A 72,089-nucleotide genomic window follows, 5' to 3' on the forward strand; every position below is an offset into this window, starting at 1 on the left:
ACTTAGGCCATCAATCATACCAAATTATAGGCGGCACTACTTTGGATACTTTGAATATTGCATCATCGATTTCTTTCTTCATAGAATTACTATAATTCTTTGAAAATAAAGAAGAAATATACTTCTTGAAAATATTCAAAGAGAATATATGCATGGCCTCATATACTAGATCGAGTGATAAATTGAAACCATTGAGATCATATAGCCTCCATAGGATAGATTGACCTGAAACCCTACTTTTCTTAAACTAGCTTCTCTATCATTAGTTGTGTATTCTCTCTTTGCTTCCTCAATAGCTTCTACCATCTCTGAAATGTCTCTTTTTTCAGGTGGATATCTTGCTTGAAATCTATTTTGGTCATAATATACATAACGACCTATAAATCTTGGATTACTATTATCTAAGGTAGCTATAGCTTTATCCCTTCGCGACAAAATGATTTCCCTCCATCTCTGAAAAGACCAACTTTACATTTTGCTAGGTAGACCTTAGTAACCATCTTAACCATAGCTCTTATCTTACATTCCCTTTTTTCCTCATGTGGATACTCAAAAATTCTTTCAAGGGGATAATTATACACCACATCAATACCATTAATGAATAAGCTTTCAAGTTCTTCTACTAATGGCTTCAAAAATGTACCAAAAACATCACCTGAATTTTGAATAATTTTTTTACAACAAAAAAGTATAAATAAAATTAGTAAAACTCCTAAGCTTGAACCATATGTAGCATTTAAAATCTTCATTTCAACAACTCCACAATCTTTTTGAGTTATCCTAGATTCTTGAAAACCATCCCAATGTAACAATAATGTATAATTTCTAGGATCCCCCTTGCATGTTCTCTTTGAAGTTTGAATTGGCAGACGACATTACTTACACACAAAATTATACTCTTGGTGATCCTCCATCGATGATGTTGGTAATATATTGAAATATTATTTTGAGGAAAGGTGGTGTATTTCTTTTTGCAACATGGATTTGCACAAACAACAGGCAACTCATAAAAATCATTTGGATTTCAAAAGTCTTGAATGTCTCGACATTTAGATCCATCCCAAAAATCATGAATGCTTACACACTAAAAACATTACTTTTCGAGGTTGAGTAGCTTTAAGAGAAGATGGTGTATCATCCATAGAAGAATCACCCTGAGAGAAGTAGTACAATAAGTGATAATCGTAAGTGTTATATAAGAAACATAACTTTTAAAAAATATAGATAAGCAAAAAAAAGAATGTTATTTAATATAAGTAAATTTTTAATCATTTAAGAAGAAATTCTATTAACATTATATATCTAACATTTTAATCATTTAATATAAGTATATTTTTTAATCATTAAGAAAAAAATGCTATTAACATTATATATCTAACTACCTTGAGCTTTTTTAATGTGAAGGTAGCAGAAACCAAGGTTTGTTTATCCTCCAAGTGTTTCTGTAACTTGGTACTTATATAGACCCATACCAAAAAATAAATTAAAAAATATCTCCATGCTTTTAATCATCATAAAGAAAGTAGACATGGTAGAAATATTACCTTCTGTGCTCGTGAGCTTTTTCTTATATTTGCTTCATGCATTGGTGAGGCACTTTTATCTCCAACAATATTTATATAAAAATTGATGTTTGTTAGTATATCTAAATATACTCAAAAAAATTATTTAAAAAATAATAAAAAGATGATAATTGGACCTCCTGAATATGGCATGCGATATTAAGCAACTTTGTATAGGTTCTAGTATTTGAATCACCACCAACATCTTCCTCTATGTTCCAAGTATCATTATCCAAATAGTCATCCTGATGAAGTACCTACCATCAATCAAGATACTTTTATAATCTATAATTATAACAAAATAATCCTTTAAAAGAAGTAGAGATGAACATAAAAATGAATATTGATGTATCTAATATATTACTAACCTTCTCTACATTGGTATTGTTAAGAAGTGTCATGTCGAGAATATAAGGGCTTCATTTTCATTCTATAGTTAAAAAATGATCAATGAAACCAAAGTTAAAGTATCAAATACATGTATGGCTACATAAACTTCTCTATAGTTAAAAATGATCAATGATACCAAGGTTAAAGTATCAAATACACATATGGCTTTATAAACTGATCCAAGGATGAAATAATATTTGTACAACTTGAAACATAGCTACCTCATCAATGTTTATAACCTTGTTCAAGAGCATATTTGGAGTAGAAATTGAGATTGCATTGTCACTCTAAGATCATAAATATAAGTGAACGAGTCAATAATATTAATATTATTATTTTTTCATAAATAATATTAAATCTTTTTTCAAATAAAACATGAAAAGAAGTATTTATAAATTATATTATCTGTATTGTACCAATACCATTGGTATTCTCCTCGTTCATATAATCATCCTTGTTAGTTTTATATTATCCTAACATGTAATTTTATGATTATTAGAATGACTTTAAATTTACTAAAGTGTAGACACAAAACATTGAATTAAATAAAACTTTAGGGAGCATACCTCATCCTTGGTTGAGAAGGATTTCAATTGAGCTATTGCTTTCTTCATATTCTTCCGGCTGGACTATAATGACTTTAGATACCATGCATACACATGTTCTATCTTCCATGAGTAAGATGCACCTCAAAAATCCAACAGCTTTATCTCATGATAATTATCCTTAATAATTGAAAGTATTAAGTTTTTTCCCTCTTTGTTGTGTCGTGAATCAGAAATACCTTTATATCTTTAAACCAACTACGCACCAGGAAATAATTGGCTTGTAATAATTGATGTTGATTGGGATAGAACTTTTTAATGTAAGATCTCCCATATAACTTCTCATTCTCTCTGGAAAAGCTTAGGAGCATAAAATATTTTCTCATATGTTGGGGTATCCAAAGTGCTACAAGGCATGCTAAGAGGACTCATGTAAAGAGGTTCACTCTCTTTAGAAGTCATTCTATCACCAGAGATTCTTGATACTCTACTCGTATCTCTTAATTGTTGATGTAGTATTTTTATTGCTTCTTCAAGAGTTTGTGTCATCATTTGTTGAAAGTATGAGGCAATCTCAACACCTCTCAAAGATTCCATCACTAAATATCCCTAATGAAACAAGATGTCATAAAACATGTAAGTTCAAATACCAAGAATGCATTACAAACTAAAAACCTAGAGTCAAGGTCTAATGAGGAGAAGCCATGTAAATGTCCAAGAATGCCCTTTATATCCTCAAACAAAGATACTTTGACTTGAGGATACAAATCCACCAACCAATTCCATCAATTAGAGATTTGATGAAGACTCTCATAAGTGAGCATGGATCCACCAATACCTAAGGATTTCTCAAATGTATAAACAACATGTGGCCATCCTGGAGGAATGAAAACAAGTGAACCTACCTCAATTGTAAAGCTGAATTGTGCGAGAGGTAATGTATCCTTGCCTTCTTGCATACATTTTTTCCAAGTGGCCATTGTGTTAACATCATTTGGGTCCCAAAAATACCAAGTTTTTTCCCCTTCCACTAATCCCATCCATCTTAGAGTGCACATGGGATCTATATGTTATGCACTAAAGAATCCTATCACTGTAAATGATGTAAAATTTTGAATCACGATTTCCTCTTTTAATAGATTCTAGGAATTAAAGATATATATCATCCCTAAACTCTAGATATCCATCTAGATTTTGAAGCATTGAATTTCCTTTTGGAATGGAATGGTCAAGAGTAGCAAAGCATGATTCCCCCACCCCACCATCTAACACTTGACTATAAGTTATAGAATGCCTCTTTCCATTTTTATCTAGTGCAATAACTTGATTGCCTCCCATATGCTCTTGAAAGGTCTTTGGACATGCTAGTACACTAGGAAGGAAAGATTTGATACAATTAGAAACAAGAGTAATTGGTTAAACTATTATCAAATAATGAGTGTAGAGATTGACTTGACTTGGAGAGATGCTAGCTTCATATGTTAAGAAAAAGACCTTATAAATGAAAAATACTTGTGATAAAGATTCATACCTAGAAAAAAAGCAAACTTTAAGACTGCCATGTTATAGGAGTTCATTTCACTTAGCCTTGGTGAAGAACTCTTTGTCATTTTGTAACTATCCAACCCGAAATTCTTGTTACACAACAACTCCAATGCCTCCAAGATCTTTCTTCCACTTGAACCTTCCATGTTTTTTCATTATTTTCATCACATTTCAAGAATGCTAACTTCACTTCTTCTCCACTATGGTTTACTTCTCTCACCACAGCACATTCTAGACTACAATTTTTCTTAATACTTTTTTGCACTTTGACAATGTCATGGGATTTCAACCAATGTGGAACATTTCCTACTAATCCATATCTAAGTAATCTACTTCATTGTTGCAAATCCTTTACCTCATATGCAATCACTTTTTTCTCTGAGCACAAAGATAGAGAATAGAACTTATGTAACAATGAAGAAATTTGTCTAATGCTATCCCAATTAAATGCAAGATGATTCTTTTCCAAAATACTCATTCCTATGATGGTATCTATAAGCAAGTGTTCATCACCACATTTCCAACCACACATTTCTTATAATACTCTCCACCAAAGAAGAGTATTCTCTCTCCATTATCATGCATAGAGAATAAAGAATTAATGTACGCCTTCCAATGGCCTACATTATCTTGTGGTGTTTGTTCTCCATCTACCTTAACTACCACGTCATTGCCAATATTGTATAGGTATCCATTGTAAAATACACTTTTATAGCATGTTACTTGGAGTGCATCTAAGCTTTCATTGATAATATGCCAAAAGTGCCTTCTTGCATATCTTATCTCATCTATGCTTGCATCATGAATTTCACGTCGTTGTCTTATAATTGCAATGCCCTTGTGCTTTATCACACTTTCACAATAACAATATTGTCTATACTTTCTCATATCACTCCATAAATTTTTAGCCTTAATAGCTGATGAAACCTCAAATATTCCATCTTTTTGCCATGGCAAACACACGAGTTTTTCATGGTCAGCCACCACAAAACCACTTGGGGTAACTAGAGCCTCGTGCAATTCTAGTAGCAATATTTGATTAGGTAATAGATGATCTCTATAAAATTTCATGGCTTTACAGGCTTTGGTGAAAAGAACATGGCTATAGTGATGTACATGAGTTACATCATTGTTGAGATTATTAGTTTTAATTGCAACATAAGAAGACACATTACACTCAAAGGTATAACACCAAAAACGATAATGTAGACCATACCTTACCACATCCATTGTCTCGACCGAAGGTGTAAAAGCTATGTGCAATATCAATCAATAAGACACCCAAGTCTTTATGATGTTCTAAAATGCCTTCCACTACACGCAGTAAATATGGCAAGCACCATTGGATAAACTTTTTATTCTCCTAGCAAGTACTTTGAAACCCTCAAAGTACTTGCTAGGAGACTTAGGCCATCGATCATACCAGATTATAGGCGGCACTACTTTGGATACTTTGAATACTACATCATCGATTTCTTTCTTCATAGAATTACTCTAATTCTTTGAAAATAAAGAAGAAATATACTTCTTGAAAATATTCAAAGAGAATATATGCATGACATCATACACTAGATCAAGTGATAAATTTAAACCATAGAGATCATATAGCCTCCATAGGATAGATTGACCTGACAACCCTACTTTTCTTAAACTCTATCATTAGCTGTGTATTCTCTCTTTGCTTCCTCAATAGCTTCTACCATCTCTAAAATGTCTCTTTTTTCAGGTGGATATCTTGCTTGAAATCTATTTTGGTCATAATATACACATAAAGACCTATAAATCTTGGATTACTATTATCTAAGGTAGCTATAGCTTTATCCCTTCGCGACAAAATGATTTCCCTCCATCTTTGAAAAGACCAACTTTACATTGTGCTTGGGTAAACCTTAGTAACCATCATGACCATAGCTCTTATCTTACATTCCCTTTTTTCCTCATGTGGATACTCAAAAATTATTTCAAGGGGATAATTATACACCATATAAATACCATTAATGAATAAACTTTCAAGTTCTTCTACTAATGGCTTCAAAAATGTACCAAAAACATCACCTGAATTTTGAATAATTTTTTTACAACAAAAAAGTATAAATAAAATTAGTAAAACTCCTAAGGTTGAGCCATATGTAGCATTTAAAATCTTCATTTCAACAACTCCACAATCTTTTTGAGTTATCCTAGATTCTTGAAAACCATCCCAATGTAACAATAATGTATAATTTCTAGGATCCCCCTTGCATGTTCTCTTTGAAGTTTGAATTGGTAGACGACATTACTTACATACAAAATTATACTCTTGGTGATCCTCCATCCATGATGTTGGTAATATATTGAAATATTATTTTGAGGAAAGGTGGTGTATTTCTTTTTGCAACATGGATTTGCACAAATAATAGGCAACTCATAAAAATCATTTGGATTCCAAAAGTCGTGAATGTCTCGACATTTAGATCCATCCCAAAAATCATGAATGCTTTCTAATTGTTCTCATTTGTCTTTGCCTAACCATCTTTGTTTCATGCATCACATACTCATAAAGTCATGAAAAAAGCTTCTACTCTTGAGACTAGCGATTTGAGTTGTTCACTAATAGAAACGTAATCAAATGCCATCATTTCTTTTCTTGAAGCACCACAAATATTACACTTCTCACAACAAGTTTCACAGTCGTGCTTGAGTTTCTTTTTATTACATTCTTAACTACAATTATAGTAGACATGATTTCCAATATAATTATCCTCATTACTAGGATAAAGTAGCTTAGGCTTATGAATATTTCCATCTACTCCCATGCATATCTTGTATCATTGTACGCACACCATTCCAAGGCCTTTTAACAATGAATTTAGTTGGTCCCAAAACAAGAAGGAACTTGAATACCATCAAGATCTCCATCCCAACATGATGTTAGGTGCACTAACAGTTTACTAAGAGACTCTTTTTTAGCAATTCAACTTTTAGAGTTGAATCTTGATCCTCCCATATCTTTGAATAGCAAATGAAGCATCTTATTTTGTAAATAAATCGAGACTTGATGATCGTCCCAAAGGGATTGAAGGTAAAAAATTCTTTCTATTATCTTATCCTCCAAGCTAATACCTTGTGGCTCCTCCATACTAGGTTCATGTTCTAGGTATATATTTGGAGGGATCTCTTCTTCATCAATGCTCTCAAAGCATGTAGTCTCATGCATTGAAGCCACATTCATTTCAATATCTCTTTGGTTAGGTTTATCTCTAGGAGGAGACAATTCTAGGTTACCTCTAAGTCCAATAAATCTATTCTTTAACTTTTTCTACCTTGAAAATGTAGATGGAGGAACATTGCGTCCTCCATGACAATACAAATTGCAATCACACCAAATCTTTCTTTTCCTCCTTTGAGGCCTCGAAGGAGAATTTCTTTGCCTCATTTGAGGCCTTATAGGAGAGTTTAAATTTCTTTGACTTTTTTGTTCTCTTTCAACATTTACAACTAGTAAAACACTTGGTTGTGCTACTTGAGACTGCCTTGGAACATCTTGATAGACATTTCCAATTAAATCATGATGGCAATGCTCATAAAAAACACTTTTACTAACAAGATGCCATCCTTGATTTGTTCGTCTACATTTGTAATTAAAAGTCCATCTAATCCTTGAGGTTGTCCGAAACATAGGCTCCATCTGTATTAATGAGTTTATAAAATTTTACAAGAACACAAAATACATATCGGGGTTGGTCCCACAAGGTCCCAACTCCCTAATCAATGAGTCTTTATGGTGATGGAGCTTTAGTAGGAAGAGGCCTAGGCACCACTAGACTGGATAATCCATCAGCATCATGTGGATAAGGGTCCGAACCCCTCTTTAAAGAGACAATGGAATCTCCCTCGGATCTCATAATATACATTTCAATGCTAATAATATTTAAGGATGTATTTGTGTTAAGTGAAACAGGTTTCTATACTTTCTCTTCACATAGGAGTTTGGAGCCATATGGAGAATCTAGATAACAAGCAAAAACTTGATCATTAAATTGTGTAAGGTCACAATCATGTGCTTAAAACTCAGATGTTTTATGTGGATCAACTCAAGATATATGTGCGTGTGTGTGTATATGTATGTATATATATATGCACACACACACACACACACACACACACACACACATATAGATTGGTCATTTAGTTTATCATGCAGTGTATGTGCATATATAGTATTGGAAAATATCAAGACTGATTCCTTTAGTAGTTTTCCAATGAATGTGACAGTGTCTATGCATGAAGAGTTATTTTTAATGGACAAAGGGTTAGCTTAAGAACCATAGAGTGTTTAATCCATAGAGTGTTTAATCCATAGAGGTGAAAAAGAAATCATTTACATTCACACATAAAGTTAATACCATAGAGGTACAAAAAGCAATCTAATTCACACTAATTCTTCTAGGATACTCAGATATATATATATATGTATATATATCATACACACTCGTGTATATATCATAGTAATTCTCTCCACACATACACACATAAGATAATTATATATACACATACATATCATACACACGCACGCATATATAATTAGTAGATACATACGTACATATCATACACATGCACACATATATATATAATTAGAGTCTAGGGTTTAGGGTCTAGGGTCTAGGGTCTAGGATGCAGGGTTTAGGGTCCAGTGTTTAGGGTTTTAAGTCTTGGGTCTAGGGTTTAGGGGTTGGGGTTTAGGGTTTAGGGTTTTACGGTTTAGAGGTCTAGGGTTTAGGGTTTAGTATTTAGGGTTTTGTGTTTAGGGTTTAGGTTTTGGAGTCTATGGTTTGGGATTTAGGGTTTAGGCTCTATGTTCTATGGTCTAGGGTTTGGGGTCTAGGCTATAGGGTTTAGGCTCTAAGATCTAGCATCTAGGGTTTAGGGTTAGGGTTAGGGATTTAGGGTTTAGATTCCCAAGTCTAGGGTTTGGGGTTTAGGGTTTTAGGATTTGGGGTATAGGGTTTTCGGATTTGGGGTTTCAGGTTTAGGTGTTAGGGCTTAGGGCTTAGGGTTTAGGGTTGAGGGTTTAGGGTTTAGGGGTTTTAGGTTGCAAGTGATCCAGATGAGCTAAGGATAATCAAGGATGCTTTGAGAATTCACTGGAAGAGCAAGAAAATGAAAGAAGGAAGGCAATGGACCATAGAGGAAAGTGTTTTGCATCTCTAGAAAAGCAACTTGGGCTAGTTATTGATGGAATGGACCAGAAAAAAACTTACTTACCTCACTTTCCTAGGCTGCCTCTAAGGACATTATAGAAGAGAGAATTGTGCAAATGCACTTGGTTGGTTGCCTTGTACACAATGCTCAAGTTCACTCGAGGGTTTTTTTCACATATCTAAATATCCATAATAACACAAATCTAACCATCACAATCATTCATCATGTGATAGCTAATTGGTAAGGTGCATTGCCAAGCATATTATATTTACAACTAGATAACACTGCAAGAGAGAATAGGAATCAAATAGTTCTTGAATACCTAAGCATGTTAGTTTCCTTAGGTGTGTTTAAGAAAGTGAAAGTGAATTTTCTACTTGTGGGTCATGCACTCATGACCATTGATCAGATTTTTAGCACGTTTTCAAAAAAATTCTCTCACCACAATGCCTTTACTTTGCCGACCATGATGACACTTATAGAGAAAGTTTACATACCAAAGCGAGTGGTAGAGCATCTGAAAAGAGTGTTAGCCTAGGAGTAGATGACAAGGGGATACAAATTTATGGAGAGAGAGAGAGAGAGAGAGAGAGAGAGAGACAGAGAGATAGAGACAGAGGATTTATGGTTTAGGGTTAAGAGCAATACTTATTACCACCCCCCTAACTCGTAACTTCTCCATTTAGTTATGTTAACTTTTCCTTTTGAATTGTTTTAGCTTAATTCAAAAGGCAGGCATGCACGACTCATCACTTCTTACCTTGTTTGTAAAGTGCTTCATTATGCTTACACTTGAAGTGCATATCACTGCGTCTCACCACTTGCCATTTAGGGCCACCTTACAAGGTGTGCATCTATCAACACTAAGTTCTTTTATTATGTGGTATTCCATAAACGCCAACATAATCTAGAGACTCGCCTTATAAGACAATGGCATCCATATATGAATGTAATTTTATTTGAGGAAGGTCGTTCAATGCTATTCATTAGGCACTTCTTTCTTCTAATTCTTGTTTGCTTTTTTCATGTTGTGGGCCTACTTTTAAGAACCTAATGTGGAAAATGAAACAAGCTATAGCAATAATCAGATCATGGGGGGACTTGATTGAAGATACTTGGCTCTTTTGAGTATGGTGATTTTCTTATCCACCCACTAAGATTTCTTATTTTCCATAGTCAATCTTATGCAAGCAGGCAGCTTACCTTCTTCTATAGCTTTCTTCTTGCACAGTTTTAAGTTGGAATCATACAAGGAAGGATGTCATATGGGGGGCTTGAAAGAGTTGTCTTATTAAGTTTGGTGCGACTATTCATAAGGAAGCATGGCTAGTCATTCATTGCTTGAAAATTTTGTAGTATGTAAATTGGAAAAAGTAGCTCTAAAGCTTGATAAGTTGTGAATTATAGTGTGAAAGTACTATGATCTATAAAGTGGCCATAGTTTTGGTATTTTGAGAGAGAGAGAGAGAGAGGACCTATTGGCTTTGTTGGCCCAAGGGCTGATTTTAGAAGGAATCGTAACCATAATAAATAGGTGGACCATTTATACATATAATTTTCATTATCTTAATAAATATCCCAAGTGTTCACACTTGTATTTTATAAAATTTCCCAAGCCTCTACACTTATAGCTCAACATTTGTGAAAAAATCACCCCAAGTCTCTACACTTCCATGTTAATATCCTAAGACAATAGCCCAACACTCTACACTTAAAGCTTAAGAAATGATCCTTATTTTTTACCATGGAGATGATCAAAAGAAAGGCAAACAAGAATTCAAGAGATGTGGAGTGGTGATCCACAAGACATAAAGGAGGGTACCCTTATTGCTACCCTAGTTGAGGATGATGTTTTAAAACATTTGTTTTGGATTGGCAAGGTAATAGCTACTAACAAAGATGAAATTAACAATCATACATTGTCACTAACAGTGCATTAGATGAGAACAACTCGTGCAAAGGCATTTGAGGGAAAGTATAGCTTGGAAATGGTAAATACAACAAAAGAAAAGGCCAAGCACAAGAGGGGAAAGAACACTACTAGCGCTAGTGTACTACCACTTGATGAGGTAGATATTTTGGTGTATAACTTTCCTCTCTCAAAAGTAGGTTACTTGAGAAACTCAACCATTTCTATTTTTTACGAGAGGATCCCTTGCTTCAATAACTTTGAACTTGGTAGCACGTCGTTGGGTGTGCTAACATGACAACGAACCCAAGGAGTCTTAGCTTCAGGTGTACACATAGAAGAAAAACATGTCTTTGTGGATAGGGATGAAGAGGATGTCTTGTGTACCTCCTCAAGAGAAGGCACACTAACTAGTGATGGTGATGGTATAGGTAGTAGTGAGATGATGAGGAGCCATAACTATGCCATGACTTGAATGTCTATAAACAAATAGTCTCTATTTTGGTATATTTTTAAAAACTTATTATTAGATTGTTAGTTGTAATCTCTAAAATCAAGAAAAACAAAATCTTTTTTTTTTCATTCCATTTTTTTGTAAAAAATGCGCAAAGTGTCTTAAATATTGTCATTTTTGGGTGGTATTCTACGGATGCAAGACCACTTTTAAAAAAAGGCAAAATTTTTCCTTTTTTTACGGAATCTTTGAAAGATGCTAAATGTTTCTCATTTTCATGAAATATTACCTAGTTTGCAACAACGAAGAGGTAGGCATAAACTCTCCTGAGATGTAGTGTGTTCACAGGGAACAATGTAGCGTGCGACATAAGCACCCAGTGTTGAATACTCCTAGTGTTATTCTTGAGAATGATGGTCATAGGTTAGAGTACGTGACCATAATAGCAAATTAGCATGAGTGGGCCCACATGTGCTTGAAAGACAATTCAATATTGATGTTGTGGAGACAGATGTCAACAAGACCTTGTGGGCTATTTGGATAATGGAACCGCATAGCATGGTCATGTGTTTTGGTTTATTACCAGAGAGCAAGAGGAGGTTTGGGAAATCGATTAACCCTGCAAGAAAGTTTGTAAATGATAAAGTTGGGAAATTGATTTGGTGGGCACTCTTTTGGATCATCAATGATGTCATGAGCTTTGTATCTTGAGCCTTTAAATTGAAGCCTCGTCTAATAGAAAATCGTGTGGTTTATGCTTCACCTATAATGCTGTGTGGTTTATGCTTCACCTATAATGCTTATGTTATCCTAATTATGTCTTAATTAAGTCTCTAATTATGCTTTTAATTATTCTCAAGCCATGGTGGTTATTTTCTTTAATCTACCCTAATTTCATCACGTGTCTTGCTTAGCCTCCTTAACATTATTTTCCACACTAGTCCACTAGTGTCAGCCAGTGTGCACTCCATACACCACATGGTTTTCTAACCTGCATATAAGGCTTCAATAGTGGGAAGGTAACTTGAAAGAATTGGTTTATTCTTCCAAATCATCATTGAGATTTTCAAAAGCTCTTAGCAAGCAGCATTGCAGAGTGTTGGCATCTTCATAGCATCACTAGCCAAGCTTGAAAGAAACGGTCTCCATTGTACACCATTTCAAGTATAGAAGATAAGCTTCATCGCCTTCCTTATCTGAGGCTCAACTCAACAAGCATCATTGCCTATCACCAATTACATGAGAGGCACATAATTAGACCATTTTCATTATAATCTGGATAGATCTCCATCGTATCCTATAGCTCCCACTACATGTAGTGTAGGCTTTAACCCTTACATCTCCATAAATGTCGTAGGCAGTGGGAAAACCTTCTAGCATCTTTGTGAGAATGCTCTTATGCAATTGTTCTACCTCCTTAGCTTCACCGATGTGTCTACCAAAAATAAACAATCTAGGCATATAATAAACCTCAGCGTTGTGCAACAATCTTCAAAGTGTCTTCTTGATAACTCATAAGCTAGTAAAGTATCTTATCCTCAGAGCCTGTTATGGCTCACTGTAACCCTCTTGAAACACATCCAAAAAGAGATTACCTGGTGAACCGCAACTGTCATGAGGATATTTCAGATGGTCGAGCTCGTAACCCTTGAGGTCTCCAAGCTCTACAACTCCTTGAGAAGAAATTCCACTGCGCCTCCCACAAGTGTTGTCACACCTGCACTACGGGTACTCGTCCCTCCTCACACCTCACTTCACTCACACACACTCACTAGCATACATTAGGAAGAGAGATTGGCAAGAGGATTAGCAAGAGCAAGACTCAATTGCACAATGGGAGAGTATGTTGTATTATGAGAATTCACTTATATACATGGCCATAAGTGTTCACACTCACTTAAATTGTTGTTGGCCGGGCACGTTAGGCTCATAAGAGGCCTAATGCTATTGTAATGATACTCTCATAATATATCCATGAAGTACATCACTTCGGACTTCATCCTAACTTGTTACCACATGCTCTTGAAGCAGGAATTGCCACATAAATACTCTGTTATACAACTACGGGCGCCCATCCAAGTGGTAGCTTTGGACACCATTGCTTCATATCTTGATTGTATGACCCTTTAGTGTATCTATCGTGACTCCTTGATGTAAGATAATGGTGGTAGATCTCGTTAATCCTAGAATTTGGTTAACATCCCTCCTTGCTGATGGCGATCGCGTCCTCGTGATCGCATTGTTAAAAAACTTTGTGTGACGAGAATGGACAAGCTTTGTCGATGGCTTTGATATGTTGATTGACGCTCAATGGTCTTTGTCCCTCCGGAAGGAATAAGAAAATCTAGTTAGTGAATGAAAAGGTTAGTTGTTTATTGGGAATTCCTAATGGGGTGGGGTTTTTTGCAAAATGATTACATTTTTATATTTGTGTGAGCCTCTTTTTTTGGTCACTTTTTTTTGGCAATCATAAGCAAGGTTACATGTGATTTCTGCTAGTGGGGATGCTAAGAGATGTTAATAATGGAGAGAAGTGGGGGAAAGATCGAAAGGAACATAGACTTAATCATCAGAACAAGATGGTGATTGTCAGTTCCTCATTTAATTCATTGAAGCAACATTCATCATTTGGCCTTCTATGATTTCTCTTTATGTGGCAGGATTCTTATCAAATGTTGTTGAGTAGGACCTATTCTTATGTTCTTATAACCATGTGCTTTTTATTTTTTAATGTATATTTAAGTGCTCTTATAAAGAAGATATACATGAAGTACAAGAATTAAGTCATATAGACTCTTATTGAACTGCTCTGTGTTGAAGTAGCCACTTGTTGGTGAGGATTGAAAGAATTACGTCGACTTGCGTGGCTAATATAAATATCTTCACTAAGGTTTTTTGCGTTTATAATAATCCAGTTGTGTTTATACACGTGATTTTTAGGATGTAGCCGCATGTATACACGCAATTTTGACAATATAGCCGTGTTTATACACGTGATTTTTAGGATTTAACTGCGTTTATACACGCCATTTTTAAGATGTACCCACGTTTATACACGCGATTTTCACGATATAGCCGCGTTTATACACACGATTTTTATACTTTCAATAAAAAATGATTATGATTTTGTGTTTTTCATAGGATGTCATCAACCTCCTCAAGTAGTTTTGGTGAGGATGAGACAATGCGTCATCGTAATCGCGATGTGTGGTTGGGACAAAGGATCAAGTGTATGTGTAATCGATGTCAAGGATGCATTGTACGGGCGCGTCCAATTACCTTGAATCACATCTCCATGTATGGAGAATGAAATCAAACAGGTTTAGAGGTGAGTAGATGTAAATTGATAGTATTCAAATGACTCATGGTATCCAAATTAAATTAATGGAGTTGTAATATATATACTCTAATTGAAGCAGGATGCAGTACCACACCCTAACATGGTGCCTTATGCGCGGCGAGAGCACGCAAAGCATCGACGAGATAATGCTGAAGCTTCGGGATCTATTGTCAAAGATGAGTGGGAAAGGGATGACAATAGTCCTGCACCCCACGAAGTTGTGGAGAGGAAGTGTTTGATGATATGGTGCGGTATCTTTTTAGGGATGATCCCAAAGGTATAGACGATGATGATATGGAACAAGAGCATCTTTACAAGGCTTCATCGACACCAGTTTTTGAAGGGTGCACATTCTCTATTTTACGTGCTTCACTTGAACTACTCAATATACAAACAGTTTATGGATGGAGCAATGCAAGTCTTGACGCATTATTGAAGTAAGCATTCTAACTTGCAAATTTGAATTAGTGGTTTAGGGTTTAGGATGATTTAGGACTAATTGATGATATTGGATGCAGGCTATTATCAAACATGCTCCCAAAGGGAAATAGACTACCCACCTCAAGAGACATAGCGAGGCGCTATGTGACATCTCTTGGAGGATTGGATTATGATCGCATACATGCATGCGTCAATGATTTCATTCTCTTTCGTGGGACGCATAAGGAGGCTCGACATTGTCCTACTTGTGGTGAAGCAAGGTATAGAACAGATGTGAAGCACCACATACAGCGTGTGGCCACTTGTGTTGGTGAATTACAGCCTTCCACCATCAATGGCGATCAAGAAGGGACATCTTATGTTATCCCTTCTAATTCCCGGGAAACATAAAGTCAAGCATATGGATGTTTATCTCGAACCGTTGATTGATAAGTTGGAGGAACTATGGAGAGGTGTTGCGGTGGTGGACATTAGTAGGCCTCCCTCCTCTCGACACTTCGACTTAAAAGCAGTGTTGATGTGGACAATGCATGACTTTCTAGGATACAGCGATTGTTCTGGTAAGAATTCTAATTACCTCCCTACTCTAATACTATTGGCTATATTAATTATAACTATTGACTTTATTATTCTAACTTATATTTATATTTTAACAGGTTTGAAAACATCGGGTAAACATGCATGTCCTATTTGTGGCCCTTCATTAGTACGAGTATGCTGACGGTTTGTGTAAGACCATATTCGATAATCATCATCGATTTCTCTCGTCAGATCATCCTAAATATGTTGCTAGTAAGAGTAACATTCCTCCACAAACACTTCGTGCAAAAGATTGGAAGCGTATTTGGGAGTTGGAGAGACGGAAAAACTCTCTCACTTGTAGCAAGAGTAGTATGATCCACACTTAGCTCAATCCAATGGGATTTGCATCCCTTTCGGAGCTAGGGATTCAACCCGTACCGGTGCACAAAAGCTTATCCATTTGATGGAGAGATTGCTAAGAAAACTACTACTATTGACATAGACTCAACACACACTCAAGCTCAATCTTGCTATTGCTCACTCAACTCCACATTCCACTCATCCATACATCCAAACAAGAAGAAAGCTTAGCTATTGCTCACACAAGATCAAAGCATTCTTCATTCTCAAATACTCATTTCCCTAGCATGCACACAATCCTTGAAGCTATCAATAAGAAACATGCACACTAGAGAATTGACATGAGAAGAGAGACAAATATCAACTCATTGCATTGAATTAACAAAAGAATAGAACTTACAACAATGTAGATGGGAAGAGAGAAGAGCTTGCACCTCTATGGAAGAAGAGGGAGAGCTAGTCTCAAGAGAGCTCAAACATGAGTTTGCCCAATGTGTCCATGCTCTCAAATGAGCCACCTTTTATACAAAAATTCTAGAACTCCCAAAAGTTCCCATGTGGGATTATTGTCAAGCCCTCTCCCACATTCATCTACAACTTTGAACTCTTTTCAAGAGCCCTAAGTGTCTTTTTTGTTGCATCCTTGTATTGATCTTCATTCGTCATGCAACAGGAGTCTACAAATATTCTTCCTCCAGATGGCATGAACAGGTATAGTAATGTTTTTCAATCTTGTTTTGTGTAGTCTCTAAAAGGATTAAAGATCACATAGAGCAATCCCTTGTGTAGGTACTCCATTTTTTTTCGGCTACCATATTGGACCCATCTTAAGATCAACCATCTTCTTGATCCCATGCACATCTTCAAGAATGTGGGATCTAGTATTTGGGAACATGTTATTGGTAAACGAGACAATGTTAGCGTACGGGAGGACTTGCGGGTCGCAGGACGTATGCGTCAAGCTTGGCCACGAGAGGAGGGTGGGCACATTTGTCTTTTCTGCCTGCACCATGGATTATATCAAAGAAAGAGGAGAAGCAGGTAAAGCAGGCCATCACCACTTTGCATACTCCCACTGGATGCATGAGATCATTGAAGGGAGCCTTTACAAACACTAAGAAAAGAGGCATTGAGTAACTATATGGGTTGAAGTCCCACGATTGGCACAAGATGCTCCAAGTAAGTGTTTTCCAAGTCTTGTACATTGAAATTAAATTTTGTAATGCCATAAACCATACATACATGTGTTTTTTATGTGCGCAGTTCATACTACCTACTAGCATCGACCATTGTGCAAATAAGAGTTTGAAAAAATGTATTTATAAGATGGGCGAGCTTGTGAGGTATGTAAAACCCATGTCAGATCACCCTTCATTATACCTTGCAAAATAAACGTGCATGAGGTATAACGTACTATTCATTTATTTTTCAGATATGTTAGTTCCAAAGCAATTGATCCAGCCACGTTGGATGATGCGCGTGTTATGGCAGTGGAGGTGGTTTGTTTGGTAGAGGAGACTTTTTCGCGAACCATTCTCACAAGTTAACTACATCTCATTGTGCATTTAGTGGACAAAATTGCTTTATGTGGCACTGTGCATGCATGTTTGATGTTCTTCCTAGAGCGCTTCATGATGAAGACCTTAAAAGACTTTGTGAGGCAAAGTGCAAGGCCCGAAGGAAGCATGGCTGAGAGTCGGTTGATACAAGAGTCTCTTGTATATATTTCAGAATTTCTTGGTTAGGTGGACAGCTCTTTGCCACGACTATGGAGCAATGAAGAGGACTTGAGGATGACCTCTATTGTGCCTCAAGGAAAAGGACAGAGTAAAGTAATTGACAGAACATTTATTGATGATCTCAATTTCACTTGCATCCTTAATAGTGATGTGATGAGCAGATGGGTTACAAGATATGAGGATGCAAAGATAAAAAGGCAAGCAGAAAGAGCTCTCTTTCGAAGGCAACATGGCTCTTGTAAGGCATACTCTAAGCATCTAGCATCACTTCCGAATAATGATATACATGTTGATTGGTTGCATGAGGAAATGGAGAGAGCAGAGAGTGACGAGGGGCTGCATATCACGGCGGAAGAATGGGAGTATGCACGAGGATGCATGTTAAAGGTACATAGAACTAATGTTTTGCATTAGTTGTAAGTGATTTGCATTAGTTGTAAGTGATTTGCTTTTAATATTTACATAGAACTAATGTTTTGCATTAGTTGTAAGTGATTTGCTTTTAATATTTATTCACATTGCTTATACAAATATTGCTTCTATTTTGGTCCAGTGCACTATGTTCAATGCTATATGGTGTGAAGGCAAGCATTTTCGAACACAAAGAATTGATGAAAAGAGGAATACACAAGATTGCGGTGTCATTAGTAGCTTTGAGGGAGCTAATGGAAAAATGGATGATTATTGTGGCACAATCCAAGATATATTTAGGCTTGACTTTCGTCACTTCTTTGTGTATGTTTTGGATGTCAAATGGCAAATGAACGTGGTGAAAAAAGGGCCTAATGCAACGATAAAACACCATGCAAGTGGCTATGTAACTATTGACTCTACAAAGTTTTGGCAAACAAAGAAAGATAGGCTCGTATTGCCACAACAATGTAAGCAGGTATGCATTTTTTTACTAATGTGTTTCATGTACATATATATCTAAGCTCACATACCCCTTGACTTTTGATATGCTAATTAATTACTACAGTATGTGTATTTGAGTAGGTTATCTATCTGCCATGTTGCATGACATTAAATGGTGGTACATCATCCCTATTGCACCACGTTCCAAAGTGATGTATAATACATTCACTGATATGGAGCATATGGAGGATGTAACAAGCCGCAATGAAGATGATGTCGAACATGCCAATAAAGATGTTGTGATCGATGATCAAGAAATAAGAGATGATCATGATAAAATGAGGATGAGCGTGCCATTTCTCATGATCATGAGAATGACCCTACCATTGAGGATGATGGTGATGTTGATGAGGATGATCGGGACATCGATACCATTATCTGGACAGAATATCGATAGTGGAATAAATTTAATCGTAGCCTTACAAATTGATCAAATGGATATTGATGTTGATCGTTTGGCAAGGATGGATCTTATTGAAGATGAGATTGAACCCTAACCAATCCATCACTGTATCGTTCTAAATTGATGACATTTCTATTGTATATGTCTTTTAATTATCATCTCATGATTTATTTTTGAATATATTTCATTGTTGTAAATGCATGTAGTGGGATTGTGTAATGATATATACTGTAATGTACTATGAGATGGTTTAAAGAAAATAGTTTTTAATTTTATAAAGGAATTTAGTTTTTCTTCATAAAGCACTCGCGTGTATTGATGCGTGTATAATTACGTATATATACACACGCTTATACACGCGTTTTTGAAACCAATATACACGTGAATTTAGAGGCCAATATACACGTGCTGATAGACGCGTTTCTGAAACTTTAATACACGCGAATTTAGATGCTAATTTACACGCGCCCGATACTACTCATATACATGCGCGACCATACACGCGCCCGTAACTTATCGCGTGTATGGAACGCGTGTATGGCAGCAGTGTCTTGTAGTGATAACTATGCTTACGTATTAGTCCATCTAGTCTATATAGACAATCTATACAATCTTGATAGTAATTTCTAAGGAAAAGCCCAACAATTGGTCTCTTTGGGAGTGTAATATCTTTCAATCTATGTAGAATTAGAGAAAAGTCAAAACTACAAAGTTTTAGGACTTCTAATGCTTTATAAAGCATGTCTCGGTGATGGTTCTCTTAAAATGAGTTCTAAGGTCTCTTTGAGAGCATTCAAAATGGGCAAAGTTGTGTTTTCAGCATGAAACTTTCAAAAATAGCCAAGTGCCCCACTTTGCACTACTCGAATAACTCAAAATCAAAAGGGATTTCAGTTTTCCAGAGTCTCATAAATTCTTGTAGAGATTCTTGCCATCTAAAACTTTCATGTTTACATTAAAATCTGATTCTAAACACACAAAAAGATAAACTGCACGCAAAATAGTCTCTAATGAAGACTATACCTGAGAGATCCCTCTGCCCCCTCCGCACACCAGACTTCCGGTAGCTGACAGCGGAAGCAGCCCCCTCATGTGCGGGGCAAGGTTTCTCACTCGGGGCCTCGCCCTCGAATGTCCAGGCACAAGACTAAGCTGCTGGTCACTCCGAAAACCAAAATCGGAAAAAATTCCCATGCCCGGAAAGCAGGGACGATTCCACCTTTTTAAATTTTTTTTTAATTTTATTTAACGAGTTTTTCTAAACGAGGTCAAGGTGTTAAACTAACCTTCATCTGATAAATCCAGATAGAAGGAAACTATCGCTGATATAATTTGATCATTTTAGTAAATTCAACGCTTTTTCCCTGATTAAGATCAGGCAGCACAGCCGTTGATCCACTTATTTGAAAAATTTATCAGGGAATTAACTAACTACTCGAATCTTAGTGTAATCCTAAGATTTTTGTGTTTGATTTTTAAAAACTCCATGATTCTAGCCTAACCCCATCCGGCCCATGGGTTAGCCACCACCCTACCACTGGAATCGGTGGAACCAAACAAGTACTCACCCACCCATAATTGAATTGCCTTTCTTAACTTTAGATTTAGAAAATAGATACGCACACACTCCTCTTTATTAAAACTTTAATAAAAACAATCGATTGACAAACAATTTACTGGTTATACATATACTTCAAAATTTCCATCGAGTCTTTGTTTCTCACAAAACTGTGTCACTCTGGACTCTCCGTTGAGACCAGCGAGTCAACAACAAGATCGAGTGTGATAGATTACAATAAACATAGGTCCATCATATAATATCTTCCTCGATATACGTATGGATGTCCTCGGCACCGCGAGCCCGTGCATCATCTGGTCAGAACCCTCCAAGATCCTCCTTAGGTGTCCTGGCACTTCACTCAAGGACCACTTCGTCGGCCCTCGTCCATCATACCGGAAGCGCACCATTTTAACCATATCGAGGCTGGTCAAGACCTCGGCAGGCTTTGTCGCGTGAGCTGTCCCTCGAACACTCCCCGCCAGCTGTTGCAACCGAACTTCCCTTAGATAAACATATATGCCAAATGCTCCCTCCAGCATTCTGGCGTAAGACAAACTTTTAAGCAGGCAGGGTTTCTATGCAAGTTTACAGTTTTGATTTTGTTTGAATACCATGATTATATCTTAAATCCGTATCTCATTACTTCTAGATCCAGTTTTCAATTCCAAACAGAATTCCTCGAATTCTGTTAACTTGATCCTTAGATCAAAATCACAAGTCTTAACTTAGTTTCAGATTTGGTGGGTGATTTGAGTACATTTTTCCCTGAACTGGGCACATCGTCATTGATTGGAACTGACGAAGGAATTAGGTCTTGGTCAATAGTCTAAGTCAGAGTTAAGGTCTGGAAAGGTTCTTCCTAAAATTATCTTTCTCGAAGGTACTATCTCAATTTCTCTTTTTCTAAAATTTCTTTCAACGAATATTTGTTTACAGATTTCAAAAAACAAGGATTTCTTCAGGAATGTTCATTTACCTCGACCTCCGATTAAAAATTATCTTTTATGCATGAAAATCAAATATGATAAAAGTAACACTTTTATAATTAAAAAAATTATCTTTTATACATACTTTTATGCATGAAAATCAATTATGATAAAAGTAACTCTTTTATAATAAAAATTTATCTTTTATGCATACTTCTATGCATGAAAATCAATTATGATAAAAGTAACACTTTTGTAATTAAAAAAATTATCTTTTATGCATACTTCTATGCATGAAAATTAATTATGATAAAAGTAACACTTTTGTAATAAAAAAAATTATCTTTTATGCATACTTCTATGCATGAAAATTAATTATGATAAAAGTAACACTTTTGTAATAAATTTTTTTTATCTTTTATGCATACTTCTATGCATGAAAATTAATTATGATAAAAGTAACACTTTTATAATAAAAATTATCTTTTATGCATACTTCTATATGATAAAAGTAACACTTTTATAATAAAAATTTATCTTATATGCATACTTCTATGCATTAGAATCAAATATGATAAAAGTAACACTTTTATAATAAAATTTATCTTTTATGCATACTTCTATGCATTAAAATCAAATATGATAAAAGTAACACTTTTATAATAAAAATTTATCTTTTATGCATACTTCTATGCATTAAAATCAAATATGGTAAAAGTAACACATTTATAATAAAAATTTATCTTTTATGCATACTTCTATGCATTAAAATCAAATATGATAAAAGTAACACTTTTATAATAAAAATTTATCTTTTATGCATACTTCTATGCATTAAAATCAAATAAGATAAAAGTAACACTTTTATAATGAAAATTTATCTTTTATGCATACTTCTATGCATTAAAATCAAATATGATAAAAGTAACACTTTTATAATAAAATTTTATCTTTTATGCATACTTCTATGCATTAAAATCAAATATGATAAAAGTAACACTTTTATAATAAAAATTTATCTTTTATGCATACTTCTATGCATTAAAATCAAATATGATAAAAGTAACACTTTTATAATGAAAAAAATTATCTTTTATGCATATAATCAAAATGCATCTTTTATGCATGAAAATGATACTTTAGAATATAGAAACGGTAAGGATTACTCTAAAAGATGAATTTTATCTCACTAATTTCTAAAAAATTCGCCATAACTTCCTTTGTATGGCTAACCTATTTTTAAATTTTTAAATCTTTAAGACTAATTAAAAGTGCACCAAGAGTATTGAAATTATCCTAAAGTAAACATTTTTTCACTTAATTAAGATAACATTATAAAAACTTGACTTTAATCATTAACCATTCACCTAGGATAGAGAATGATCTGAAGATTTCTTTGAGAAATACTCTGGCCACATCCACTGCAGTGTAGGTTTCTTTTACTAGAATTAGATGGGCAACTTTGGTTAGTCTGTCGACTACCACGAAGATAGAGTTGTAACCTGATTGTACTGAAGGTAATCCAGTAATGAAGTCCATACTAATACATTCCCACTTCATCTGGGGGATGTCCAATGGATGTAACTTCCCAGGCATTTTTACTCTCTCGGCTTTGACTTTCTGGCATGTCAGACATTGACGTACATGATTCAGCACATCCTTTTTCAAACCAGGCCAAAAGAAGCTTTTCTTTACGGACATGTAGGTCTTGATGAAACCTGGATGTCCTGCAATAAGGCTGTCATGGGCTTCATTCAGAATTTGCTCTTTAGTTCCCTCATCATTGGGGATGCATAGCCTGCGATTATAATACATAATGCCATTATCCAAGCTGTACCCTTGAACTCTGTTCAACTCCTGAGGAGTTTTGCTTTCCTGCATAAGTAAGGTAGCAATAGGGCCAAAGAATCTATCCTGCATGATCTTCTCACTTGCTTTGGGCCTTGCTGCCTCTTTGGGGGTGGAAAGTTTGAAGTACTTACTTGGGCTTGGAATCTTTTAAAGTTAGAGGGTGCAGGTTTTGGCAGGACCTTTACTACAAAGGCTTTGGCAAAATCTTTTGCCATTCTTACTACTTCAGCCATGGACACTGGTTTGGCATTTTTGACCAGTGTGTCCAAGGGTTCGTTCATTCCCCGAATGAACCTGGCCATGAGTTGTTCTTCATCTAGAGGTGGTGAATATTTGAGTAGAAGAGCAAAGGCCTAGTGATATTCCTCGATGGTTTTGCTCTCCTGCTTTAGCTCTAAGAATTCGTTCATTTTGGTTTCTAGAAATCCAGGAGGACAAAATCTCTTTCTTAGATAGGTTTTTAGATCATTCCAGGATTGAGTATTTCTGTCCAGAAGGTTGGTGTCATAGTGGTTCCTCCATGCTACCCTGGCTGTTTCCACTATTTTCAGCCGGGCAAGAGCCATTTTGCTCCGCACATTGTAGCCTGTGACGTCAAAATACTGTTCCATGGCTTCCACCCATTTCTCCACAGCCTCGCCCAGGTTCTCCCCTTCTCCTTTAAAGGGTTGTGGCTGAGTCCTATGAAGGGCCTTGCGAACATCAGGGTCAAGCTCGTCATCTTCAGAGAGAGGGTCTGGCTGACGGCCATGGTTTCCTCGTTTCATGATTCTGCCAAAAAATTATATATTATTAAATTTTTATTTTGATATTATCCACAAGATCCTAAGACTTAAGAGGTTCGAAAAACAATTTCTTAAACAAGACAATGATCTTATTGGAGATCTATGACATGTGTTTGATAATAGATTTTTCTTTTATCAGATCGTCCGTAAACAGTCACTTATACAACAGAAAATTTTTCTCCAGAAAACATTTCTTTATTTATATAAAAGTTGCAATATGTACATAGAGTAGCTTAGCTCCAGAATTCAAAATCTCCTCAGGAGACACATATGATGACGGTATTGGGCCGTAGCCATGCCCTGATACAAACGTCCACTTACTGACAAGGGAGCTATTATCTTCCATTTAGGAATAAAACAACTAAGGAGTCTATAGACTTGGCATGAAAGTCTGAAATTTCGAGGCGTCGAATGATATAGAATGACACCACGCACCATTTTCAGCTTTAACAGGATCATAGCCAATGAGAGGTTCTCCCACAGCATTGCACGGTCGTCGCAAGAGGCGTGGACATATTGCCCTGCAAACCACTTATGCTGAAATCTCTCCGCTGGGTTAGGAAAATATAAATCCTCGAAATGGCGTGCGAGATCCCTATGCCCCCTCCGTACACCGGTGGACTTCCAGTAGCTGACAGCGGAAGCAGCCCCCTCATGCGCGGGGCAGGGTTTCTCACTCGAGGCCTCGCCCTCGAATGTCCCGGAATGAGACTAAGCTGGTGGTCACTCCGAAAACTGAAACTAAGAAAAATTCCCATGCCTGGAAAGCGGGGACGATTTTACCTTTTTGAATTTTTTATTTTTTATTTTTTTTATTTTATTTAACGAGTTTTTCTAAACGAGGTCAAGGTGCTAACCTAACCTTCATCTGATAAATCCAAATAGAAGGAAACTATCGCTGATATAATTTGATCATTTTAGTAAATTCAACGCTTTTTTCTTGATTAAGATCAGGCACAGCCGTTGATCCACTTATTTGAAAAATTTATCAGGGAATTAACAAACTACTCGAATCTTAGCGTAATTCTAAGATTTTTCAGTTTGATTATTAAAAACTCCATGATTCCAGCCTAACCCCATCCGGCCCATGGGTTAGCCACCACCCTACCCACTGGAATCGGTGGAACCAAACAAGTACTCACCCACCCATAATTGAATTGCCTTTCTTAACTTTAGCTTTAGAAAACAGATACGCACACACTCCTCTTTATTAAAACTTTAATAAAAACAATCGATTGACAAACAATTTACTGGTTATACATGTCATACTTCGAAATTTCCATTGAGTCTTTGTTTCTCACAAAACTGCGTCACTCTGGACTCTCCGTTGAGACCAGCGAGTCAACAACAAGATCCAGTGTGATAGATTACAATAAACATAGGTCCATCATATAATATCTTCCTCGACATACGTATGGATGTCCTCGGCACCGCGAGCCCGTGCATCACCTGGTGTCAGAACCCTCCAGGATCCTCCTTAGGTGTCCTGGCACTTCACTCAGGGACCGCTTCGTCGGCCCTCGTCCATCGTACTGAAAGCGTACCATTTTAACCATACCGAGGCTAGTCAAGACCTCGGCAGGCTTTGCCGCGTGAGCTGTCCCTCGAACACTCCCCGCCAACTGTTGCAACCAAACTTCCCTTAGATAAACATATATGCCAAATGCTTCCTCCAGCATTCTGGCATAAGACAGTCTTTTAAGAAGGCAAGGTTTCTATGCAAGTTTACAGTTTTGATTTTGTTTGAATACCATGATTATATCTTAAATCCGTATCTCATTACTTGTAGATCCAGTTTTCAATTCCAAACAGAATTCCTCGAATTCTGTTAACTTGATCCTCAGATCAAAATCACAAGTCTTAACTTAGTTTCAAATTTGGTGGGTGATTTGAGTACATTTTTTCCTGAACTGGGCACATCGTCATTGATTGGAACTAACGAAGGAATTAGGTCTTGGTCAATAGTCTGAGTCAGAGTTTAGGTCTGGAAAGGTTCTTCCTAAAATTATCTTTCTCGAAGGTACTATCTCAATTTCTCTTTTTCTAAAAATTCTTTCGACGAATATTTTTTTACAGATTTCAAAAAACAAGGATTTCTTTAGGAATGTTCATTTACCTCGACCTTCGATTAAAAATTATCTTTTATGCATACTTTTATGCATGAAAATCAAATATGATAAAAATAACACTTTTATAATAAAACAATTATCTTTTATATATACTTTTATGCATGAAAATCAATTATAATAAAAGTAACTCTTTTATAATAAAAATTTATCTTTTATGCATACTTCTATGCATGAAAATCAATTATGATAAAAGTAACACTTTTGTAATTAAAAAAATTATCTTTTATGCATACTTCTATGCATGAAAATTAATTATGATAAAAGTAACACTTTTGTAATAAAAAAATTATCTTTTATGCATACTTCTATGCATGAAAATTAATTATGATAAAAGTAACACTTTTATAATAAAAATTATCTTTTATGCATACTTCTATGCATTAAAATCAAATATGATAAAAGTAACACTTTTATAATAAAAATTTATCTTTTATGCATACTTCTATGCATTAGAATCAAATATTGTAAAAGTAACACTTTTATAATAAAATTTATCTTTTATGCATACTTCTATGCATTAAAATCAAATATTGTAAAAGTAACACTTTTATAATAAAATTTATCTTTTATGCATACTTCTATGCATTAAAATCAAATATCATAAAAGTAACACTTTTATAATAAAAATTTATCTTTTATGCATACTTCTATGCATTAAAATCAAATATCATAAAAGTAACACTTTTATAATAAAAATTTATCTTTTATGCATACTTCTATGCATTAAAATCAAATGAGATAAAAGTAACACTTTTATAATGAAAATTTATCTTTTATGCATACTTCTATGCATTAAAATCAAATATGATAAAAGTAACACTTTTATAATAAAAATTTATCTTTTATGCATACTTCTATGCATTAAAATCAAATGAGATAAAAGTAACACTTTCATAATGAAAATTTATCTTTTATGCATACTTCTATGCATTAAAATCAAATATGATAAAAGTAACACTTTTATAATAAAATTTTATCTTTTATGCATACTTCTATGCATTAAAATCAAATATGATAAAAGTAACACTTTTATATAAAAATTTATCTTTTATGCATACTTCTATGCATTAAAATCAAATATGATAAAAGTAACACTTTTATAATAAAAAAATTATCTTTTATGTATATAATCAAAATGCATCTTTTATGCATGAAAATGATACTTTAGAATATAGAAACCGTAAGGATTACTCTAAAAGATGAATTTTATCTCACTAATTTCTAAAAAATTCGCCATAACTTCCTTTGTATGGTTGACCATTTTTTAAATTTTTAAATCTTTAAGACTAATGAAAAGTGCACCAAGAGTATTGAAATTATCCTAAAGTAAATATTTTTTCACTTAATTAAGATAACATTATAAAAACATGACTTTAATCATTAACCATTCACCTAGGATAGAGAATGGTTGGTTTTGCTAGAGAAGAGAGGGGAATGCCTTTTTGTAATGAGGCATAACATTTTTAGAGAAGACATAAAGCATAAAAACCATTTAAAACCATAAAATAAGTGGAAAAAAAAAAAGAAGAATCACCAACTTACTAGTGATTTTGAGAGCTTTCCTTTGGCTTGATGGTTTAAGGGTTCAACTCTTGTTTGTACAAGAGTGGCCACCAATCTTTGGAAGAGGGAAATGTCAAAAACTAGTGAATTATTAATAAATTCACAGTTCTTGGCTTGGGAAACAGTGCATAAAATACTATTGAGTTTCAACAAAGGAGAAGGCTTCTATTTATAGGAAAAAGTGAGCTCCTAACCAAACAAACTGATTCTAGAATTTTTCAATTTAGTTTGGTCAAATTTTGACCATTTTTAGATCAGTTGAGCTAACGTTTTGAAACTAGACTTGAATTAGGAGAGAGGAGAGATGAAATATCTCAATTTTTGAAGATTTAAAACTCAATTTCACATGTGAAGTAGGCGCCTCATTCATGAGGGGGAAATCCCCATGCAGAGGTGTCAAAAATGCATCATTACTTCTAAATATCTCCCCTTTTTAACTATTAGCCTTGTCTTTAGTCAACTCTTCATTTTATGTGAGTATTTACTTCTAAATATCTTCCCTTTTTAACTATTAGCCTTGTCCTTATTCAATTCTTCATCTTATGTGAGTATTTACTTCTAAATATCTCCCCTTTTTAACTATTAGCTTGTCCTTATTCAACTCTTCATCTTATGTGAGTATTTACTCATTTTTGGGGGTTTTTCTTTTATTTCTTCATTTATCTCCTCCTTGCATTTGGATGAATCTTATTGGTCCATAGGAACCTTAATTTAAATTTTTGAAAAAAATCTTCACCCCTAGGATAATGCCTCTTGAACAGATTATACTTAATTTCTAATGCACCTTCTAAAAATCTTTTTTGAACTTCTGTTTTAGGGAAACTTATTTTTAATAAGATGAGATATTTTTCTATCCAAAAATATTCAAAATCTAAATATTCTCTCTCTAGAATATTTTCTCTCTCTAGGCTAAAATAGTTAGAAACAAGATCTTTTATATTTCTGAAGAGGGATTTAATTACACAGGAAGATGCTGGACATCTTGAGAGGTTGGGGAGGAATCTTACAATACCTAAAATCTAGTCACAAACTAGTTAAATATTCGATCTTCTAATTCTTTAACTCCAGAAGTGTTTAATTTATGAGTCAGACTAAGGTAATTGACAATAGTTTGTGGAAAAACCCTGCCTCTCCTCTTTTCGCAGTGTTTTCCCATCGTTGCCATGGTTAAGCATGTCATACATCAACTTAGATTCTGCCATATACACGCTTATCGATATATTTATTTAATCTCAAAAGAATTTAAAGCAAAATAATAGAAAGAGTGTTTGTGTACTTCCTCGATATATTTGTTGATGTCTTAATTGATTGGGAATCCATGTCTACTCTACCTTGAAAATAATTTTTCTTATTAAACTATTATACTTGATATAGTACTTGAGAAGTCATATACTTTTAACTTTCAAGAAAACTATAAATATCCATGTGTCTTCGTCTTGAGATTTCTTCAAGTAGCCTTGGAATGAACAACTTAACGACTTTCTTGTCTAAGATCTTAACTTGATATAATAAGCTCTTAACTTGATTCTGCATTTCTTACCTATCTCTTGGATAAAATCAACATACTCTATAATCACTGTATCTTAGAAACTCAATACTATAGCATTCTTTTCTCTCAGTATTGTGCTCTCTTCCATTCATATCTCTGATAGATCTTATCTTGGATAAACGATTTATATGTTAATCTAGTCATGTATATGCTAGAGTTTAGTAGGTCTCCTAAACTCATCTTAATTCCATAAAATTTATATGTTAATCTAGTCATGTATATGCTAGAGTTTAGTAGGTCTCCTAAACTCATCTTAATTCCATAAAATTTAACTCCAAATAAGAAACTAGATAGATCTTAAGTCATTACACCAAGTAACTTGATCTTGTAAATTAGTCAAGTCATCCAAAAACAAATTATGAAAATCTTGAAGTAAAGGATGATCATCACTCTTTTTCTATTCTTTAACACTTTCTATCAGCAATCCCACAACATATACATGAACTATTAGGAGAAATATGGACTTCCATTTTGTCGAGTTTCTCTCACTTATCTCTCTCTAGAGAAAGATTCTTAAATAATGTTATAATATTAACTCTTGTAGAATCAAGGAGATCTCATTATATTGTTTTTAAAAGAGATTCACCTATTATTTTATTGTAGTACTGTCCCATCTTCAAAGTTATGACCACCTGTCCTTAAAATTCTCAAATCTGAAATAATAATATTCTATTTGATCTAAAAACGTGAAGATTCTAAGATGTGACACTCTTAAATGCCCACTTGACTTTTCAGCTTCTAATTCCTTCCACAAATAGATTGCATTTATGTATTTCAAAATGGGAAAAGTTAAAAAACGGAATAACTTGATGTAGATATCAGATTTTTGAATTTCTTTTTACCCACGCCTACCTCTATGCTCTAAGAGTATGACTGTTAATTTTCATTATTTTTCATTAAGTATACAGGGGTTTATGAATATTTTCTTCATTTAGAGACTTCTCTACATTTTTTAGAATAAGAAAAGTAGGGTTTTCAGTTTAGGGCATTTTTAGTTTGCTTTGATTTTTCACTTTCCCTCCTTTGTACAGAGAAAATTCAAATCTGTGTTTGTTTTCTTTAGTAGCTATGCTCAAGAGCTTTCTTTCCCTCCTAAACCACATTAATGAGTTTAGATATTCTCAATCATGGGGTTTCTTCTCTTTTGTTAGCAGAGAAATTAAAGGGTAGGTTGATTATTGGGTGTCATTTAGTTGGAACCACATATTTATCTTCCCCTTCAATCATCTTTTAGTTCATCAATTTTTGCAAAAGAATCAAGAACAAGAGAGCAATGGAGGTATGATCATTACTGCTATCTGTTATGTTGTTTTGTTATGGTTTAATTTTGTCTGAGTTATTATGTTTTCTTTTCTATCAATGTTAATCTTGTTATTCTAAATGTAATTTAGTCATGTGTGGAATAGAAGATAATAGTTGAGTTTAATGATGTTATTTTTGTGCTATTTGGATTATTTTGTTATGATTTAATATTGTCTGAGTTATTTTGTTTTCTTTTCTATTTTGACCATATTATTGTTTAAAATGTGATTTATTCATGTGTAAAATAGTAGATAATAGTTGAGTTTCAGGATGCTATTTTTGTGTTATTTAGATTGTTTATTAGTGATTTTCTGAGGTGAAGGAAGTATGTAAAATATAATTGTTGATTAATAGTTATGATTTAGTTTTAGGATATATTGAAGTCTATATGTTAGTGATTTTTTGAGGTAAAAGAAGTGTGTAAAATATCATTGTTGATTAATAGTTATGATTTAGTTTTAGGATATATTGAAGTCTATATGTTATGTTATGTTCAATATTATGTTATGTCCCCATTCGGTGGCAAAGGCTATTTGGTAGCTATTTCTATTCATCAATCTCTACAAAAGAATCAAGAACAAGAGAGCAATGGAGGTATGATCATTACTGTTATCTGTTATGTTGTTTTGTTATTGTCTGAGTTATTATGTTTTCTTTTCTATTAATGTTAATCTTGTTATTCTAAATGTGATTTACTCATGTGTGAAATAGAAGATAATAGTTGAGTTTAATCATGTTATTTTTGTGCTATTTGGATTGTTTTGTTATGATTTAATATTGTCTGAGCTATTTTGTTTTCTTTTCTATTTTGACCATCTTATTGTTCGAAATGTGATTTAGTCATGTGTAAAATAGCAGATAATAGTTGAGTTTAAGGATGCTGTTTCTATGCTATTTAGATTGTTTATAATAATAAGTGATTTTCTGAGTGAAAGAAGTGTGTGAAATTTAATTGTTGATTAATAGTCATGATTTAGTTTAGGATATATTGAAGTCTATATGTTATGTTCAATAATATTATTTCTCATTTATGATGTTATTATTGTGTTATTTGGGTGAAATAAGTGTGTTATTTTGATTACAAGTTACGACTTAGTTTTATATTATCTTTTTCTCTCATATAGTTTTTCAAGTTTATCGAAAGCATTATTTTTTTGTTCACAGGCCTCACGTGGATTTAGGATTTTTCACACATGTATGCATGAAAGACTATAAGTGTATAAAATTTCAATGAATTTAGAAGTTTTAAAAATTTTTCCTTTACTAAAAAATAAAATAAAAACTACTCTAAAAATTAGATTACTTTAAACATGGAACGAAGTTCTAGAAACCCTAGGAAATTAGTGAGATGTTGTATCAGAGGGGCTCTTATAAAAAGAAAATTATTAAATATAATAAAAATTACTAAAAATTTTAAGATTTACTTATTTTCATTCTATAAAAATATAAATATAAGTTATATTTTCAAGTTATAAATATAAGTTTAGAGTCTTTCGTTTGCATTCTATTCTTGGTTTATCCTCTTCAAGAACATGGCTTGCACGAAACAGAATTCCAAGAGGGTTGATCCCGTGAAGAAGGTCAGGCCCCCACCATCGGCCACACATCGCAAACGTCGGTGGAGACCTGGCACCGTTGCTCTTCCGGAAATCCAAAAGTATCAAAAGATGGCAGACCTTATGATCCCAAGGAGGCCTTTTCATTGCCTTCGTTTAGGAAGATTATGGATGATTTGAACTCGAGCCGGCTATTTTGATGGCATCGTCGGGTCGACAATAATGAGGCTCCCACATGATGGAAATATTTTCAAATGAGATGAAATTGTCAGTGCACGGGCCTTAGGGAATCTGCTGTGGGGCCAGTCTCAAGCACCGAGCCCACCAATGATCCTATCCTAGAAAGGAGTAGAAGGTACTTGTTTGTGGGCGAAGTCCAAGAAAGCAAACTATGACATGAAATAGGCACTCTCCCCGCTCGGCTGTGCTACTGGGTCGAAACCATGCTGCCAAGGTCTGAAGAAGGCCCGAGCACCCCTGATGTCAAGGGGACTCATGGCTAGGACCTAGGCCACGCTTTGGGCTATCTCGAACTCAACTGAGCGTCCAGGATCTTGCCCACATCTACAAGAAGGTGGGCCTGGAGAAGATCCCAGATCTCCCCTCTGCTAGGGCGAGTGCCAACTATACGACAGATGGTGGAATGTGCCTGGAGGCGTTCCACCTCGGCGACAGCAAGGCTCGCTTCCTCTTCTGGCAAAAGAGAAAGCCTGATGGGGGTATCCTTAGGGGCAGGCAAGGGGGCTGCGGAAGAGTCCCTTTGAGGTGGAACCTCCATCAGAGTCTGAAGAAGCTGAGACGAGGGCGAAGCGAAAAACGAAGGGTCCTGCAAGAACCAAGCTACACGAAAAAGCTGAGTGGGGAGGGGAAGAGGGGGAAGGGCGGAAGACAAAGGGGGAGGGGTGGAAGACAGAGGGGGAGGGGCAGAAGACAGAGGGGGGGGAAAAAATGAGGGGGAGGGGTGGAAGGCAGAGGCAGAGAAAAAGGGGGGCGAGAGCAGCGGGGAATGAAAGGGGGGGGCGAGGAAAGCGTGAAAGGGGGGCAGGACGCGGAGCAAGGGGGGGAGCGGTGGGCGCGAAGGAGACGCGGGCAAGTGGGCAGGGGGCGATGGGCACAAAAGGGAAAGCGGGGCCACACGGGCACGGAGGGGGGGGTGCGAGTAGGCAAGGAGAGCCGAAGTCACGAGGGCGGGGAGGGGAGGTGCGAGCAGGCAGGGAGGAACGGCTAAGGCACCTCGAGCAGGGGGGACGAAAACTTCAGCGAGCTGATGAAAAAAGTAGTAGAAAATCTTTTCGAGGCATAAGGTTTAAACCGTGTTCTCAGGTTTTGCTTCTATGAACCACACGGCCTTTCGCTTTCCCTTCTCTCCCGCATCCTCTCTCTCACCGGCTTTTCGATTTCCCTTCTCTCCCACATCCTCTCTCTCACCATGTGCCCTCTCTCTCTCGCGGCCTTTCGCCCAGGATGAGTTGTGTGGTCTTATACTTGCGCTAAGGCGGTTCTCGAAAATGAGTTGAGAACATTCCAGATTTTTCTCTTTTTTTAATCTCCCTATAGACACGTTAGCTGCCTAAGGTTAAGAAACCTAAAGAAAATTAAACCTAATCGTTGTAAGGTCTTGTTGCCTCAACTGATTAATTAATGACAAAGAAAATTTGGCACCCATATTGGAACTCACTTAAAATGAAAACCTCCCAACAAGCGCCAACAAGCGTTCAACATTAGAACTCATATATGATTATGGAATGGTGACACCATAAGATGAAAATGATAAGGGTCTCAAGGGACCTCTCATTCTATGTGTGAATACAATCTTTATACAGTGTGTTATTCCCCTATGGTTTATCCCGACACTATCACATGCATACAACATACATGAAGACTAACAGGCCTCTTTAGTTCTTTGATAAACCTATTATGCACCAACAAGTCACATAAAGCAATACTTTGAGAATCATCTTACATTTTTAAAATATTTTAAACCATGTGTTTGAGAAAGGTAACCCTTGCTTGCTTGACTCCAATATCATGCCCCATTATCTCAACGATAAGAACATTGCACCATTCTATAACAACATGATTTACAAAATTTTATAATCAATCTTTCAAAACATACAACATGAAGGAGGTTAATAGCAAACCAACTTCTCCATTTGCCAGGGTAGTAAGTTCAATTTTTACTTTCCCACTTCCTAAAGATAATGGCTAAAGAACCACACAGAGCACCCCTAGCTCAAAATGTTGGAGGACATCAATAAGCTTTAGCTGACAAAACCTTGCCTCATTCATTATGATAAGATTTTGTCCAAGCAAACAACCATAAACTAACGATGATATGCCTACTGTAATGAGATTAATTCTTAATCATTTTTAAGTTTATACTAATCACCATTTTCAAAAACCCTAATCCACACTCTCTACACTGTTTCTTGACAAATCTTCTTGATTAGTGTTTCTTAATTTTCTTGAAAAATTTCTTTAGTTTTCTTGAAATCTTTCAAGATTAAAGGTTCTTTCACTACCCTACTAGTCCTTCTCTACCCTTGTTTGGATCCTTAGGATTCTATGCATTTTCAGTAGGGAGAGATTTGAGGTTTATGTAGATTTTGGCAAAAGCTTTATTAAGAAAGTGATGCAGATTTCACAATTGTTGCAAAAATTGTTCATAGATTGTTGTGCAGTACTTATTGTTGTGTATCGAGTTCAAATTTGTTACAAATTAATTGGTGCATAATTTACAGGTCTTGATTCAAATTTTCATCAAGAAAGTTACAAATTTAGATAAAGTAAATTTACTAAGCAAAGTAAAATTTTAAGAATCTTGGAGCTGAATTTTCAAAGTTTGCAAAGATTATTATTCAGAATTAGATCTTGGTGACATTTGGAAATTTTATTGATCAAGAATGTGTACAAAGATTAACGTTCTTGTGCAAATCAACAACAACAAGGGGTTAGAGTGCAAGAATTAATGTAAATGCTCAATATCTCAACTTATCTTAGAGTTCTTATTGATTTCTTAGAAAAGTTTGCAAAGAAAGATTGCACTGAGGAAAAAATAGTTGGACAGCAACAGTTTATGTAGATATTTAACAAGTTTGAGGCTTAATTAAAATGATTAAATAATTTTGAGGCTTAATCAAAGTGATTAAGGATAAATGTCACAAAGTCTTGCTCTGTGTGAGATCAAGGAAAATTTGGACAGCTTCTTGATAAAGAAACATTAATAACAATAGATTAAGTTGAACATTTACAAGAGATTGAAGAGAATCTAGTAGAATACAAATAGTTTATAAATCTTTTAGCAATATTTTTTAGTGTACAACCCTACTGGGGAATTGAACCTAGTCCGCTAGTGTAAGCCAATATGCACATGGTTTCCTAATCTGCAGACACGGCTTCATGAATGGGAAGGTCTCGTGCAAGAATTAGTTTTCCCTTCTGAATCATCAAAACATTTGTGATTGATTTTGGTGCTTGGAATGGTGCGTCAAAAATTTCTGGTTTTTTTTTTGCATGTTTGTAACATGGGAATTATTCAAATAGAATTCTTCAATTTGGTTGTGTGAAAATCGGTGATGATTTGCATTGCATGGGCATCGGTGCTTGTTGGCAAAGTTCTGGGTTTTTTTGGCTTACCAAGGTGATTAGTGCTAATCACAATTCCTCCACGCTCGCTTTGTCATCGCTAGGCAGCACGCCAAGTTGCCAACCCTACTACGATTGGCTAGGCCCCACCAACACTAGTTAGCTAGGCCCCACCTGCCACGCATGTCTTGCTGCTAGGTGGTTATATCATTGATTGATGTTGCACGTGCCTCTACAGAGAGAAGGCTTTGAATCCAGTCTGTGCAAGAGGTGCTTTGTTGACCTACAAAAGTGTCGGTGCATGGCCAAGCAGATATGTGTAGCGATTCGAGAGCAGCCTCATTAGGGTTGTTGAAAGGCATGTACAATGATTTTGCAAAGATTTTGGGCACAACTAGATAAATGACAGTAAATTTGGATTTAATTTGGGGTTGTGCAAGGGCCTATTGTGAGTAAAGGAGGGCTTTGTCCAAGGGTTCTGCTGCGCAGCTTCATTTTTTTTCCATCCATTCAAGTGCATGCAGCCCATCCGTTCGGTCTGATGAGCTTGCATGTGCCTCTTCAAGGAGGCCTTGTGTGGTTGCTACATCAAGTGCGTGTGGGACGACAACCACAACAACAACACAGCAGCCTGCAACAATGCTTCTTCGTTAATTAGAGTAGGTTGGCCCCATCAACTTCTCCAGTAGCAGCAGGGATCTTAAAGAGAGCAAGATTTTCTAAGTTGTGGGCATTTTGAATAGACTTGTTTGATTTATTGGCAGGGTTTAGGGGCTGAGAGAAACCATTGAATAAATTTATGACTAAGTCTTCTAAAGAAGACTTAGAAGCGGACGCATTCATGAGTGGGCTTGCACAAGACACAACAGGATCTTTAGGCATAACTGATACCATGTAGAAATAGCCAAGAGGGCGTAATAGATTGTGAAAGAACTCCATTAACACATAGAACCATGAGAGACTCGTAGAGACAGATCAGATAGGCAAATAGACACAATTGATTGTATTGCATTAGAGCTTTACATTCATACGTAGAAGAAGGTTGATAACCGTTGCATGTGCATGATGTGCCACCACTTGGCATCATATCGTTCACATTACATTCCAATAGTTCATGCCTTTACGTCCTAACCTGAGATTGTCCTCCAATTGGATCTTGAGGGAGATTGTGAATACCTCCTCAAGGGGCTGATCAAATCATTGCACTCTAGGATTTGTGTGAATTCATGCTAATCAATTCTTAAATGAACTCCCATAACTTTTAATCTTCTCTTTTTTGCATGGCTTCCATCCAAGCATGTGTTGCGATAAGATTCCTAAGGATATTACAATTCAAGAGCCAACCCTAATATGTACTACGTAAAATTTGCATGATCATAATATAATGGAAATTTAGAAGGAACTGCATACCTGCTTCTGATGAGAACTTTTCTAACGAGTTAATCTTGTGCTAATCAAGCTTTTTCCACCAACCATTCGCAAAGAAGAAGTTGAGATTCATGCTCAACAAAGGCTAGCAGCTCAACCCTCCCAAGCCAACCCTGTAGCTCCCACATCACCAATACAAACTCACCACGACACTAACCCTTCAACCATGTCCTCTAATGCTAGCCCAACTTCTAGAGGACCCTTAAGCACCTGGACAAATGGATTTCTCAAGGCCCAAGACTGGAAGTACAATATTAAGAAGTAAGTTCTTATGGATTTGGCTACCCAACAGCTATATAGTATTAATTGGCAATAAATCTTATTGTTTATCAATGTCTTCAGAAAAGGTATTAAGCACTTGCCAGAGGTTGCTAATTACCTCATGAGCATAGTGTACAAAGTGAGCGGCAACAATTGACAAGCCTTATGCCTGCTGAAGAAACTAAGCCAACCAACTCTACCCTATCCCTAGTGGATCCATCACACCAACTAACTAAAACTATTGAAATATGCAAGTGAATGGGTGTGTGCAGGAACAAGCCATAGAGATTGTAAAAGAGAGTCCGTAATTGAGTGGGTAGCAATGAAAAGGTGAGAAGAATCTACTGGATGAGAGAATCAAGGGTAGCATGAGTGAATATAGGAGTGTGGAAAGATTCTAGGAAAAGGTGTGGCACAAATCAAGGAGAAATCAGTATAGGGAGTAGGTGCTTGGCACCTTGTGGATGTAAAAGCTATAAATTGAGGCATTGGCCTAATGAAAATTTGCTGGTTTTTGAGTATCCATGCCTACATTATGCTATTAGATTAATTGTGTACTAATCTTGCTTTAATCACTTTCTAATTGCTTGTTGCTAATCATGTTGATTCTTGCATTTGATCCACCATAGCCCATCACATTTGTATCAGAGCCTAGCTTAGTATTTAGCTATTTTTTAAGCCTAATCACCTTCTTAATTACTAATTAGGTGCTAATAGTCCTATAAGCCATTTTTCACTTTCTGCAGTATCCACACTCGGTGGAGCTTAGATCTCTCCCCTCACACAGCTCCGTTGCCTACAAAATTCACACACCCTCTTGCCAACATCTTGGCACCTAGGTGTGGCACCTCAGAAGCTCAAACTGTCGACAAATGCAGTTGGGAAGCGTCGATTTACTGGCGCCATTTTTTTGAGAAAAATTGTAAAATCGTCATCACGCCTTTGAATTGGAACCATTGGAGCTATCCTAAGGGGTTTTTGGTGTGTTGAACATGTTGGTGGCCTCAGATGTTTGAAATTCGTCAAGGAGAAGCTACATCAAGCTCTAGATCAAATCTGTAAGTGACTTTGGTAAAACAGAGATTAAGCATTCATTATTTGGTCAAATCTTATGTTTTTGGGCTTGATCCTCTACTAGACTAACTATTATTGATGCCCTTAAAAGGATTTGAGCTCATATGAAGTCTAAGGCACCAGATCTGGCCTCTCCATATAGTCTATTTTTTACAACAAAATAAGAGATTAAGCTCACTAATTAGTGATTAATTAGCACTAATCACTAAAGTTTGATGCAATTGATGGTTCAAACTTACCATTAGGTATCTGATATAGACCTTTATCACTTCATATATATTACAATTTGAAGTTGGTTTGATGTCCGAAACCATCTCTAAGTACAAAACCAACTATCATTGGCATTATGCAATTTTTGGTGTATTCATGCTTGTAAACTTGTTGTAATCATCATTAAAAACCAAATTGGAGTTGTAAAAGGGTAGACACTGCCCTTGAATCTTGAATTGGATCAAAAGGTAAGACCCCCTTCAAATCATCATGAGCATTGCACAAGAAGTAGCTAAATTCTACGGGGAGCAATTCCATACATGGCAAACAAAAACCATGTATTTGCTCATGAGGAAGAATCTATGGGGGCTAGTTGAGGGAAGAGATGAATGTCCAGAGGAGCATGGGAATGATGAGTGGAAGAGCAGATATGAGAAAGCATTAGGACTCATTGCACTTAGCTTAAATGATGAAATCATTCACCACATTATTGGGGGATACAGCAAGCTAAAGATGCATGGGATGAAAACAAATTTTTTGGCACTCAAGCAAAGAATTCAAAGATAAAGATACTAATGCAATTTTACAAACTTGACATGAAGGAAAGTGAACCTCTAGCCACACACTTGAACAAATACAAAAGCATCAAGCAACAACTTGCAGCCATTGGGAAGAAAGTAGAAGATGATAAGGCACTAGCAGTGCTTCTAAAGAGTGTGGACAAGGGAGAGTATGAGAACATTGTGGCAACCTTAAAGAATGTACCAGATTTGAGGTTGCATGAGATAGAAGGAGCTCTACTAGAGCAAGAGAACAAGGTCAAAGAGAAGAAAGGATTTGACCCAACAACTGGAGAGGAGAAAGCACTCCACACCCGAGGAGGCCTCGCATGAGGACAAGGATGAGGGAAGAGGTAGGGGAGGAGGAAGGACCTTCACTTGCCACAACTGTGGGAAGCCAGGACACATGGCTAGAGACTGCTACATCAAACCAAATGAAGAAGGATCGGCATCGACAAACTTCATGGAGACTCCTAAGGTAGAGGAGTCAGAATATCTTCTCTAAGAGAGAAAGAGAGAAAACCCACAACCCAATGTAACCTGCCCTAATAGAGTAAAACCACCTCTAAGCCACCAATGATGTAGGCCATGTGGTAGATGTATGTGTGAGCACTTTAGTCAAAGTTATGGGCACTTGTAGTAACCTTGGACAAATAGAGAGAGAGTGTCAAGGACTATGAGTTAGGGACTTGAGGCACTGGTCGCGGGCTACCAAGTAAGAGGAAAACTTGGTATAGGGTCCAGGTGTGCTAGAATTATTCACTTGAGGGGAGGTGTTGAAATATGCAAGTGAATGGGTGTGTGCAGGAACAAGCCCTTAGCTAGAGATTATAAAAGGAAGTCCGTAATTGAGTGGGTAGCAGTGAAAAGGTGAGAAGAATCTATTGGATGAGAGAATCAAGGGTAGCATGAGTGAATATAGGGATGTGGAAAGATTCTAGGAAAAGATACCCCCGGATTTAGGAGAGGTGGCACAAATCAAGGAGAAATCAGTGGGGAGTGGGTGCTTGGCACCTTGTGGATGTAAAACCTATAAATTGAGGCATTGGCCTAATGAGAATTTGTTGGTTTTTGAGTATCCATGCCTACATTATGCTATTAGATTAATTGTGCACTAATCTTACTTTAATCACTTTCTAATTGCTTGCTAATCATGTTGATTCTTGCATTTGATTCACCATAGCCCATCACATTGCGCTGAAAATTCAACAAAAACAACTAAGCCCCATCAGATTTTTCAAGTCACGAGTCAGATAATGCCCAATCTACACCACCCTCACAAGTAGCACATGAAAAATAAAATGTAGGGTCACAGTGCCAAACTCTACAATGAATCTAACACCTCAAGACGCGCACAGTGACCAAATAGAGCCGCTTGTGCCCATTACTCAAGCAATTCCGATACAACCTGCCTGAGACTCGAAACAGTTCGACAAATGTTGCTCCATCTTCTAGAGGATATCTAAGCACATGGACGAAAGGGATACTCAAAAGTGTAGATTGGGAATAAAACATCGAGACCCAAGTACTCAGGGACTTGTCCATATAGCAAATCTATGAAGTCTGTTGGCAAGAAATTATGCAAGCTGCATCTGGTACCATGAAATGAGCTGAGCACCTTCAAGAGGTTACTGATTGCATTGCTAAAGTAGTTCAAAATGTAACAGATCCAAACGCAAGCTTCATTACCATCAAGTAAACAAGTTTGGGTCCCCAATGATATGCAAATATTGAAGGACACGTCACGAGAGGAGAGAGACAATAAAGCTTCAAGTTCCAAAAGTAATCCATGCTTACCTAAAAAAGCTTCATCCATAGCCTCCCCATCTGGAAAGCTGCTATCTCTCCTAAGGTTTCTCAAGCGCAATCAAAGCCAAAGGATATTGATACTTCCACACAAGTTCTTTCATCAATATCAATACCTCTCCAATCATCCAGATTCACTCCTATGAAAGCCCCATGCCACTTGTAGAGTGCAATGTCGCAATACTTCCAGGATGGTTGAGTATGCACCAAACCAAGATTTACCACGAAGCGACTACTAGAAAAGATGGCTACAAAAGGCCTACCAAACATTGAGAGAAGCTAATTTATGACTCGGTTCAGGAAGGGGGAGTGCACATCAACTACAAATCAGTACCCCTAGAGATATCTTTGATCCCCAACAACTTTCAATGCTTGCATCAAAAGGGAGCTCATTAACATTGTATAGAAATAGAGCAAATATACTCACCAAAAAACATTTGAAAAAACATAAAAAGAAAAAAGAAAAGAAAGGAGAGCACACTACATCAAAAGAAATAGAATGCATAAGAACCTAACAAATAGTCATGTATCTCACATCCTTGGAGGATGAAGACCTACATCACGAAGGGTTGAGTGATCAAAACCAACAAATGGCATCATTTAAGGATTTTCACAAGTCTAACAAGATGCAACAATGAATTCTTCCATAATGCTACAACAAGTCAAGATTCACAAAGGCTTTGGGACACAACAAAGAGGACAAGCACGACGACAACAAGCAGTCTCTTCCAATTCAACAAGTATATTCAAAACTAACTCTTACGTGCTATTAGCTTTTTGGTTTTAATTTATAATTTCAATTGCCTACATGTTTAAAATTTTCAATTATGACTATTCTAATTTCCAATAGTTTGCCAGCTAGATGACCATTAACACTAGTATCCTTTTCTTAGAAATAGTTCTAACCTTATCTATACCTAGACTAACATTAAGATATGTCAAGGGGGTATGCCAAGTAATAAAACTTTACTTTTGGTGGACAAATATGGTTATATTCTCACTTTTTAGGTAGGTTGTGAGTGAGTAGAGAGTCTTTTTAAAAAACAAAGACATACAAAAATACAAAAATAAGAGAACAAGAAGATAACTATCGCAATGTAGGATCCTGGTAGGTCTCTTGGACACCAGTGATTATGCCTTTGGACGACCGATGCCTTAGTCTTTACTCTTGGCAGATGTCTTTGGGCTATTACCTTAGTCTTCGTGGGGTGATGCCTTATTCCTACTTATACTTATTTATTTAAAAAAAACAACAACCAAAATCGGAGCGCTACATAAATAAAAATCTTATCACTTAACAATTTTACCTCTAGAGTTAGAGTATAACTTGAGACGGTTTCGAAAAAGTTAAAAGGTATCAAGACTAAGATCATAATTGTAGGCATATTCTTAAAACAAGTTCATGTATAGATAGGAATAGTACTCATTTCTAAATTAGATCGGCTTTAATATTTATCTTTGTAGCAATTATATGGAGTTTGACCAGTTATATAAAATATTCAAGATTGCATATTCCTTGTTAAATCAGTGTTAAAGCTTTAATGTTTCCTTTGGCACACTTTACTTGCTTGGTATTGTCTTGTTGCAGATCTTGCGAGACATTGCCCTTGGATGGCATGTTACAGTCTTACCACATCCACATGAGCTTTCATGACACAAACCTACAACCCCACACCTTTCCTGCACATGGAACCAACTTTCTCTTCATCGACATATTTTGAGGATGAAATCCGCATCCAGAAGGGAGGCAAGTTAACCCTCTTGGATGACCTTTCAAATGTCGCCAACCGCCACACCAATTTCCACCTCCTATGGCCATGGGTGTCAAGATTTCCACCTTTCACTCTTATAAGCCCTATTTTGTATATTCGGCATGTGAAATTGCCGATTATCTATGAAAGGAATGCCATGAGATTAGTTAGTGAGAGTATAGACTAAAATGTTTGCACAAGACTAGGCGACCTTCGGTACGTAAGAACCTATTTTTTAACTATGGCCGGCCATGTATGAACACTATGGGCCAAGTATAAAGGCCAATTTGTAACTCTCACACCTCATTCTCTACTCTCTTGCATATTTGTAGCAACTATATGGAGTTTGACCAGTCATATAAAATATTCAAGACCGCATTTCCTTGCTAAAGCATTAATGTTTCCTTTGGAACACTTTACTTCCTTGGTGTTTTCTTATCGCGGATCTTGCCAAACTTTTCCCTTCTAGTGGTGTGTTGCAGTCTACTTACTTGGTGTTTTCTTGCACAGATCTTGCCAAACTTTGCCCTGGTGGTGTGTTGTAGTCTCACCACATCCACACGAGCTTTCATGATGCAAACCTACAACCCCACACCTTTCCTACACATGGCATCAACTTGCTCTTCATTGACATATTCCAACGACAAAATTTGCATCAAGAAGGGGGGCATGTTAACCCTCCTTGAGACGACCTTTCAGATGTCGATGTCAACCACCACACCAATTTCCACCTCCTATGGCCATGGGCATTGGGATTGCCACCTTTCACTCTTATAAGCCCTATTTTGTATATTTGCCATGTGCAATTGCCAATTGTCTATGAAAGGCGTGCCAACGGGATTAGTTAATGAGATTACATGCTTTAGACTAAATGTTTTCACAAGCCTAGGTGACCTTGGGTACGCGAGACCCTATTTTTTAACTATGGCCGACCATGCATGAACACTATAGTCTAGGTATAAAGGCCAATGTATGAACACTATGGCCGGCCATGTATGAACACTATGGAATAGGTATAAAGGCCAATTTGTAACTCACACCTCATTCTCTTATGCATTATCTAGTGTGATCTTCTCTACTCTCTTGCATTTTTGTAGCAACTATATGGAGTTTGACCAATCATATAAAATATTCAAGACTGCATATTTCTTATTAAAGCTTTAATGTTTCCTTTGAAACAATTGTTGATGTTGTCTCGCAGATCTTGCCAAACTTTGCCCTGGTGGTAAACCACATCCACACGAGCTTTCATGACGTAAACCTACAGAGCAGCAACCCCACACTTTTCCTACACATGGCATCAACTTGCTCTTCATCGACATATTCCAAGCACAAAATCTGCATCAAGAAGGGGGGCATGTTAACCCTCTCTGACAACCTTTCAAATGTCGATGTCGACCACCACACCAATTTCCACCTCTTATGGGGCCATGGGCATTAGGATTGACAGCTTTCACTCTTATAAGCCCTATTTTGTATATTTGGTGTGTGCGACCATTGATTCTCTACGAAAGGCATGCCACAGGATTAGTTTGTGAGAGTATATGCTTTACCAATTTCCACCATGACACTTGGTTTCAGCCTCTGTAATTAGTTGGCGTAAGGAGCATTCCAATGTTCAAGCCTACTTCACTTGATGATGCTATTTCTTTAGCTCATGATGTGGAATGCAAAAGAGGTTTATAATACAAGCCTCCTCATCAATTCAATGCTTCTTTATCAAATAATCGGTACATTCTTTTAATGGTTTTAATGCAAATAGGAAGTCTTGGGGTAGCACCTAATAATGCATGTATAAATTCCAATCATTGTAAATGATCAAAGCCATGTAAACTCAACCCGTCTATTAGTCATCACAACACTAATATTGCTAAGAAACTTTGCCTACATGCTACAAACTTTGTTGCTCAATATTGAAAGACCTCCAAATAGCAGCTTCACAACATCAAAGAGGTGCCTAAGATTGTGACTATGCTCCAAATTGGTCTGAAGATGTGCTACATGATAATGGTAATACCGACCAAAGCGATATGCTAGGTAACCCTATTTCAATTTATTAATTACTTAAAATTAATGGTCATGGTATTACTATGTTGCATGATGATAATGGTAGGACACACGATTTTATTTCTAAACGTATTGTTAAGAAATTGCAATTAGAGACACACCCATTACTTTCTAAGGTTAAATATGCATTCTAAGGTAAGCTGAATCTTCTATGCGAATGACTGGAAGGAGAAGAAGAGAAAATAAGGTGGGGTGAGGAGACTGCGCAGTCTGGTGATTCAAGATGGTTCGGATGAGAAAACAATTGATACTGCTACCATTGAGTCAAGCCAAGAAAATTTACTAACAAGGAAAAAAGAAGTCATGACACAGAAAGAAGCCCGACCGGTTGGGGAACCTCAGACACCAAGGGGAGTGGGTGAGTATCCAAATGCTCAAAAAGAGATTAAAAGACTAGAGGCTACACAAGCTCTATCTAGTCCATGAAATCCAATAGAGCATTCCAAGGTGCATGTTGAAATGGCACTAAGGAAATTAGGCAATTAAAAATTATCATTGGTCATAAAGAGAAAGTAAATTTAATTGCATCTCAGCACACTCGTGATATCATCTTAGGCATGCCATTCTGTCATTAATTTAATCCTCAAATTGATTATGACACACATACGATGTGGATCACACATCATAATGAAACTCTAACTCTTCATAGTGATGTTACACATGAACTCTATCCATTGTTATCACACACTTAGGCAAAACATGCGTTAAGGAAATAAGAGAAAGCTTACATGATTTATGTGAACAAAATTGCAGCACAACTGAGCATAAATTATCACATAGTCAACAACTTTTTCTATATCAATTCAAAGATTCTTTTGCAGCAGATGACCTACCTCCAAGACTACCTATATCTTGCCCAAAAGATCATACACTTGAGATTCTACCTCCAAGACTACCTACATCTTGCCCAAATTGAAGCACTCTCTTAGATCGTGGCCTCATATGACCTACTAGTTTCCCTTTTGGTGCCCAGTACTTTTAGTCTAGAAAAAGAAAAAAATCTCACATGTGCATCAACTATAGAGCATTGAATAACATAATTGTTAAAAACAGATATCTTATTCCTCGTGTTGATGAGTTGTTAAATAAGGTTTGTGTGGCAGATGTTAGTAAGATGGATGTAAAGTTTGGATATCATCAAGTTTGTAAGCATACTTCTAATGTTTATAAGACTGCTTTCAAGGATTTCACTAACGTTAACAAAAACATGTGAACATGTTAATAACATATGTTAATAACACAAAAAAACTTGTGATCACATGTTATATTCACAAAGCTTTCACAAGGGCCTAAAAAATTTATCTTTGTCGGGCATAAAAAATCTTCTTAGGTGGCCACTAACCTCTATTATGTGAAGATGGTAACATGAGAACATGTGAATATCTTATTCCCATGTGTAGCCAAGCTTTTAAGGGGTTCCCAAATGGCAAGTGACCTGTTATTTTGTGAACGATAACATGAGAACATGTGAATAACTTGTTCACATGTGTTATTATCACAAAAAATCTTGTGATCACGTGAATATTAAATCCCTAACTGCTTTTCACACTCACAATTAGGTCTATGAATTTGTTGTTATGCCTTTCGATCTTACCAATGCACTTGCCACATTTAGTAGAATGATGAACCACATTTTCTTGAAACACCAACATTTCATTATTGTTATTTTCTTTGATGACATTCTTGTTTTCAGTCAAAATAAAGAAGAGCACAAATAACATTAAGCATTTGTCTTCTCAGCTTAAGGTATTAGAGTAGATCCCAAAAAGATCCACACTATTAACAGTTGGCCTACTCCAAAGAATGTTACTAAGGTTCATTCTTTTCTAGATCTTTGCAGTTATTATAGAAAATTTATAAATAATTTTTCTTTGATTGCTTTACCTTTGATTATGCTTCTTTTTTCGTTGGGGTGGGTATACCAACAATAATCCATTGACATGCTTAAGCATATTTGACACATGCTCTAGTTCTTTAATTGCCTGATTTTTTTCACCCTTTATTCCTTGTCGTCAATTGATGCCAGTGGATTCAATATTGGTGCAGTCCTTATGCAAGATGGTCATCCTCTTACATATGAGAACCGTAAGCTCAGACCCTCTAAAACTAAGTATAGAACTTATGATAAAGAAGTTCTTGTTGTTGTCCACGCACTTGGTATGTGGAAACATTATTTAATGGGTTCTGAGTTTCTAATTAAAACTGATCAACAAAGTATATGACATCTACTTACCCAGTCGTTCGTCACATTAATGGAGCATCATTTATTCAAAGTTTGCATCCTCTCATTCGATATCAACCTAGAAAGAAAATGTTATAGCTAACACATTAAGTAGACCTCCTTCCATTTGCAAAGATTTTAGTTCTTGATATGCATTCCTTTGATGCTATGCATGATACATATAAGAATGATCTTGATTTTCATAATGCATGATTGAAAGTTCACTCTAATAATTATTTTCTTGTTCATAATTATTCATACCATAATGGATTTCTTTTCTCTGAAAAGATTTTATACATAACTCTTCCATTTAGATAACTGCTTCTGGAGGAATTGCATAATTCTCCTTACATTAGTCATAGAGATATAATTACTACTTTATAAGCAGTATAGATTATTTTTATTGACCTAGTGTAAAGAATGATATTTCCAACTTTGTTTCTGAATGTCTTATTTGGCAATGAGTTAAGCCACATCATAGAAAACAGCATGGCTCATGCAAATATTTATAGATTTTATTATTGGTTTACTAGTTACTTGTGCACGAATGATATAATTTGGACTATTATTGATAGATTTAGTAAGCAAGCATATTTCATTGCATGTAAAAAGATATTGTCTGCTTCATAAGCTGCACATCTTTCTATTAAACATGTCTTTAAACATCATGGTCTACTGAAAGTTATTGAATCCGATCATGATTCTAGATTTTGTAATCATTTTTGGATTCCTTTATTTTCAAATCTTGGATCTAAAATTGATTTCATAACTTCTTTTCATCCTGAGAGTAATGGCCAAACTGAATCAACTAATAGCACTATTCTAGACTTGTTGAGGTCATACACTATTCCTACACTAGGTACTTGGGACCAATGACCAACATCTTCATTTGTTATAATTTGCTTACGATAATGCACCACATTCTGCTACACAGGAAAAGCTCCCCTTTAAAGTTGTGTATGGTGAGAAATTACCAACATGTGCTTCTCGAATTTCACATATTGTACCTGTGTAGCAGTAACCGATGACTTTACTAGAGACCATACCCGTATTTTTTAATAAGTACATGAAACTATGGCTAATCCCAAACACAATATACAATCCAAGCTAATAAGAGATGTAAGGCAATCACTTTTCAAGATGGTGATTATATTTGACTTTGTGTAGAAAAAATAAGATTAAAAAGTATAGAGAAACACCCAGTAGTTAAATTAACCCCTAGATTTTATGGCCCATTCAAGATTCTCATAAAGATTAATGATAATACTTGCCATTTGGGTATTATATGACATCGATGTATTCATAATACTTTTCACATTAGTCTATTTAAGACCATTTAGAGACCATCTTCAGACTATGATGACCCTCCATTATAGACGAAGACTCTAAAATCATAGAACCACAAATTATTTTAAACCAAGAATAGATAACAAGAAGAAGTATAATAACCACCCCATTGAAGAGGCTCAATGGCTATGTGATCATGCCCTCATATCTATCCATCGTTGATTCCATCTTATATTCATACTAGCCCTTGATAATTTTTAATTTTGTGACAATTGAGAACAGTTTCTATCACCCTCGATGGAGCATGTTATATGAGGAGTTAATTCATGAAATTTCATATTCCCACGTTTCTCATTATTTATGGATTCTCTTAGACAAGTTTAGATTGGGACACCTTTCTGAATCCAAGTGACCATTGCTTACTTTAGGAGTACGCATGTGATTTCATACATGCATGAGAGTATAGGTTGCATCATCTTGATTTTATGAGTTATTTATATTTTTAATCAATTAATTTATTTATTAATTAACATAGTTGATATAAATGCAGATCTTTGGATCGGATAATAGAGGCGAGCTAGTATTGGTTAGAAAGATTTTAAGATACTCGATTTTGGATGTGTTGACGGAATACTATTTGATTTTGTGACAACGCGCACCATTATTTCATTTTGGACACCGCCCATATTTATTGTCGATTGATATATTTATTGGGACATGTGAAAGATCCGTTATGTATATTTAATTTTACAAGAGATATATACATTTATATGGTTTAAGGTTTACACCTATTTTGAGTAGTTTAGCTTACACGTTCAATAAAGCAAGCTATTTTTGTTGAAGTCAACATCTTTGTAAAAGTGGACACTATTTTGAGCCCCCCAAGTTATTTCAAGCAATATGATTAAAATACACCAAGAGGAAACGTGGGCTTACTCTTGTGTGGGAGAAAATTGGACCTAATCTTATGTTATGTATAAATTTTATTCTATGCTATGTTGATTATTACTTTGCAATTTATTATTGGGTCGTTTCCTCCAACAGACAATGGACCAATCATGCAAAATCTTTTGACTACTCTAATATCCACAACGTGTGTAACAACCTTCCTACTTCCATTAACCACAACTTCTTTACTTAATCCTCAGGATATGATTGACAACAATAAGAAGGGAAGTATGTTAACCACTTTTGGTCAACATGAGTCTTTATCTCAACAATGATCGCACATGATTGTATATTAATGAGTAACTTCATTAATATAGTAATTCCATCATTTGACATTGGAAAGGGATCTTAAGATGTTCCCAACTCTTGTATGCTATGGTCTCAATATGAAAAAACTAGCTAGAAAGACCAAACACTTATAAAAGCCTTGAAATTGGTCATAAGCACTTCAGGCACCTCACGCTACTTACTCCCAGGTGGCCTAGTGAGAAAAGTCTAATGCAGCATAAAAGTCAATTTCTAATGTTTGTAATATACAATGCTCTGTACATGTAGTAGAGCTAGTATGTTTTCTATTCTCTTGCAACTCTTTCATGAATTAGGATTAGCGAGTGAGTGAGACGGATAATGTCGCCCATTGAATGAAGAGCCACAATGATGTGACAATGTACGTGGGAGGGACGCGATGAGTGAGCTCTCTACGAGAGTTGAGATCTTAAGCTTTGCTTGAGCTCAACTAAACTAGCCAAGCCCCACGACATAAGTTAGACCAACAAGGCTGAATGAGCTCTTCAGAGGATGCCTAGCCCAATATTTAGCCACTTATGGGGAGACATGTTTCTAATGTTGCTTACCTATGACACAAACTTTACATTTTCTCTGCATTTGTTAAAAATGTGGCTTTTGTAGCAGCTTGCATTAAGGGTATTTTGGAGTGACAAAAACACTTTTTAAAAAAGCTCAAATGAAGATTGCACCAATGCAGTACAAGCCTATGTTGCATACATGTTATAAAGCCTATGTTGCATACATGTTATAAAGATCTGAACTTGAGTTGTAGAGGGAAAACCTAGCTTTCTTGTTTGGCTTCAAATCCCCTCATGTGGAATACTATTGGGAGTAGAATCTAAATGAGCTAGTTAAATAAGTTTGGGCTATCACCTATTTAAAATTTGGGCTATCATGTGGGATACTAGTGGGAATAGAATCTAAATGAGCTAGGCTAAATAATTTCAGGCTACCACCTATGGACTGAAAAGATCTTTCCCTCTTACCTATGTGGTTGTGTGCATACATACCCATGAGAGAGAGAGAGAGAGAGAGAGAGAGAGTATGACCCTCTATGCAATGTGCTCGCCACAATGCCATGACTCATCAAAGTTGCATAAGCCTACTACTAGCATATAAATTATATATAATTCTTACACTCGTGCAGTTTAGAGTTCATAAATATCACTTTGCAAACACATGTAGATTACTAATGAAGGAATTTGTCTTCAGACAAATGGAGCCAAGCTAAACCCACCAGTATATAATATCAACAACATCAACCTAGGTGGTTTAAAAATATCATCCACCTAACTGCCCATTGTAAAACCTAGTTTGAATAGTATCCTCCTCCTAACTGCCCAATAATGAAGACTAGTTTGGATATTTATGTTAAATAACCACTAACTTCAGATCATGTAAAAACTAAAAGTCTGTTTCAAACATGAATCTAGCGTTACCATGCATTATCACATGAAACACTTGAATTAGGGAATTGTCATGCATACTTATTCTTTTGAAGCATTGGTTCCTTTGCAAATACCTCTAAAGTTAAGTGCTTGTTTAAACATATCCTCACATGGACTGCTTGTTTGATTATCCTAGGGCTTTCCTCGACCCTTGAAGAGCAATCACAGCGCTAGTGTTCTTTTTCTTTTAGAGTATCAAACCCAAGCACCTGTCATGAGAGTCAAACCTCTTCCAAACTGGGCTACACGGCCATTGACCAGCACTTGTGTTCTAGATGTAGACACTACAGAATATTTTACAACATTGCTGTAGACTGGTTAAAAGAAGGATAAGATTAAACAGTTACAACAGTATATAGCAAGATAATATATCACAAATGCCACAGCTTGCCAGGCCAGCCTTTGTGATCCAAAGAATAGTTTGCAAGTCTTGAAGTTCACAAAAGGCTCCCCTGCTGTGAAGAAAATTCAGGCATAAAGGGCCCTTGCTACCTCATAGTACAGTACTTGCTACATAGGATGATGGACAGTGAGACACCAAGAGTTGAGTCACACCTGTACCTTGCATTACTGATGTGTAAACTTTAATATGGAATTTTATAACCCGCCTAGCCCCATGGAAGAGCTGACTAAATAGCAGCATCACAATGTTAGATATACAGCTGCCTACTATACATCTTTGCGTTCATGCTCGGATGCTGACTCATGCTCTGATGCTGTAACAACGCGGGGCATGGTTTGGGATACACCGAGTCCGAATACCCTTTCACATAGGAGCAATTCCACACATGATGTGAAGAGGTTACATCCAGAGTGATGTTTCGGAGAAAGATGTCCTTGTAAGGATACTCTGCTAGACCTTGGAAGTTACCTGCCAGCGTGATGTTATCCCCTACCACATTCTCTATGAATATTCTCTCCGCATGATGTATCGCATCAGGGTCATACTTATCATCAGGGTGGTCGCCGTAGAGTCCTGTGAAACCAATGCCGGTCCTCACATTCCGTAACACAACATTTGAGACATAGACATCTTTGACATAGCCACCCCTCCCTCGGGCTGACTTCACACGTATACCGGTTGAGCCATGGTGGACTACCACATCATCTACATACACATTCGAGATCCCACCTGACATTTCACTGCCCATAGCGATCCCTGCACTTGAACGTGTACCCCCTGCAATGCGCCGGATGATGATATTTGAACTAGGACACCCGTAGGCTATGCCATATTCATCCCAGCCACTCTTTATAGAAATAAGGTCATCCCCATTATCTATGTAGCAGTCTTCAATGCATACAAACATGCTTGAGTCTGCAAAAAAGCACAGTGGATTCATTTCATATGCTAGCATAGGACCCTTTATCATACATAGAATTTTTTTTTCTACTTAAAATGAGCATGCTGCAAGGGAAAAAAGAAGAATTATTTAATGACAGTAGTTGTACAACATACCCGGATCAATCCCATCCGTGTTGGGTGACTCAATTGGAGCAAGAATGGTGAGGAACTGGATGAGCACATTTCTACATGTCACAGAAAGGACCACAATACAAAACAAATGAGAAGATTGGGTTGCATAAAGGGGCAGGGGTTTTTTGACAAAATGATTGTATTTTGCTACATTAACGGCTTTGAATACCACAAGGCCTGGCGTCAATGCCATATACAAAGTTATTGGGATTCAAGAGTTCCATGGAAAATGGGCTTTTCTCATATGTTGTGCATTAATGCAGAATAACTTGAAAAGTTAAAACAGTAAATAGAGTTTAGGGGGAACACCTGCAGTACACTGGATGAATGTTCCAATTTGGAGAGTTTTTGAAGGTTAAGTTTGAGACGATGATGTCCTGAGAATACATGAGTTCGACCATATAGCCGCGTGTGTAGTCAAGGCTACCATTGGCATGCAGCTTCCACCAAACTCATCCTTGACCATCAACAGTCCCATTATCACCTACCAAGCACCAGCTGTTTAGGTAAGTGCAGGAGACAGCATGCTTGACAGGAGCAAATATCAATGCACCTATGAAATACATACAGACTGCAGGCAAGTTTGCATACAGAAATACAAACATATCCAAAAGACTCAAACTTTGTTTGAAGAGGTAAAGCCTCTAATATTGAAATAACTTACCTGTAATTACAACGTCTTTTAGATTCTCGCCATGAATCAGGCTGATGTGCCTGCCACCTGGTAACTCTCTTCCTCTTCCATAAGAGGGTAACGGGTCAATGATAGGCCAATCTTTGGGGTCCTGAAAGGCTTATAATTAATAACTTACAAGTAGCTCTACATAGGACCTAAACCTTTTCTAACTGAAACATAAATATTTCTTAGAGAAAAGCCTTCCATAATTATTATTTACATATGCATGCATGTCTGTCTATATGTGTGAGCATATCTGTTTGTATGTATGCATGTATGAATGAATCATCTGTTCTTTCATAATTTGTTTTGTGTGTGCACATGTGCATGTCTGTGCGCCTGCATGCAAGCATGTATAGCTTCTTAAACATGCATGTGTGTGTCTTCTTTCATGATATCTTTATACATGTGTCAGTATATATGCACACATGTATGTACAAATGTAGATGTCATATGTTCTTACCTGTGATCCAAGTATTATAGCATCCTTGTCTAAGAAGAGAGTGAAGTGGCTGGTCAAATTGAAGCTTCCAGTTAGCCACTTCCCAGCTGGTACATAGAGCTGACCACCCCCTTTGTCTGCAAAAGTCCTAAGATACGAGACAGCATTTTGAAAGGCATGGGTGTTTAGCGTCTTGCCATCGCCCACTGCACCGAAATCAGTTATGGAGGTACTGTGAGCTCTGCACGGTGGAGTTCTCAGGCATGCACAGAAGTCTTTTTCAGGACCATGAGCTTTCTTCCATGCACAGAAGTCTTTTTCAGGACCATGAGCTTTCTTCCATGCATTGACATGAAGTGCATAGTTGGCAAGCAGAGAATGAACCAGGCAAGTGAGGATAAAAACACTCTGCAATACCTGCAAAATCAAGCAAGGCTGTCATCAGCATAGAAAAACAGGAGATTTTGGTCACAAAACCAACCAAGCGGAATCCAACGGTTCTGATGGTTCTGAGAGCCCAATTGGATGTGCTATGGTGTCTACAAGGGCCTTCAGGGTTTTTCTTTTTGGGTTTTTTTTTTTTTTTTGGGGGGGGGAGGGGGGGGGGGGGGTTTGGGGGGTTGTTTGTTTTTCTTAAGCGTTTAATAGCCCAGATTACCCACCGCCATGTTGGCTTTTTCTTGAGACTCAGGAGCACTAGGTTGAGGGCTTCGTTATCTCCAAGGGCCTAAATGAAAGGCTTTTGCAGCCCTAATCACCATGGTTTTCTTAATGGGCTTTGTTGGATGATCAGAGCCTACATGATATCATCAGAGAGCACCAGATTGTCTTTCAAATACTACACAAACACTACTTTTTTTTGTTCAAATGCAGAGACCCAGAATGAGAAGAAACCAAAATTGCAAAACTAAATAGGGTTATTCAAATGAATTAAGAAGAAGGCAATGCAAACGTACAAGCCTCCTAAATAGCAAGCAAGCAATGGGATTTAAACTTTGAGAGGAAGGCACTTACAAGGTTCTTCAGAAGCAAGGAAGGATGTCACTCCGATTGGTGGGGTTTCCTTAGAAAGGTGGTACCCTTCCATAAAATCTGAGCTGAAAAGCGATGGGAAAAAAAGCTGAGAGAAGTGTGTGTGTGTGTGTGTGTGTGTGTAAGGCGGCCCGCCATAAGAAGGGGCGCCCAAGACATGCGTTTGAGAGAGGCCATCTGCCCAAAACATGCGTTCGAGAGAGAGAGCAAGTGAGCTCAGAGGTAATGTGTCTTTGCAGCATGAAGCTAGTGGGATAGGAAATCGATTGTTACAAGGTCATCATACAATTAAGTAGATATTTATCATTTCTTAAGATTGCATATGAATTGTTATTCTTTATGACTTCAATTTTGCCAAAATAGGAGGGAAAAAAAAAAGACATTGGGTTCTACATATAATTGAGATACACACACACATATAGAGCATTAACCATTCCAATAGCTTTGTCTCTTTACACTTACTAGTTGGGAACCCGTGCTTCGCATGTCTTTTGAGGCTTCCAAAATCAAATGCTACCCAAACCTCCTCCTCCCCTTCCATAACCTCTAAATTCTTACCACGTGGAAGCTTTGTGAAACTCTTCCTTAAGATAATACTAGTATTGGACCCGCGCGTTGCTGCGGGGCAGGTAGAGTTCCAAAAAAATAGGCTCAGTTTCTCCAATTTAAGTCATGTTTTAAGTAAACACAATACATTATTTCAAGTGACTTCATATATACATATCTCAAAATAACATCCATGTCTCGTAGATTTATAGCGAAAACAAAAATATCATAGTAATGTAGCATACGAAGATGCAAAAAAGGACCAATATTACATATTCTCAAAATGCACCACAAAATACGTATTCTCAGTCAGTAATGTTAGAATCAACAAATTGAATTCTTCTCTTGTGGGTGGTGAGAAGGATCATTCATTTGTCTCCTGACACAATACACTCTCTATTATAAAGCGGTGATTCATCCTGCACATGCTCTACTATCGACGATGAATGCAAAGAACCTGCACAAACGAAACAACAATAAATCAAATCTCAAAAGGACCTGCACATAACGACACATAAAATCTCAAAAAAAATTTATAATAGAAAAACATAATCAAAATTACCTCATATAATACATCGAGTGGATGGTACATGAGGAGCTCTAGTATAAAACCCATAACGAATACCAATGGTCATGATGGATGTAAGAAACAACCAGTCATCGGGTACTGAATACCCCTCAAATGATGCAAAGCATCTGTCCATCTCTCTCCAAAACAAATAGACACCCCACTCCTCATCTCAGGAACACCGATCCCGTACATCTTGATGCCTTCGTCGACAACTCTTACCATAAACGTATCAATGTCATGCAATATCCTAAAATCAAAGCATAACAAATAGATTATACAGTTATTTATATATATGTTCAAAAAATATTTATACAATGCCTAACAATTACACTTATACTTACCCATCCCTATAAGCATCAATCATAATCCGTGCTACGTGACCTGCAGTAATAGGAGCTGACCATAGCGGTGGCTCTGTAGTAGTACAGATAGACATCAGTATAGAATGTCATGTTCCATACTTTGTAATCAAGAAAAGTTATGCAAATATAGAGAATAACTCACCTACTATCCTCGACAAAGGCATGTCCAATGTAAAGGTAATCTTAGACATGTCTGTCAAAACATAAACAACAAAAATAGGTACTTTTACCATGGACAAATATGTATAAAAAAAGAAATCACAACAAAATCAATCAAATTGCAGAACTTAAATAAGAAACCTGACTTGTCATTATGAAGTCATCAAGATCTCCTTATAAACAATATTGCAGAACTTAAATAAGAAACCTGACTTGTCATTATGAAGTCATCAAGATCTCCTTATAAACAATATTGTTTGTTGTAGGTGTATAACTTTGAAGATCATCAAATGAACACTCCACATTAGCGTTATCCTCAAGTAACACCTTCACAGCATGAGGAGACCGTGCTCGTAACAACGCGACATACAATTGCCCATGAGTAAACACTGGAGTCACCAAATACAACCCCAAGACATTTAGGGTTTGGCCTTGTGATTTGTTTATTGACATGCCAAATGCCAGCGCACGGGAAACTGTCTCCGCCTCATGGTGAATGGTAGTTGGGCCTTGCTGCATATAAAGGTAATCCGTGGAAGAAATACTCTTTCACCAACTTTAGTACCAGTGATGATTTCAATCTCCAAGACTTTAGAGAGTGAAAGGCCTTACATATCATCCGTGTACCATTACAGAGTCCACGTCTTGGATCCAAGTTACGAAGCAAAATAACAGGAGCTTCTAACTTTAAAACCAAGCAGTGAGGTGGATATCCGCCCTGAAGGTCAATTGTGTTCAAAAATTCTGTGGAATATAGGAATGAATTTTTATCATTTTCAAGAATTGAATCTGCACTGAAATATTGCTTAGGCTCACCAGGCATTGCATCCAAAGCTGTCTTATTCACAATATCCACTTGACTATTTATCGGAGCAAGAATAGCACGCTCACTAAAGTATGAAGCATATGTCGTAGTGATAGCCAATTCAGAGTATACCCAATGTACCAAGTCTTTAAGAGTCGATCTTTGCAAGACCATATTACTTGGCAGTGTCACCATCGTATTATCATCGCTACAATCCACTCCATTCCCAATATTCATGACCCACTGTTTAAACTCATTGTATCCATTAGTATTGCTTGATTGAATACGCATATTTCCAGTTAACTTTAGAACTTTGATAGAGTTCCATAGAAAGGAATGACACAATGCTGCATTAACAATATCCTCACGTCTTCCCTTCATAATAACAGGCAAGATTTGTCTAAAATCTCTCCCCCTTAATACAACCTTTCCACCAAATGGCTTATCTGAGAATAATACATCTTGTAAGCTGCTATCCAATGCTTCAAAAGCATAACGATGAATCATTGGAGCCTCATCCCAAATAATGAGCTTACAAACTCTCAAAACCTCAGCAAGTTGTCCATGTACAGGGATTTTGCAAGTTGAAGAATTGTTTAGCTCCAGAGGTATCTTGAATCTAGAATGTGCAGTACGTCCATTCGCCAAGAGTAGAGAAGTAATACCTGACGATGCAGTGGCCAAAGCAACATACCCTTGTCCATGTACTCGCGCAAGCAAGCAATTATACAAATAGGTCTTGCCCGATCTCCTCGGACCATCTAGGAAAAAAATGTCACCTGCATCTGTCTCGCAACTGCATGCATTAGAGCATCGAAAGCAACACGCTAGCTATCTTGGTTAATGTTGACTCCATAGCACTTGACAGGTTAGATTGTTCGACAGTATAAAAAGATCTCTCTTCCAAAAGTAATTTATTTTCACCCAAGACTTCCAAATCAGTTCTGTTTAGTTCAGGCATTCCTTCAAAATTTGTCAATGTCCGTCTTTGAGCACGAAGAATTTCTTCTAAATGTAGTAGTGCATGAGTTTCAGCTAATTGTTCAATACCAATAAACTGACCCCTGCTTCTCGATAACTGGTATAGAAAATCTTCTATCATTTCTTCTCGAAATCTCTTCTAGCATTCTTGGACAGAAATGCATGCATATACTCTCTCTCTCTCTCTCTCTCTCTCTCTCTCTCTCACACACACACACACACACACACACACACACACATGTACACACTACACATACACTAATATAAACGCACACTCTCTCCTCCCACACAGACTATCTCTTACGTAGAAATTATTTGCCTCTCTCACTCTCTCTCTCTCTCTCTCTCTCTCTCACACACACACACACACACACACATGTACACACCGCACATACACTAATGAAAACACACACTATCTCCTCCCACACAAACTATCTCCTACATAGAAATTCTCAGCCTCTCTCTCTCTCTCTCTGTCTCTCTCTCATGCACACACACACACTCTCTCTCTCTTCATGCACACTCTCTCACATAGAAACTCTCTCTCTCTCTCTCTCTCTCTCTCTCTCTCTCTCTCTCACACACACACACACACACACACACACACACACACTTAAATAGATTTACACACATATATATAATTTTAATTAATTAAATTTTAGATTAAATTTTAATGGTAGGGATGAGTGGTGAGGTGTGCTCACTCTCAAATAAATGCATCTTACATGTAATCTCTCTCTCTCTCTCTCTCTCTCTCTCTCTCTCTCACACACACACACACACGCACACGTGCACATGCACATGCACACCCTCTTTCTCTCACATACACATGCACACACTCTCAAATGTTGAAACTCTCTCTCTCTCTCTCTCTTACACACACACACACACACACATGTACACACATGCACATGTACTAATGCAAACACACACTCTTTCTCCCTACACACTCTCACACATAGACTTCTATGTCTCTGTCTCTCTGTGTGTTTCTCTCTCTCTCTCTCTCTCTCTCTCTCTCTCTCTCTCTCCCCTCCACTCTCTCTCTCTCTCACACACACACATACACACATATACACACATGCACATGTACTAATGCAAACACACACTCTTTTCCCCTACACAATCTTACACACACATACACTAATGAAAACACACACTATCTATCTCCTACATAGAAATTATCAGGCTCTCTCTCTCTCTCTCTCATGCACACACACACTCTCTCACATAGAAACTCTCTCTCTCTCTCTCTCTCTCTCACACACACACACACACACTTAAATAGATTGACACACATATATATAATTTTAATTAATTAAATTTTAATGGTAGGGATGAGTGGTGAGGTGTGCTCACTCTTAAATAAATGCATCTTACATGTAATCTCTCTCTCTCTCTCTCTCTCTCTCTCACACACACACACACACACACATGCACATGCACATGCACACCCTCTTTCTCTCACATACACATGCACACACTCTCAAATGTCGAAACTCTCTCTCTCTCTCTCTCTCTCTCTCTCTCTCTCTCTCTCTCTTACACACACACATGTACACACATGCACATGTACTAATGCAAACACACACTCTTTCCCCCTACACACTCTCACACATAGACTTCCATGTCTCTATCTCTCTCTATGTTTCTCTCTCTCTCTCTCTCTCTCTCTCTCTCTCTCTCTCCCCTCCACTCACACACACACACACACACGCTATCTCTCTTCTCACACACACTCTCCCACATATAGAAACTCTCTCTCTCTCTCTCTCTCTCTCTCTCACACACACACACACACACACACACACACACATACATACACACACACAGATACATTCATGCACACACACAAACACATTCATGCACACACACAAACACATTTCTTTCTCATGCACACGTGCACACACACACACACACACACTCTCTCTCTCTCTCTCTCACAAACACACACCCACATGTAAATATATATTATCTATAATATTATGTTTTATTATATTTAGAGACGTATACCTATATATACATGTGCATTTATAAAATAAATAAACACATATACACATATATTTTTAATTAATATTAAATTTTAACACGTGGGGATGCATGATGAGGTGTGTTCACTTTTAAATAAGTGTATCTTATATACAATGTCTTTTGTCTTCTCTTTTGCATACATATGTATGTGATTGTGTGTGCACATACACACGTATGTGTGATTGTGTAATGTCTTCACGCGTGCATGTATTGTGCAAGTGTCTTGATTGTGTGTATGTGTTAGTGTGTATTTGTTGTTGTGTGTGTGTGTGTGTGTACATGGTGTGTATGTTTTTATATATGTGTATCCATATAGCGAGTGTCTGCATGTACGTGTGTGTGAGCATGTGAATATACTCGTGTGTATATCTATGTGTGTGCACGTGCAGGTGCATATGTGTGTGTGTGTGTGTGTATGTCCATGTGTGTACACATGTACTTATGTATGTGAGTGTATTTATGTGCTTGTGTGCATGTATACACATGTGTGTATGTGCAAGCTTGAGTATGTGTGCAAGTGTGCATATCTCTATATGTTGCATGTGTGTCCATGTGTGCGAGTGTGTGTATGTGTATTTGTATGCATGTGTGCACGTATCATGTGCTTGTGTTTGTGTGTTATGTGTGTGTGTGTATGCATGAACATACATGTGTGCGTCGATATACATATAAATCTATTTATATATACATGCTTACATACCTATAGATACACATACATACATAATATATATACGTGTGTGTGTATGTATATTCTCTCTCTTACACATGCACATAATATATATGTTTGTGTGTGTATGTGCAAGCTTGAGTATGTGTGCAAGTGTACATATCTCTATATGTTACACGTGTGTCCATGCGTGCGAGTGTGTGTATGTGTGTTTGTATGTGCTGGTGTTTGTGTGTTGTGTGTGTGTGCATGAACATACATAAATCTATTTATATATACATGCTTACATACCTATAGATACACATACATACATAATATATATAAGTGTGTGTATCTATAGGTATGTAAGCATGTATACAAAGATTTCATTGAAAGATGTGAGATGAGATCTTCTTAGATTCAAACTCAAAATTACATTGGAAGATGTGAGATTTGGCTTCTCCTCACGCTTGAAGGAGGAGTGGTTATTTTGAATTAGTCCCACCTCCTTTGCCCACGTGGAGGGAGGTGGGGTTGTCCTTAATCCTGTATAGATTTTCGATCCTGTTGAGGCATAATTGTTAAAAGAAAAACAGCGTTTCATTTTCTAGGAAAATTTTTAAATGATCAAATATTTTATTTTTTTCTCAAAAGCACGCGCATTTTAGCTCTAAAAATACTATTTTTCCCTACAATATTATGTTTTAGATACATAAACCTATATATAGACACATATACTTATACATATATACATGTATTTAAAAATATAAATACAAACATCGACATAATTTAATTAATTTTGAATAAATTTTAATGTACGGAGATGGGTGATAAGTTGTGGTCACTTTTAAATATATAGATAGATATATCATACACACATCTAAATACACACACACACACACACACAAACATATATATGTATATATATATACATACATATGTATGTATGTATATATAAATGTAAATAAAAACACACACACATATACATATATGTTTTCTATTTAATTTATATTTTATTAAAAGATACTTTTTATTCTCTTTCTCTCTCTTTTCACCCTCCCTCATTACATCTCTCTCTCTCTCTCTCTAGGTCTGCCCCATCTCACTCTCTCTCTCAAGCACATTCTACACATAGATACAGATGTACACACATGCACGCATATACTCTCTCTCTCTCTCTCTCTCTCTCTCTCTCTCTCTCTCACATACACACACACACACACACACATGTACACACCGCACATATACTAATCTAAACGCACACTCTTCCTCCCACACAAACTATCTCCTACGTAGAAATTATCTGTCGTCTCTCTCTCTCTCTCTCTCTCTCTCTCTCACACACACACACACACACACACACACATGTACACACCGCACATACACTAATGAAAACAACCACTATCTCCTCCCACACAAACTATCTCTTACATAGAAATTCTCAGCCTCTCTCTCTCTCTCTCTCTCTCTCTCTCACACACACACACACACTCTCTCTCTCTCTCTCTTCACGCACACTCTCTCACATAGAAACTCTCATGCACACACACACACACACTCTCTCTCTCTCTCTCTTCACGCACTCTCTCTCTCTCATGCACACACACACACACTCTCTCTCTCTCTTCACGCACTCTCTCTCACATAGAAACTCTCTCTCTCTCTCATGCACACACACACACACTCTCTCTCTCTTCACGCACTCTCTCACATAGAAACTCTCTCTCTCTCTCTCTCTCTCTCTCACACACACACACACACACACTTAAATAGATTTACACATATATATAATTTTAATTAATTAAATTTTAGATTAAATTTTAATGGTAGGGATGAGTGGTGAGGTGTACTCACTCTCAAATAAATGCATCTTTCATGTAATCTCTCTCTCTCTCTCTCTCTCACACACATACACACACACATGTACACTATTTATATATACATGCTTACATACCTATAGATACACATACATACATAATATATATAAGTGTGTGTATCTATAGGTATGTAAGCATGTATACAAAGATTTCATTGAAAGATGTGAGATGAGATGTTCTTAGATTCAAATTCAAAATTGCTTTGGAAGATGTGAGATGGCTCCTCCTCACGCTTGAAGGAGGAGTGGCCATTTTGAAATAGGCCCCCCTCCTTTGCCCACGTGGAGGGAGGGCCACTCTCCCTTAATCCTGTATAGATAGATTTCATTGAAAGATGTGAGATGAGATCTTCTTAGATTCAAATTCAAAATTGCTTTGGAAGATGTGAGATGGCTCCTCCTCACGCTTGAAGGAGGAGTGGCCATTTTGAAATAGGCCCCCCTCCTTTGCCCACGTGGAGGGAGGGCCACTCTCCCTTAATCTTGTATAGATAGAGATGTGTTATATACTAGTGTTATTGGTGTTTATGTTTGTGCCTATTATATACTGATTAATTGTGAGGAGTCCAATTGATTGTATATAACTAACATGGTTGGCATTGTTGAATAATAGGTGATGAGCACTACGGCCAAGTCGACTAGTAGCAGGGTTGTGCATAGCACATATTTATACATTTTGTGCACATGTGAGTGCAATTAATTATGGGTTGCAACCTTAGTTGTAAGATTTATGGTTATTTTTTATAAAATATAAGCCCAACTTTGTAAGAAAAACTAATTATGGCTCCTTGGGAAATTTTGAAAGAAATATAAAAAAAAATCATGTGCCACCCACATTGGGAGAGGTGGCGATGTTGGTGGGTGCATCAACTCCATAGTACCACCAACAGACTTATAGTGATGTCACCTATAAAACAGACTCATCTTGAGCTAGCAGTCTTTCTTTGTAACGGCCTTTTATAATAGGTAGTACCATTGGAGAAGAGGTAGATCTGCAAGACAAAAAGAAGGAAGACCAAAGAAAAGCCACACAACCTCAATCAATTGCGATGGCACTAAAGCACCCAAAGTTCATAGGGAAGCATGATGAAGATGAAAATGCCTATTTTTTCTCATTTGAAACCACATTTTTGGTCACCAGAGTAGCTCAAACACCATATTGGGGAATATGGGAATTTCCCACAAGTTTGGGACACGTGGTCAAAAGTTTGGATTAACCATAAGTTGAACACCACTAATCCAAAATGAGCGCTTTATAGCTCTTTAGATTCTATTTTTCAAGCGCTTTCCAACGATAGGTCATATGATAGGGTTTTGAGAAACTTACAAACATGTTATCCATGTCCCCTTTTTTAATTATTCAAAAATGGGAATTGGGAAATTCCCAAATTCACTAATATGGTGTTCTCAAAAGATAGAGTTATTTGCAACAACATTGGTTGGGTGGTTAAGCAAACATCTGGTATGCCTAGTATGGTCTGGATCATTTTCAGACATCTGATGAGCTCAAGTGTGCTTTCCTGAAGAGGTTCTCGAAGGGCAAGACAACAATGAAAGTGATGGAGAAGCTACAAAGGCTAACCCAAAAGAAGAGGCCCACTAAAGACTATGCGGTTGAGGCTAGAGAACTCCTAAAAAGATTGGGTTTAGCCAACAAATTAGATGTGACAGCAGCTACTTTGATCTAATGGTTTGTTGGAGAGGACTGCAGACAATGCAGAAGCAATGAGACTAAAAAGATACCTAAGGAAAAGTAAGAAAGAGCCTAAGAAGAAGAAGAAGAAGTATGAGAAAGGAAAAGATATGGAAGAGGAATCCTCAATGTCAGAATTTGGTGAAGAAACTTTTAATTCCAACTCCAGTTCACATTCGAATGCCGACCAATAGAGAAGCCCTAGAAGAAGAAAGGCAAGAAGTTGATAGTGGAACATTCAAGAAGAATTGAAGGCTACCATAGCCAAGATTGTTGGATGATACAGAGGAAATATTAGATTCAGATTAAGACCGGACATCTGGTGTGCATAAAGTGTAAGAACTAGGGTCACACTAAGGAGACGTGTCAGCTCCCTTTTGCTCAATTGTGTCCCATCTACAACAAGACCAATCATACCACTGGGAAATGTTACCACAACAAGACCAATCATACCATTGGGAAATGTTACTACAACACCAAGAATAAGAATCCTAGGATAGCAGATAGGCATTAACTCAGCAATTGCCACCGGCCATCAATTAAGTGGCCATCGCACCTCAAAATAATTACCCATATGAAAGAGGAGGAGGTTAAAGGTTTAGTCAAAGAGGAATAGGATTGACCTACTATTATTGCAATACACCTGATCATAGATAGATAGATAATCCGGCCTAGAAAAGACATAGTAAGAGTTGCAAAACATAAGAGAGCAAAGAGATATAGTTCCATGAGGACCTAATCCAATTATGAACATGGTGAAAGTGGATGCCACACTTGGGATATTGCAAAAAAATCCCCCAGGGGTGTCGGTAGTAACAAGGTAGATAAGAGATCTAAGATACCTTTAAAAATAGTTGAAGCCAGAACAATGGTGTGTGGGACAATAAAGGGTCTATGAACAAGTCACCAAGATTGTGAAGGATGCACAAAGATTGATTTCGGATAGTGTAGGAAAACCACACCTAGGAGCACGCTGAGGACAGTCCTGACAAGACCACTCTAGCCAGGAAAAGAGATGAAATTACTATAGGTAAGAAGCAGCATAGGTATTTCACTGCATTGGCAACATATCCATGCTAGCCATGAAAAGAGATGAAATTATTGCAGGCAATGTATAAGACCACTCTAGCTACTAGGAAAAGAGATAAATTGTTGTTGCAGGCAAAAAGCAACATGCATATGTTAAACGAAGAGGTTCAAGAGTCCTAGAGAGAGCCTAGAGAAAGAATAAGAAAGCCTACTAAATGTGGTGCTACTATTCAACTCCAAGATGGAACCACACCCGTGAAATAATAATATTAGATGGGTAGGTCTATACAAAATTTTTGGCACCCATTATTAGCCATATAGATCGCTAACAAATCCCCCTTGTAGTTGGCTGATCAATCCCCAAATGGTAATAAGCCCAAAGCTTTGTGAAAAGCTTCAAAGTTCTCATTAGGATGAATGTTATGACACATGTTTATTTTCATTTGGGTATTGATCAGCCACATGGTCTATTTGGGTATGTATAAGCCACATGGTCTATGCACATGTTCACATCATCACTATAGGGGGGATTTGTAGCCATTTATATGGTAGTGATAAAGGCTAATAATGGGCAAGTTCACTTTTTTCCTCCTTAGGAGAATTTTCCCTCAAGCATATGTACACACTCTTATGAGTGTGTATAAGTGATCTTTTATCATGTCACTTTACTTGTATTTCACTAACTCTTATCAGTCTACTTTGAGTGTTGTGCTTATCTCTCTTACCTTGCTGCATCTGTGTGTGTGTTGCAACCTTTATCTCCACTCTAACAATAGCGAGGGATGCTATTTTTGGTTTTAATAGCACTATGGTACTATTGCCACTATCTTTTCTTCCACCTTGCATGCCAATACCATGCACATGCACATTGTTTCCTTTTGGATCCATTTTCTCTTCACCATTCTTGTGATCAAGATCCTGCTTTTAGCTATTCCACATTTGATCTAGAGTCTTAGCATATCTTCAGTATGTACACCACCTATTCACTCGGTTTTAGCATCCTCTCACCATCAAGACTTGCTAACTCAAATGTTCTTTCGGGGTAATTTTTCCTTCTCTTTAGGAGGTTTTTTTCCCAAGGCATATGTACACACTATTATAAGTGTGTGCAAGTGACCTTCTCATGTCACTTCTCTTGTACTTCACTCATTTTCATCAACCTACATTGAGTGTTGTGCTTCTATCCATCTCTCCTTGCTTGCTACATGTGTGTGTGTGTGTGTGTGTGTGTGTGTGTGTGTGTGTGTGTTGTTACCTTAGTCTCAACTCCAACTTAGCAGTCATGGTCATGCCACCAAGAACTGCCACCAAGAAACTCACACCATGCCAAACAAACCATTGCACACCCAAAACCCAAATCTTTTGGGTAGAGTCTTGATTTCTAATATTTGAAATAATATGTTTCCTCTACATCTCCTGCCTTCCATATTCTACTTTCTTGCATTCCGTTCTCCTTCTTACCGCCTCTAGCTTTCTTGTTGTCAAGCACAATGGTGAAGTTAAAGTACCTTACCTCCTCGACCTTGCATAACAAAAGCAGAGAAACACGTGGAGTGGCTCAACAAAGCCAGGCTCCAGAAGTTTGTAAGAACCTTTGATGGTGATGTAGACAAAATTTAGATGAAGGATATGTTGCTTACAAGAGTGCTTGAATACAATGAATTCGATGACGTACTAAGGCTGCCAAACTAGTCTAGATATACTACCCAAGGTTGACATGGACATGGATCAACCACATTGGCTAAAATGATCAACCGACCATATCATCTAACTACTAAGATATATTAGAATAGAACTAAGTCCCTTATAGGGACTTGGCATAACTCCCATGACTAAATCATCTTTTAGACTATATATCAGAGTACAAGTAACTCCCTTAGGGACTTGGCATAGCATTGAGCTTATTATCTTGCTTAATTATTATTTAGTAGGTTTATTAATCATGGCACCTCCTCTTCTCAGTTGTCTACATATAATTCGTGTGCCTAATTCACTGTCGAATGCATCATCAACCCCATTGCTTTCTTCTTGTACAAATTCCTATTACCCCTTTATTGGAAAATCATTTATTTAATGCACCACCCTCATGTTAATATTGTGGGTGGCAGATGCGCCCACCTATATGAGGAGTATCCATTTATGGTGGTACCTGATAGTTCCCAATTTACACACAAGATGGTGGACAAATGTGGCCAGATGGTTAGGAGATGGCTTATGTAAACTTGGCACTTTGCCAAGTAGGATGCATTCTTATGCAAGCTATGTTACCGAATCGGTGAGTGCTAGAGACAACAAAGTGAGGACACACTATTCTCCGGTTGTGGGGTCCATTTGAAGGTCTAAAAGATGATAATCAGTAAGAGATCTCCAATAAAAGCCATGTGATGTTGCCTCATCACACGAGACATCCTCAAGAACATCAAGGATCACATAAATCACCACTACCATGTCTAAATTTGATAGCATCACAAGAATCTTAATCATCTGCTAGGGTCATCTGAGAATCCTACCAAACCAAGGGAAACACTTGATGAGAGTCTAGGATCATCCGAGAACTCATTTGACACTTCTAGCTCTCTTAATTCTCACATCATCATGTGGTGAAGTAGACTCCACTGAAAATGGATCACATAACTTGCTCCTCTCCGTAAGAAAATAAAGGGAAACACTTGATGAGATCCGAGAATCTTGACCATTTTCCAAACAACCAAGGGAAACACCTAATGAGCGGCTAGGGTCAATCAAGAACTCCTCCGAAACTTCTAGCCCTCCTGGTTCTCACATAATCATGTTGTGAAGTAGACTCCATTGAAAATGGATCACATAACTTGCTCCTCTCTCTAAGAAAATCAGTAATAAGAAATCTCCCATAAAAGCCATGTGATGTTGCCTCATCATGAGACACATCCTCAAGAACATCAAGAATCACATAATCACTACCATGCCCAAATTGCATATAGCATCATGGGAATCCTAACCATGGGAAACACTTGATGAGAGGCTAGGGTCATCTGAGAATCGTGACCATCTTCCAAACCATGGGAAACACCTGATGGGAGGCTAGGGTCATCCGAGAATCATGACCATCTTCCAAACCATGGGAAACACCTGATGAGAGGCTAGGGTCATCTGAGAACAACTCTTAGCATTGGTATGACAGCTCATTGTGGTAGTACCCTACCTATTTGCAAATCCCTAGATCACTCACAACCATGCTAGTGTGTTGATTGTGCACTTGTTGTACCTGGTTGTTGGCCACTTCAAATGGGTGTAGATGGTCATACCTTGTGCTAGCAGGACACGTTATGGGCCTTAGAATATGTTCCCACTTTACTATGATGTGGGCCTTATGATATGTTCTTGATCTACTATGATGTGGGTTTCATTAGTGTCAATGATTCCATGCACATGCATACTTCTCCTCGTGCAAGACTCAAGTGTTCTTTATTTGGTGAATAAAATAGTAGGTCTCTTAGTTCTTACTTTCTTTATCTCAACACTAGGAGGTGAGTGTTTGCTCCTTGCCTTTCTCTATCTCAACACTAGAAAGTTCAGTGTTTGTCTATAGGAACCCATCTAGTGGTACTATCCAATCCCTATCAAAGTGGCCTTTAGTCCCACACGTAAAAGCATGTATTAGGGGTATTATGGAGATTCCTATAATCTACCCTTTGGGAGAAGCATTCCCCTATATTGAGCCACTATGTCAATTTTCCCTGACAAATCATCTTGAGGATCTAGCATGAGACAAACTTGTGTGGATGGGGTTTGAGGGTGACAAATTCTTCCAGTTACAACATATGAACTTGTCCTATGGTTGAAGTTATGGTCAGAAGGAAGGGACATTGACAAATCTCAATCTAAGGAATTCAACCCAAACAGCTATCTTCTTAGGCTAGGGTTTTTCAAGATGAAAACCTCGAAAGGCTGTTGTTTCTAATAGAGTAGGAGTTCCGAGGTACAACTCTTCTAAATATTACAAGTGACTCCATAGATGAAGCAAATATACCCAATGATCATAAATCTAATATGACAGACGTTGATGCCTCGCTTACCCCAAACATCCCTCACCCAATGAGTTAACACGTTAAGGGAGGGTCTTGAGCCATGGACAAAACCTATAATTGTTTGAGCAAACATCCAAAGAGTATTGTCTTCTACATCAGAGAGGCAATAAGAGGGACACGAGGCTTACCCGAGCGAGTTTCTCTCCAAAGTGAGAATAAGACGATCCGATCGAGCGAATTCCATAAATAAATAAATAAAAGTAGCTATTGCATAAATAAAAGATTTCTTTTGGCACACTCATGCCCATTGCAAGGGGAGTTAACTCGAGGCCTGACGCCTCTTAAAACGTACTTGTGTTTATAATCACAAATTTTACCAAAAATTGACTTGGTTTTATAATCACAACCTTTAAAAATGATTCTATGAACTCATCATTAATGACTCTTGGCAAAAGCAAAGCGTACTCATCATTCTACGTCTCTATTAATTAATTAGTTCCCTTACACGCACTAATTAATTAATCGAGGCATAAGGTTTAAACCTTAATCGTTAAGGTTTAAACCGTGTTCTCAGGTTTCGCTTCTATGAACCACACGGCCTTTCGCTTTCCCTTCTCTCCCGCATCCTCTCTCTCACCGGCCTTTCGATTTCCCTTCTCTCCCGCATCCTCTCTCTCTCTCTCTCGTAGCCTTTCGCCCAGGATGAGTTGTGCGGTAAGCCGGTTCTCGAATGAGTTGAGAACATTCCAGATTTTTCTTTTTTTTTTTAAATCTCCCTATAGACACGTTAGCTGCCTACGGTTAATAAACCTAAAGAAAATTAAACCTAAGCGTAAGGTCCTGTTGCCTCAACTAATTAATTAATGCCAAAGAAAATTTGGCACCCATATTGGGAACTCACATAAAATGAAAACCTCCCAACAAGCCTTCAACATTAGAACTCATATATTTTTATGGCATGGTGACACCATAAGATGAAAATGATAAGGGTCTCAAGGGACCTCTTGTTCTATGTGTGAATACAATCTTTATACAGTGTCTTATTCCCCTATGGTTTATCCCATTACTATCACATGCATACAACATACATGAAGACTAACAGGCCTCTTTAGTTCTTTGATAAACCTATTATGCACCAAGTCACATAAAGCAATACTTTGAGAATCATCTTACATTTTTAAAATATTTTAAACCATGTGTTTGAGTAATGTAACCCTTGCTTGCTTGACTCCAATATCATGCCCCATTATCTCAAGGATAAGAACATTGCACCATTCTATAACAACATGCTTTACAAGATTTTATAATCAATCTTTCAAAACATACAGCATGAAGGAGGTCAATAGCATGTGGTACTTAATCATTTCTTTTGAGCACACCACTAGAGAGTCCAAACACTTCTTTTCCTTTCACAAGACCCTAGTTACATCTCCTTGAAATGAGCAAGGTGTTTTCTCAATTTACCTCTTTACTTCATGACTATTATTGCATAGCTCAACATTTTGTGCTTCCATTGACTTTAGCTTTGCATCATGAAGTTATTCAATTATCACTTATCATGACCATATGTCTTCATCACCCTATCGATCATATTGCTAAAGTTTCATCTCTTAACTATTTGTTGACCAAGTGATCACACTTTCTACTTACAATTTTCTTTAAGCCTCTGCACATGTAACTAAGTGTAGCCAACTACGATATCCTATAAATGCATGAAGTCGAGGATAATAGACACCAAACGGCTGAAATCGAGCGAATAACATTTTTGAGCAAGTGAAAATAGTTTAGGCTTTGAATCTATGTATGAAAATATAAAATCATATTGTTACTATGTGGTAAGATAAACACATAAAAATATGAGAAACAAAAGTTACCAAAACACAACCGTATATATAAACCAATCATCCCCAAAGAAATTAGGCATACTCGAGAGATTTAAAGGATTTCACTAAAGAAACACCACGCACACCAAAACATTTACTTGTGTCCAACACCACAAAACAAGTCTCATGTCTCTTCATAATCCTATCTACATAAGTAGTGCTTGAGAGCTGTAAAAGAACACACCAAAGAAATAACACACACACCAAAAAATTTACTTCTTTCCAACACAATAAAATAAGATTCATTTCTCTTCATAATTCTATCTACATAACTACTGCTAAATCCCCCATTCATCACCATGCCATATCGTCATGTGAAGTAGTGTGACCTATGGCCTGAGAGTGCTTGGAACAATTCGACCTTTGATAGAGCTACTTGGTGCATGAAGCAATGAGCATGTGCATCCAAGC

General features: G+C 36.9%; 1 protein-coding gene and 1 pseudogene across 2 annotated transcripts; both read right to left on the reverse strand.

Moving 5' to 3' along the window:
* Nucleotides 1-51,679: 51,679 nt before the first annotated feature.
* On the reverse strand, nt 51,680-55,256 carry LOC147637151 (putative polygalacturonase; annotated as a pseudogene). The gene is made up of 7 exons (XR_015266337.1): nt 55,072-55,256; nt 54,720-54,853; nt 54,079-54,474; nt 53,604-53,724; nt 53,249-53,423; nt 52,922-52,992; nt 51,680-52,780 (listed from the first exon to the last, which is right to left on the reverse strand). The product of XR_015266337.1 is annotated as a putative polygalacturonase (transcript).
* On the reverse strand, nt 54,771-59,252 carry LOC147637152 (uncharacterized). Its single transcript, XM_086801013.1, has 4 exons — nt 56,711-59,252; nt 56,548-56,620; nt 56,290-56,453; nt 54,771-54,853 (listed from the first exon to the last, which is right to left on the reverse strand). Exons 1-4 carry the CDS (start codon nt 56,799-56,801, stop codon nt 54,771-54,773), a joined length of 411 nt encoding a protein of 136 aa, XP_086657139.1. The 5' UTR covers nt 56,802-59,252.
* Nucleotides 59,253-72,089: the final 12,837 nt, after the last annotated feature.

Source organism: Cibotium barometz, chromosome 7 (assembly GCF_041138505.1).
Source record: "Cibotium barometz isolate CiBa-2024 chromosome 7, ASM4113850v1, whole genome shotgun sequence".
NCBI lineage: Eukaryota > Viridiplantae > Streptophyta > Polypodiopsida > Cyatheales > Cibotiaceae > Cibotium > Cibotium barometz.

What these genes read in the sequence shown, in the direction of transcription:
- LOC147637152 (XM_086801013.1), bottom strand. Translation starts at nt 56,801, where the DNA reads ATGGTAAAAGTACCTATTTTTGTTGTTTATGTTTTGACAGACATGTCT. An exon ending in GCCTTTGTCGAGGATAGTAG is followed by an intron (nt 56,621 to 56,710) that starts GTGAGTTATTCT and finishes GTACTACTACAG; the next exon opens with AGCCACCGCTATGGTCAGCT. An exon ending in ATTGATGCTTATAGGGATGG is followed by an intron (nt 56,454 to 56,547) that starts GTAAGTATAAGT and finishes CTTTGATTTTAG; the next exon opens with GATATTGCATGACATTGATA.